Below are 72,089 nucleotides of genomic sequence, written 5' to 3' on the forward strand. Positions count from 1 at the left end.
TGGAAAGAGTGGTGAACTTATTGCCACCGATAAGCAGACTAGAGGTAACCTATTTCAGATGAATGCCAAGATTAGTTAGTGTCTGATGGATAAGTTTGATGACAATTGGATATGGCATAGGAGACTCTGTCATATGAACTTTGACAATATTATTAAAGCCAGTAAGATCAAGGTGGTAAGAGGATTGCCTTTACTGAACAAACCTGAGAATTATTTGTGTAGAGAACGTCAACTTGGGAAGATGTCTTCCTCAACTTTTAAAGGTAAGTCTTTTTCAGCAGAGAATTTACTTGATCTTGTGCATACTGATTTGTGTGGTCCTATGAAAACTAGAAGTATTTAGGGAGATAGGTATTTCATGATTCTTGCTGATGACTGCTCAAGAATGATGTGGGTAACATTCTTGAAAGACAAGTATGAGGCGTTTGGAAAATTCAAAGCTTTTAGAGCATTAATAGAAAAGGAAAGTGGCCAAAGGATAAAGTGCCTAAGAACTGATCAAGGAGGAGAATTCACTTCTGATGAATACAAGAAGTACTGTGAAGAGAATAGCATCAAGAGGCAACTGTCTGCCCCAAGGACAGCACAACAAAACAACATAGCAGAAAGGAATAACATGACTATAGTTGAAGTGTTGAGAACAATGTTGATCCAAGGAAAGGTTGCTCACACTTTTTGGAGAGAAGTGGTGAGCACTGCAGTCTATACAATGAACCAGGTACTTATCAAGAAAGGAAAAGATAAAACCCCTTATGAGTACTGGAGCGGGAAGACTCCCACTGTGAGTTACTTTAAGGTATTTGGGAGTAAGTTCTATATCAAGAGAGGTGATAATTTGAGCAAATTTGATGCTAAATGTGATGAAGGAATATTTCTAGGATATTCCACTAAGAGCAAAGCCCTCAAGTGCTACAATAACAGAACTCAGAAGATTGTTGAGAGCATCAATGTCAAGGTTGATGAATCCCCTGAGAAATCCGAGGGAACCAACAGTGAGAGAATGGAAGGTGAACCGGGACTAGCTTTCTGGGAACCGGTTACAAAAGAAACAAGCAAAGATCTTAGTGTTCCTGTACCAGTAGAAGCTATGGTAGGAGAAGAAGAAGATGGAGAAGAATGAGAAGAGGAAAAGTAAGAAGAACCAGCTAGAGTCATTCCTAGATATGTGAAATTACATCATGATCTGAAGCAGATCATATGAGATAAAGATGCAGGGATACTTATGAGAAGAAAGGTGAAGGAGAACTCTTGCATGATCTCTGAATTGGAGCCTAAGACTATTAAAGAGGCACTTACAAATGAAGATTTGACTAAGGCAATGGAAGAGGAGCTAGATCAGATTGAAAAGAATGCAACATGATCTTTGGTACCCAGACCTAAACACAAGAATGTCATTGGTACCAAATGGGTCTTCAGAAATAAACTAAGTGAAGAATGTACAATTATAAGAAACAAGGCTAGGCTTGTACGCAAGTGATACGCTCAGGAGGAGGGAGAAGATTATGGAGAAACCTTTTCTCCTTTGGCTAGACTAAAAGGTGTATGAATACTACTTGCATTTAAAACATTTAAGGGATTTAAGGTCTATTAGATGGATGTGAAGTCTGCATTATTGAATGGAATCCTTGAAGAGGAAGTATATATAGAGCAACCAGATGGGTTTTCCCTATCAGAAGATAGTGACATGGTGTGTAGATTACACAAGGCCCTGTATGGATTAAAACAAGCACCAAGGGCATGGTATGAAAGATTACACTCTCATCTTGTGAAGATTAGATTTGAGAGAACAAGTGAAGATAGCAACATCTACTTGAAATTAGAAGGTGATCAAATTCTGATCCATGAAGTGTTTGTAGATGACATAATCTTTGGAGGAGATGATGAAATGAGCTATGCATTGGCAACATTTGCAAATGTAATGAAGAAAGAGTTTGAGATGTCTCTAATTGGGGAGATAAAAATCTTTATTGGTCTACAGATTCAACAAATGAAAGAGGGTATCTTTATTACCCAGTCCAAGTATGTCAAAGAGGTATTGAAGACCTTTGGCATGGAGGAAAGAAAACCGGTTGTAAAATGACTAAGGAAGATGATTCAGCATTGGTGAATGAGAAAGAGTACCGGTCAATTATCGGTAAGCTACACTATGTGGTGCACAATAGACCAGATATTGCTCATGCAGTGGGCATAGTAGCTCATTTTCAGAAATGTCCTAGAGAATCCCACTTGGTAGCAGTCAAGAGGATTCTTAGATATCTGAAAGGAACAGTTGACTATGGATTGTGGTATCCATATAATGGTGAATTCAATCTCAAAGTGTATACCGATGATGATTAGGCAGGTAATGTGGATGATCGGAAGAGCACAACCGGTGGAGTGTTATTTCTTGGTGGAAGATTAGTATCATGGACGAGTAAGAAGAAGAGTTGTATTTCCCAGTCTACAGCTAAAGCAGAATATGTGGCAACATTTATGAACTGCACTCAAGCAATCTGAGTGAAACATGTATTGGAAGGTTTCAAAGTACCTGTATCTGAACCATTGAATATATTTTGTGACAACACCAATGCAATAAATATTTCCAAGAATCCGGTATTTCATGCTAGAACTAAGCACACTGAGCTTAAATATCACTTCTTGAGAGAGAAAGTTCAAAATAAGGAGGTTGTACTAGTACAACATGTTTCCAGTAATGAGTAGCTAGCAAATATATTCACTAAGCCCTTACCAAAGACTACATTTACCTATTTGAGAGGTGAATTAAGGGATCTACCCCTTCATGAAGTCAAGTAAAGTTGTGTGCTTCGCATCAGTCAAGAACTACAGTGTCAAATCTTTCAAGATTGATGTGTTGAAGGATGCTACTCCATAGGGGGAGCAACATAATAGAGAATGGAAGCTCGTGCCTCCACTTTGGCATTATTGTCAAAGGGGGAGAAGATATCTGATGAGTTGTGGGGAGAAGATATTTGATGTATGGGGAGAAGATATCTGTTAATGTAGATACACTGGTCTTTGATGTCTACAGTTGCAATGCTACACTGAGTATTGCCATCAATGCAAAAGGGGGAGATTGTTGGATATGGTTGGAATATGATGAACCAACATGATGATATGATGATAATATATGTTGTCATTGATGTCAATAAGTGAAAGAGAACCGATATGCAGATTGGAAGAAGATGGTGAACCAGTATGAAGATATGTAGTGAACTGGTGTCGGGGTTTCACTAAGTGTGACTATCGGTTGGTAGTCTCAGCTCTAGGGTTTCTGATTTGGCAATCCAGCTTGTGCGATGCAACCAAAGACATCCCATGATGAGTTAGCTAAGAGATGTGAATGAGATCAAGGTACCACCTCAGTTTTGTGCGCGTGAAGGATTTTGTTGAGGATATTGCATGTGAAGATCAATTGCATTAAATGTCTACCTCTGGAATGGACATTCTTTTTGGTAGTATGAGAAGAGAGTATGATGGGTTACTGATTCCCATATGCGGTAAAGAATGAACGATGCAGATTGTCTTATGATCTGTTTAAGATTATATTGCTCTATGCAAAGTGTTTGGACCGTCAGGATTGGACTGCTTGTATTGTAAACCTAAATGCTCAAGGTTTAGGGTTTATGCTACTGACCTAATTATTGTCTATAAGGTCGATGATGTTTGTTATTGTTTGTTGTTGGCAAATGTTGTGTGTGTATCCAAGTGATGAGATACTTGCCGGACCAGTAGCAGGAAAACTGTAGTGTGTGATTGCAGATGTAGAGGAAATGAAAAGGATTTGCCTTGGCATGTAGTGCTATTATCAGATCAGAGTTTTACCTGTTGTCTTCTAACCATTTCAACAGTTGGAAAATCCCTTTACCGGGTAGCTTTAATAGGCTCATTGTAAATCCTTTAATTGGGTGACTCAAGATCATTGAGTTCTTCAAATCCTCTAGCGAGGTAACCTTTAACAGGGTTTCAACCTTTAATAGGGTATATAGCTGTCCCTTAACAAGGTGATCATTAACAGGATCAGTTCCTAACATAACCTTATTGTAAAGTCTTTAACCGGACTAGGCTCCTAACAGAGCGAGCTTCAAAAGAGTTCAAAAAAATCTTGTGGGTATTCATCCCCACTGTGGTTTTTCCCATTTGGGTTTCCACATGAAAAATCTGTCATGATTTGTGCATTTTTCATGTGATGATTAAGTATTCTGTGTTTTAGTGATTATGCATGCAGAGCTAATAGGTTATGGTATTACTGGTATACCACATGCATATGTTTATGGGTGAAGTTGTTATCAAGTATTGAATGTATTTGAAGTGATCAGACTTATCAGTTTATGTTGTCTAAAGTATTACCGTGTTTAACAAGTATTGCCATGGTTAAGTTCAGCGTTGAAGACAACTGGTTGGTATTGTTTTAACTTGATAAGTTATTGAGAAAGTTTTTGTCTATACTAATTCACCCCCCCCCTCTCAGTATCGATTAGGGTATTTGTTGTTCATCATTATTCATCACTCCTAGAATGATATTCAGGTGATGCATTATAAGATCTGGATCTAACCCTGGATTGTATGCATATGACCAAGCAAAATTGATTTGCTATCTTTTGAAGGGTTCCAAATATTGCTGCATTTCTTGCTTTGATGGAGAGATTGTTATATGCAGATTGATTGTGCCAATGGTAATTGCCTATGTTAGTTCTATCAGGATAGATGACATCTCTTGATAGTATTTAGGGAAGGTGTCAAATCTCCCATCTTCCGACGCCTCGAGGATATTTTCACCATTAGATGCGTATTTTCTTTTTATTTTTTCTTGATCTAATGTTGTCAGTAAATGGTTTTCAGCAGTAGACCCGATATTGTTTTTATAATTTTCATTTTTGTGACTGGGAGATTTGGCACCCACTTGATTCGAAGATACGTTAGCGAAATCCCTGATGGAAGTTGTTGTGGGTTCAATTGCATTAAGATATAAGGATATGACATGGTCATTAGGAAAGGTATCAATGGTGGTATGTCTTTCATTTTCCCAGTCCATAAGTTCAGGATGGTTTAAGGGTAAAGGATCCTGAGGTTGAATTGTTTCAAAGATATTAGGGGTCATGATAGAGATGTCAGAGCTTTAAATATGCATTTCAATGTCTAGAATGATACTCTCATTAGAATAACCTCTCACAAGGAGCTCCTGATCATCCTCAGTTAAGTCCAAGTCAACCGAATGTGATCCTAATTCAAGTGATCTAGTTCCTACGGTTTGCCCTACATACGCATGAACTACATCGACACCTACATTTTCTTCTTGCCTTTTAATTTCAAATTTCTCTTGTTTGTTTTTCCATGATAGTGAATATTCTTCGTTCCCTCAATCTTTTAGTTGCATTTTTTTTTCCATGCTTGACAAAATTGAGGCAAATGATTTTTCTTTGGATTGTGTGCTTGAAGATGATGCCTCTCTGTTATGTGAAACAATAACCTCTGGGGCCGGTTTTAGATTACTACAACATTGGAATGGATTTGAGTCTGCCGAGATCATGATTTCTTGCCCATTGTAAGGAAATTTTAGGCAGGGATGGTATGTTGATGGAATAGCTTGTATGTCATGTATCCATGGTCTTCCCAAGAGTATGTTGTATGATAAATCCAAGTCTAGAACTTGGCATGCTGTGCCTTTCTAGAAAGGTCCCACTCTGATGGGTAATATCATAATTCCTTTAGAGGAACACTCTTCTTCATCATATGCTTTGAATGTGATCTTTTTCTGAGGATCAACACATCTTCAGAATAACCTAGAGCACGAACAAGACTTAATGAGCAAATGTTTAAGCCAACTCCCCCATCTATTAGGAAAAATTTAATGAGCATTCTATGAATGAGGAATTCATTTTTGCAAGGAATCAATGCTTGAACATGAAGGAGATGGACTTTGAATATGATCCTCTAAAATAGGTTTGATGGCCATTATGGATATCCCTTGGGGAACTTCATCCTTGGGTGTATTGTTTGGTGAGGATGCTATGGAAGGTTCTTGCAAGTTTTCAAGAAGTATAGGAATAGATGCCTTCGGAGAGTCAATTTTCTTATGGGGGGATGAGCCATTGCCAGACATAGGTGCACGATTTTGATCTTTCTCAGAAAAGTCCCTTAGGGATTTCTTTAAGAGTTGCATAAAAGAGGCACCTTTCTTTGGAGATGTATTTGAATCCTTGTGAGGTTTTGACATAGCTGGCTTTTGATTTTGAACTTGTTTGATTTCTTTGTTATGTTGACTTGTTATGTCTTCTTCTTGTATTTTTCTTTGGTATACCATGTTTCTATGATGTTCAACTTCTCCGAATGTTTCTATTTCCATTTTCTGTGAGCTTACGCCTCTGGGTTCTAGTTAAAACGAGCATACACGTGTGTTGAATATTGTGCAGGGATTCGATTGTCTAAGAGGTGTTTCAATAAATGACCAACCATCAATGTAGATATGATAGAGTGATAAAAGACAAAAAGATAATTCAAATATTTGTAGATTTGTAAGTTTTTCGATCTTAGTTGGAGTGCAATGATGATGATTTTGATAAAACCAAGTCCAATAGGAACGATATATCCTATGATGTGGGACAAGGTTATCTTGACCAAACATTGTAGTTTCGTGATAGAGGATGATAGATCCTGATGAGAAGCTATGTTTTGAGTGACCAGTTTATCAAAGAGGGTGACAATTCACTTTAAGATGTTAGATCTTGAACTTGTTGAAGGTGAATACTTGAAAATCTTGGGGGTGTCTAGTTCTAGAATCTGATTTGATAGAAGATTACTTAACCGAGCGAACTAAGAATACAACCTAAGCACAAAAGGATAGATATCAGCTGTATATTCTCACTGTAAATTGACCAAGCAAACATGACAGATCTGAAAAAGACATACATGAAGACAACTTTGGACTGATAGAGACAAAAATTTGTATGATAATTTACATAGTCCCAGACGACAATTCATATAGACCCATACGATAAACTAGGAATCCCGTACGACAAAGGCCTAATCTCATACCACACTTCCCACAAAACTAGACAAAAATTGATAACAAATAAGCCTCTGCTAATCTGACTCGAACGACAATTCCCATAGAACTAGATGATAAACTAGCTTTCTCGTACAACAAACTAGAAATCTTGTACGACTGAGGACTGAGCAGAGACTAAAAATGTTACTTTCATAGATTTTTGACCAAAAATGTTTGATGTTTTGAATCTATTTTCCAGTTTTAGATGTTTGAGTTTTTGTTTTAGGGATGAAAACACAACAAACATGTGATATGATAAGTGACTTCAAGCACAACATACTAAATCCTAAGGAAGTTGCTGAGAGAGAAAAACCTTTGCTTACAAACTTAGGTACACACCCAATAGCTAATCAGAATATGACTGCTGAGTCTCACACAATGGATTCTCAATGCTATATTATCCAACTCCAAATGCTAATGGGGGCATGATATGGCAAGTGTCTTGGGAGAGTTACTATCTCTCTTGCACAAATATTATCCCCCTTTTAGAGGTGAATCAGGTAGCTTCTATCTTAGGGTTCGTAGTAAGGATTTCCATTTGGAATTACACCTTGTAGTCATGCAAGTGCGATTGAGGCCTATATCCCAACAAGGTACCAAAACAAGAAGTAGTCATGCAAGCATGATTGAGACCGCGAGGGCCTACTAAATGTTTGATATGAGAGATCTCGAAAGAGAAGACTCAAATAATCCCATCCTTCGAGACTTTAATCCTGAGAGGCCTATTTTTTAGAGTGAGTCAGAAATCTTAGGTCTAGCTATACTCACTTGGGTCGTTCTCACAGGGTGATTACTTTTTCCCACTATGACAGGCCCACTAAAAGGTATTCAAATCTCAAACATAGAAGCACTTCAAGGGTCAGGATTTCTGATTGTCCAAATGGACAAGAGCATACTCTCCTACCTTTTAGAAAACTTCTCAAACATAGAAAACAAGATGTTCATTAACCATTAGCAAAATAAGTGTGCCTAGAAAACTTTAAGAAGACACAAAATTTGGTTGAGTTCCTTAGGCAACTTGCAAAACAAATACATTAGTAATCATGTTGTTTTGAGAAATTGAATCTTTGGCAAACGTAATCTTTGACAATCATCCTGCAAAAACTAGTTAGGCTGCTAGAAAACTCAAAATTAGGCAAGGGTTAGCATTAATGATATCAAATTTCAAGCAAAAAAACCCTAAAATTGCAAACTATTTTGAAAACACAGAAGCAAAAATTCGTACGAGTATTATCATTTGATCATACGAGTATTCTCACATAATCGTATGAGTGCACAAAGAAACTAGTACGGTACTGTAAAGGTACTCGTACGAGATTCTGAAATAGGTCCAACTAGAAACTCGTGAGATTGAAGATTTGATGATAAGAGAGGCCAAGAAATTAGATTTCCTACCCCACTATGGGTGCCAAAATGTCCTGCGTGTGAAGTAAGATACCTGCAGCTGCAACATAAACACTCAGTAGATCATTACAAGCATGGTTAGAAAATTAAAATCAAATGAAAGATAAACCATGAGAAAGTGACCTATCACCTCCTAAGAGACGGGAGTATGAATTTTCTCTTAGAGCTAGATGAGCAATCCCAGTGGCTTGACTAAACCTAGATGAAGGATTTAAAAGGATATGATATACAAGCTAGATGAGTGTATGAGCATTCTAGATTGATCCAAGAAGTGAATTAAGCTAATGAGATGAATGATTAAGATAAATGAGAGATGAATTATGCTAGAATATGATCAAATTAAGCTAGATATAAGATGAAAAACATGATAACAATGCTAAACTAGAATTCTAGAAATGATATGCCTATAATAATAATGCTCTAAAATGATATGAGATAGATGTGCCTATAATAAGAATGCATAAGATTAAAATGAGATTGGGTCCTTTGTGCTCCAAAATGGGGGATATTTATAAGATTTCCAAGGCCAGGGGTGAGGTGGCAAGAATCAACGGTCAAGATTGACTTTGAAGATATCAAGGGTCAAATTGGAGGAGGTTGGAGAAGAGGTTGGAGGGAGGGACACTTGTCATCTCTGTGGTGACAAGTGTCAAGGAGCCTTTCTCATGAGAGGGCAAGTGTCCAAGGGAGGAGACATGTGGCAAAAGTGCCATGTGTCTTAAGGGGAGAATATCCAACCCATAGGAGGTTAGGATAATGAAGTTAGGATGTGGAAGATAGGATAGGGTTAATTAAACCTAGGATTAGGTGGAATGGGTTAGGCTAGGGGTGGTTAGGTTAGGTGGTTAGAAGTTAGGAGACATGTGGGTAATTTGAATTTAAAAATTCAAATAATAGGAAAAGGCTAATTAACTTTCAACAACTCATAAATTGATTTGTTTTAATTAATTAGGGGATTAGAAGAAATGAATTAAATGGGGGGAGGATTAATTAATTCAAATTAATTAATCAAAGGGGACTATTGAAACAAACTTATTAAATAAATCCTTAGATTTATTAATAAGTAGGTGAATGGGGAATTTAATCAAATTGATAATGAATTCAATTAAATTGGGAAGGGGGATTAATTAAATAATTGCTTATTTAATTAATTATCTTCAGACCATTTTTAGGTGTATATAGTTATCATGAGATTTTGTGGTAGGTCGACGCCTCTTTTTTGATGCATCCCCATTGTGCCTCCACATGTTTGGTTCTCATTCCATGAAGAGAAAGTTCAGAGCTCTCAATAGTGCATACTCCACATGGCTTCCCCACATGACTTTTAAGGTTTTCAGTGGTCAAAGCATCTCTTTTCTCTACTATATTACCACATGTTTGAGGGTTTGAGACAATTTTGTTTTGACTTACATCGAATATTGAGGATTGAGATTGTCAGCAATACAAGATGATACATGGCCAAATTAATGTTGCTGACATTTTTGCAGGGCAATAAGAGTGTTGAGATCTCCTAGCACAATTATCAAAAGATATGAATTAGGATCAGATCGAAAAGAATGTGGTTACAACAAACATCTTAATGACCATCTACCACCTCAGGGTGGCAAAATTTAGGGTTTGCTAGTTTCTTAGGATTGCGATCTCATAGTATAGAGGAATGCTTTTTCTTTGGAGGTGGGACTTCTACTTTTTTGCAATTTAGAGAAAAGACTGACAAAATATGCCATCTTGGCCTCTTTTTGTGTTTTTCATGTTTTGATTTGTTTAAAATTATTATGTCAAGATTACTACTGAGTGTTTTATGTCTACCGAATGCAAGTAACCAAATCATGTTGTCATTAACTCTTTTAGTAACTTGTGGATAATATTTTGTTGTCATATCATGTCAATGTGAATGAATTGTTACTTCAAATGGTGAATGAAAGGCATATATTCCTTATGAGTCTTAATGAATAATTCTGTTGAAGATTTCAAGTACCTAGCTTTTATGTTTGTGAATTTTAAGCTTCTTGTTATCCTTCAAAAAAGTGAATTTAATATGTACTCATTCCTATGGATATTATGTCTATGATTAGTGGAAAGATCCTAGCATTAAAAATTCTGGTGTATCGCCTTAGTAATTAGTTTTGTTTTCCGTTCGTCTTTCCCTTTTCATCCAATTTGCAATTATGAAGAGATGACTTCTAAAATACTAGAGGTCATTTTATAGAGAGCATCAAGTCCCACCTTTGTGTAACTTCTCGACTGCCCTACTTCAGGTCTTCAGACCCAATTGGGGATCAACAATATTTTCTGGCATGTCCAGTGGGACTATCAACAAATAGCCTGATTAGAAGTCAAAAAAGTTGTATGAGCCAAGGACTAGCAACTAGGTTGAAAAAAGCATGGAATCTGAGCTTAATACTACCACCTTTGGTAAATATTAGTAGGTACCAACACTCTATAGTTTTAACTTCTTAGGTCATTACTCAACCTCAGATTCAAATGGTTGCCCCTGCACCACCTCAAAATTTTGTTAATTGGTATAGTGGAAGCCCTTTAGCTCCTCCCACTCTGCTTGAACAATGGGACCCTATTCCTTTTTAAACTTTAAAAGCCTTGCTTAAGTTTAGTGGAGAAGAAGGGAAACCTCGACCAACCATTTGTAAGATATCATGGATGTGTGTAGAGTCCATTTTGTCACCCAACAAAATGTTCCTTTGAGATTACTCACAAGGAAAAGCTTTAGAGTGGTATAGTTCCTTAACCCCAAGCTCTCTATTAGATTGGGATGGCCTCAAGAATGCTTTCTTTACACAATTTTTTGAGAAAGGAGATTGATCTTCTTTGTTGCACGAATTAATAAATATCAAGAGAGCACCCCAAGAGACTATCACCAAATTTGAATAACATGAGATTCCAGAAGACCTAGAAATAAATTCTAATCATCGCTCAACTACCGACAGATATGGCCTTTGTTTTCTATCTCAATGATCTTAATTTAGACATTGTAATGATGATGCAGTTTGTCAGAGGTACCTCTTTACCTTAGGCTTACAAGGTGGTTGTCCAAGATAAAAATAGTTTAATTGATGCGGGAAAACTTCTTCCAGGGCCACCTATGCTCATATTCCTAGAGTATTTCTCCTCCACATCAAGTGATCCCTAGCCGAGTACGTCTTCACCTTTGCAATCCATGTATGTGTGTCTAAATGCATCAACCCCCATAGCACTCATTTCTACTTTGGTTGCAGAAATGAATGACATGAAAAATCTCCTATGAACCTTCTGAAATGAGATTATCAATATCAAGTGATAGCAGGCTGCCCCAGCTAGACCACCTTTCCAAAATGATCAAAATGTTAATCCCCCATATCAACCGAATCAATACTCAGGAGTGACTTCGTGAGGAAGCTAGGGGAAACCTTCCAATTAGATCATGGTCTTTCTATCTCCCATCTAGGTTGTTCCCCTAAACAATGACAAAGAGCTGGTGGCAGGACATAATAACTTTGTTGATGATATGAACTCATGGTGTTTCCCTTGCAATAACATGCACACACCTTGGAACTGTCCATAGGGAAACTTAAAACAAAAAATAGCTGAGCAATGGGATTAATGTATCTTGCCATACCTTGGGAACTACTCATATTCATCCTGAGGGGTGGATAATGCAATGCTAATTGCACAAATACAAGGCATGTCTCTAGAGAAGGAATTTGAGATTGCATTGGATCTTGCACTTTTCTCTTGGATGGAGGAGGAAGATGTAGTCTTTGTCAATGACGCTTTTGTATCCAAACCGCACATCAAGTTAGACTACAATACCTAATCGAAGAGGAGATTCACTAGGGAACCTATCTCTCAAAGTTCTAATTCACACATGACCTTTGAGAATGGCTCAAAAAATATTGCAATTGCACCTTTTTCATAGAAGCTATGAGAGATTTGTTGGCATCATGAAGTTTGGAGTACTTAAGAAGTTCTCATTGATGGCAATACCAGTTAAGATATCATCATAACCAATCGGAAAATGGTTATAGTGGACTGGTAAGGAACATGGGACTAAAGACTTCCATCGGTGAGCAGAGAATGGTTATAAGGAAGCAACCAGTAGATTAAGAAAACAACCAACAACAAATCACAACGGTGAAATGTAGATCTGTTCAACTTAGAAAGTGCCAGTTGAAGTCAGAGTACTTGTTAGAGAACTGATGAAATTTGTGGCATGAACAGCTAGTCGCACCAGTATATTTGGTGAGTTTTGAGGAACAAACAGATTGGCGCATAGAATGATTTTTTGAGTTCATGTTTTGGAGGGAAAGTGAGCACCAAGATTGAAGACAACTATATACATATTTTTCATCTTGAATTTGCATGTTGATGGAGTTGTGAGTGGATTGAGGTTGGAAGTTAGAGCAAAGGTGCAGAATAAGTGAAGTGCATAAGTGTTCCTCATGAATCGGTGAAGCCATCACCAAGCAGAGATTGGAGCTAATACAAAATGGACCTATACGAGAGAAAACTGTCATCATCAGATCAATGACTTATTGCTCTCTAATAACTGCAACACAGTAAAATCCCTTCACCGGGTGGACTTTAACAGGTCCCTTTGTAAAATTCCTTAACCGAGTGACATCCTAAATTATGATCCTAAGTCCTTTAACAAGGCTACCTCTAATAGGGTAAAGGTTCTAACAGGCCTTGAAGAAAACCCCTTAACCGGGTGGCAACTAACAATGTCTTTTGTAATCTCCTAACAATGATGGCTCCTAATCGGGCATACTTAAGAATAGTGCATATTTTCTGAGTTTCTACTCACACCATGGTTTTCTCCCATTTGGGTTTCCACATGATAAATATTGCTTTTCATGTGTGTTTAATTTTATGTGTGTAATTTTTCTTATTAATGTTTCTTATACTGATAAGTGTTAAAGTTTGAAAAAGAGTTTTGATTAAGGTTAAATCTGTAATAAATCGGTATAGTGCCGATTCACCCCCCTCTCAGTCACCGGTTAATATTAACAATTGGTATCGGAGCTTAGGTCCTCTGAAGAAAAGTTTAACAACTTGAGGAAAAGATCATGGAAGAATACTGATATCAGAAGTAGCTTGATGAAGCTAATGAGATGATTTCTCAACTGAAGGAGAGACTGAAAAAATCACTTTCTAAAAGGAAGGAACTCGCTCTACAACTTAATGAGAGTCGGGATATCATAGATCAACTCTCTGATCAGAGTGGATTTGAAGAAGCATGAGAAGCAATCTCAAAGTTGATGTAAAATAACAACAAGTTGGTTGAATAAATCACACATCTAAAAAGAGAGCATGCAATTCAGGCCCTGAGAATGACTAAAATACTAGAAACCAACAGGATAGTAGAAGAAAGAAAGAGAAATTTAGATGAAGCACTATCAAAAGCTGAAAGAGCCAAAAGGATTGTTGAAGAAGCCCTAAGAGAGAATGATGGAATTATTATTGAGAAGGATGAAGAAATTCAAATTATTACTCAAGAGAATACAGTTATGTATGAGCATCTACATGGAAAAATAGAGGAAAATGAGAAGATGATGAAGGAGATTGAACAACTCAAAAATGAGTTGAAAGCTGCAAATGAGAGAAACGAAAAGCTGAGAAAATTTAGTGAAAGCTCTAAGAGGAGAACAAAGGAGACAATTAGTCTTGGTTACTCTGATACAAGTCCAATGGAAAATAGAGAATCATCTAATCCCAAGAGGATGAAGGATGACAAAAGGAACAAATAAGGAGTGAAAGGTATGAAGTTTTCTAAATCCTCTTGCAACTATTGTGGTAAACCGGGTCATAAGTTTGATGTCTGTAGAAATCGATTGGTCAGTCACAAGATACCATTAACCTTTGATGGTTATTTCTATAACTATCACAAGTATGGACACACTTCTTATGCGTGTAGACCTCGATCAAGTAGCATGTCTAGTAGAAGAAGATTTAATGGATATTGATTCATGTGCAATAAAAATGGACACAAAGCTGAAGAATGCATGTTCAAGAAAATGCATCAAGATCTCCATCCAAGCCGATTAGCCCTAACAAAAAGAGTAATCAACACAATGCCACCGGTTCTACTTGTGGCAACTTTGGTCATGTTCCAGCAAATTGCAGGATGAGAATGGGTCAGAGAAACAATGCAGGACCATGGAAGACAACTGGTATGACATGTTTCAACTACCATAAGATCGGTCATTTGGCTAGAGAGTGCAGAAACCGATCCTACAACTGTCTGAAGACAGAAACTAGTTTAGCAAGAAGAAAGGGACAAATGATTTGAAAGAAAAGAAGACTGTTGAAGAGGTGAAGAATGAAATGAAAAAGATGTGGACTAAAAAGGAAGAAAGCAAAGAAGAAGAGAAGTAGTCTGAAACTAAGTCATCATCCATTGGTGATGACAGTTCTTCTTCAAACTAAGAAAACCGATGCTTAGGGGGAGCACTTATTAAAACATCATGGTTGATTCCCTGTAACCAAAGTGAGGTAATTCTTATTTGCATTACCTATATGTAGAGAAGTTGACATATTGTTTGTAATTCTTCATCGGTAAATTGTTAAGAGTATAAGTGTTAGAGGTTGTATTGTTACTTGTAGGGAAGTAACATCGGTAAATTGTTAAGAGTATAAGTGTTAGAGGTTGTATTGTTACATGTATGGAAGTAACACCGGTAAATTATAAAATGTTACCGTTTGAGGTTGTACAACTTAACTGTTGTAAAAGCGTATCGAACAACTTAACTAATAAATAAGGAAATGAAAGCTCATTTTGTTTACCTTTCTTTCATCTGTGCATTCAAGGGAGCTTAGTGCAATCAAAGGCTTTCTAAATATGTTAAGTGCATTATGTGCAAAGTTAGTTTGGAGATTAAGCGGTGAAGCTTTGGTGATCGAAAGCTCTAGCGGAAACGGTAGAGGAAATTAATCTGTGAATTTTGTTCTAATTCATCATGGCAGCTTCCGTGTCGACTCATGTGTTGGGTGAGGTTGTTAAGGAACCACAACCTGAGTTCAAGTTGCATCCTATGAATGCCAAAAAAGTTGATAAAAATGGTGCCCTATCATCTGTGCCCTCTGGTGTGTTACTGATTGAAGATGTCCATTCCTTCATCCACTGCAAGCTTGAAGATCTTGGAGACAAATTAATTCAAGATGAATTCAAAGGTTTCTGCGACAATGGTTTATTGAAGGCAAAAAATATGCATTTGAAAACCAAGGGTTTGTCGTATGCTGTTGATATTCCAAACCAATTCCATGTCGATTGGATCAAGTATGTGCTAAGTAGAGTGCATGACCTGTTTCTATGGTTGGAAGCTGAAGCTCCAATCAAAATCACAAAGGATGTGATCCAAAGAGTAACACGGTTCAGCGAAATAGGTGAAGCACTAAATCTAAGGACAATATCATTTAATGACGTCACTTGGTTGAATCAATCCCGATGTGAAAAGAGAGCAATGATAGTCACTCACCTTGAGGATGCAAAAGTAAGGTTTGCATCTGCTGTAATAGATTATAGAGTGTACCAATCAAGCTGCATGAACAATGTGCTGAGCAGTTCTATCCATGCAGCTTACCAGATCATCAAAGAGGATGCAAGATACGACATTTGTGAGATGATAAGGAGTCAATTCCTAGTGAACATGGACTGAATTAAGAAGGATAAAAAGCAATCATTCATGTAGGGTTCAATACTGGTATGTATCTTCTTCTATGTGCAAAATTTCTTTCCCGGTAAGGGCAATGTAGTGTGGTCTACAGATAAACCTATCATAGTTCAGATAGGTGAAATGATTAGAGACTTAGGTGATAAGTTTGGAGAGACAATGTGGGGTTATTTTAAAGAATTCCAAACTAGAATGCATCAAAGACAAAGAATCCCGACCAATATAGTTTAAAAATACAAGGACACTATTTGCTTTCTTGTTGATACTGATTGTTGCATCATTCAAGCGGCTGAACCTAGAACTTTCTGGGTACCCGCTATGGGTTATGAGATCGGGGAAGACATTGCCAAAATATATGCAAACATGTTACTATCTAAACCGGTAGACATAAAAGCTAAGAGATTTGGAACTTATGAGGAGGAAAGCTCCAACATTAAGAAGGAACTCAAAGAACCTATTATTCAACAGAAAATTACAAAAATGATTGACACCTTAGAAAAGAAATATGGAGGTGAAGCATCCCGTGTCACTGCTTCCACCGGTACAAGTGAGAAAACAGGGCCAAAATCAATAAAAAATGAAGAGCAAATAGATGAAAAGAAGAAAATCTCCAAGACAAGATCCAAGGGTGTTGCATCCACCAAACCAACAACATATATGAAAGAAAAGGACTCAGATACTCCTATATCTTCCCAATGTAGAAGTGGACCGGTTGGAGTCACATATGCAAGAAAGGAAAAAAGTGAAAGGTTAATTGACACAAAGAATAAGAAGAAGCCCAAGAAAGACAAAAATGAGGATGATAACTCTGACATCCAATCTGATGTGGTAATTAAAGAAGTCAGAAGAAGTGGTAGGAGTGTAGCTCCAATTGTTGATGAATTGGTCCATGGGATCAAAGAATATGGAGGTTTAGCTGGTGTTGGGAGAAAGTATCCCCTCTGCAATGAGGAAGACAAAAGAAAAATTGAAGATGCACTCATCTGGAACTTACATAATTTCTGCAGAACCCCCAGTGAACTACATGGATTAATTCCATTAGATTTACAAAATCCCATTGAAGGGGGATGGAAAACTACCTTGGCAATTAAGAAGCAAAACATAATAAAGGTACTCATGGAAGTACAACATGAATTGGATTATCATCAAGCAACTTTAGTGGCTGAAGCATGTGTACAACGTTTCAAAATAAGGAACAAAATAGGGAGAGTGTCTATAGGAGACATTCGAGGTGTGCATGATGAGGGCGTTGACACGTGGAAAATAATTTTGAGCTAGCAAAAGGAAGATGAGGAGGAAATAGAAAAAGAAGTGAAACAAGGACAAGATATAGCTGCTGAAGAAAAGAGCAAAGGAAAAGACAAGGACACCACTGATGGGTTTGATGAATTTTTAGTTGAAGATATCATAGGTGATGTTGTGTCTGATATTCCCATTCTAACAAAGGATGTAGAGCCACCAGTTGAGCAAAAATCAATTGTTGAAACTATTGATATTGATGATACACCCACAAAGGGACCCGATCAAACCAAGCATCTCGAAGATGATGAAGTTATAATTGAGGACATCCCTTATGAAGAAAAAAATCAAAGGCATCTGGTGACAATCAATATTCCCACAACACACTCTATTGGAAACAAACCTCATTTGCCAGAAAAAAAGGTGCAGAGGAAGAAAACCCCAAGATGATAGATTCATCACTACCATTTGTTGATGAAATAGAGAAGTAACAAGAAAAAAAGAAAGCAAAAAAGAAGAATGAAGAGTTGAAGGAAATAGGAACAACCGATGTTAGTCTAGAGGAGACCAAGGAACCAAAACAAGAGAATAAGATATAAGATTCATTATCCGGTAACCTGAAGGTGGTCAGAAAACATTGGTGGACACTCGTCCGGTAAAGAGGAAGTTAGTTTTAGAAAAGGAAATTGAGAAAAAGAAAGATAAATTTCCCATTTCAGCTAGCTCTGAGTTAGAAGCCGAAGAAGAAGAAGAAGAAATAGAGGAGGATGAAGGGGAAGACTCAGTAATTGATATCAAGAAGATGACCCCCAAACAGTTAATAAAAGTTTCAAAAAAATTGAGAATTCAAGCTGAAAAGGCCAAACTTAAAGCAAAGAAAATGAAGGCAATAATTCTTAATACTAAAGATAATCTTATATGATCTCATTCCTAATATTGTTGTTGATGAGAATGCACCTATCATCGATCAATTGGGAACTCTTGTCAAAGCAATTGGATTAGAGGCAACCGATCTGGAGAAGGTTGCAACAAGGTAGTATGAAACTAGAAGAGGTGAGAACTTAACGGAACAAATATTAGTTGAAAAAGTTTCTTTTTCTACTAGCACTAAAGAGGTGAAATCAATCTTAAAGGAAGTTGGCTAATTATTGGTTAGATTCTCAAACTTCCCCGATTTCATCAAAGATCTTGAAGTCAAAAGAGTAGAAATCAATAGAAAATTCAAAATCTACTACGTTCCTTTCATCCTCTTACAAGATCAGTAGCAACTTTTAGTGGAAAAGTCAAGCAGTTGACTCATGAAATCAACCAGTTGAAAGAGGAACAAGACAAACAAGCTCTAAATTTTCTAGAGATACAGTGCTATCTTTCCCCTTTCATTGATTTATTGCAAGGTGATGTGAAAGAAGAAGAAGGCCTCATCAGTAGACTTGAATGCAAGATAGTGGATGACATGGAGGATTTGGTCACAAACATGCATGGAAAAATTATCACTGTGAAACAAGTAAATCCTACGTGGGAATCTTCTTTGGAGGCTGCTAAGGTCAATTTCAAAGAAATTTTTGACTTACTGTCTTAAATTATTTTTTATACTTTGATTCCTTTATTCTTTGTCATTGTTGCAAAAAGGGGGAGAATGAATGTATAGTGGATTGTACATATGAGAAGGAAGAGATCCATCGATAGAGGTAGAGTAGTACCAGTAGAGGCAGAGAAGGAAGAGAATAGGGGGAGAACCAAAATAGGGGGAGATTCAGTTCAATCCAGCTAGATGTTTTGCCACCAATGCCAAAGGGGGAGATTGTTGGCATCATGAAGTTTGGAGTACTTAAGAAGTTGTAATTCATGGCAATACCAGTTCAGATGTCTTCATAACTGATCAGAAAAGGGTTATAGTGGATTGGTAAGGAACGAGGCACTAAATACTTCCATCGGTGAGCAGAGACCGGTTTACAGGAAGCAACCAGTAGATTAAGTTGAGTAAAGCAGGTTCACCGATAAAAAGATAACAACTAGCAACAAATCACAATGGTGAAATGTAGATTTGTTCAAATTAGAAAGTGCCAGTTGAAGTCAGAGTGCTTGTTAGAGAACCAAAAAGATTTGTGGCATAAACAGCTAGTCCCACCGGTATAATCGATGAGATTTGAGGAACAAACAAATTGGCACATAGAATGATTTTTTGAGTTCATGTTTTGGAGGGAAAGTGAGCGCCAAGATTGAAGACAACTAGATACATGTTTTTCATCTTGAATTTTCTTGTTGATGGAGTTGTGAGTGGATCGAGGTTGGAAGTTAGAGAAAAGGTGCAAGATAAGTGAAGTGCAGAAGGGTTCCTCATGAATCGATGAAGCCATCACCAAGTAGAGATTAAAGCAGATACAAAACGGATCTATACGATAGAAAAGTGTCATCATCAGATCAATGACTTGTTTCTCTCTAATAATTGTAGCACAATAAAATCCCTTAATTGGGTGGAATTTAACAGGTCCCTTTGTAAAATTCCTTAACTGGGTGACATCCTAAATTATGATCCTAAGTTCTTTAACAAGGCTACCTATAACAAGGTAAAGGTTCTAACAGGCCTTGAAGAAAATCCCTTAACTAGGTGGCACCTAATAATGTCTTTGTAATCTCCTAACACGGATGGCTCCTCACCAGGCATACTTAAGAATAGTGCAGATTTAGTGAGTTTCTACTCACACTGTGGTTTTCTCCCATTTGGGTTTCCGCATGATAAATCTTGATTGTCATGTGTGTTTAATTTTGTGTGTGCATGTTTCTTATTAATGTTGCTTATACTGATAAGTGTTAAAGTTTGAATAAGAGTTTTGATTAAGGTTAAATCTATATTAAGATGGTATAGTGCTGATTCACCCCCCCCCCCCTCTCAGTCACCAGTTAATATTAACAAGAGCTTCTAATACAAACCAAATTATTTCAAGGTTTTGACACCCCTAGCAATGAATGTGGTGGAACAACTAAAGAAGGCCCCTACTAATGTATCTTTATGGGACATCTTGGCTATTCCTGAAAAAAAAGATGTTCTTGAAGGAGGCCCTAGAAGAAAGAGAAAAGTTGGCCCAAGTTGAAGACCCCGTGGGACAAAAGAGAGGGAAGGAACTAGATAATCCAGGGCAAGATCTGCAACTCGTTACCTTTGTCAACTCCAGTGAAGACTAAAAGAAAGGAAAAAATGATAAGTTGAATGGTAGGATATAATATATTACATAATTCCATGATAGAATCGAGGGCCAGTACCACTATTATGCCCAAAAAAATTGTTGAGGTGCTCCAAATCAAATATGAGTTGTTGGAAAGGGGAATAATGCAACTAGCTGGTAAAAAGCTACAAGCATTGGGAATTATTTAGGATCTACTCTTGACTCTATATTCTTGTCCTAGCATCACTGTCCCTCAAGAGGTGGTTATATTTGATATTCCCCCCATCTTCTACCTTTTCCTATCCTGAGATTTCACCACCGAGATTGGTGGATATATGTCATTGGACTTGTCTCATTTGATTCTCCGAACTAAATATGGTTCAAAGATGAAAGTATTATTGTGACCTCTACATTTTGAGCACATAGTGGAAGACACTGTAATGAGCTTTGAGCCAACTAATATTTCATTTACCAAAGATGAGATTTATTGTGCAAAGATGCTAGAAGAAGAATAGGTTATTAATGAAAGAAATGAAAAGGAGGAGGTCCTTATAAATGAATTCATTGACAACGATCCCTTTTGCAACTACCATGCCATGAGTCTGGGGACATATGTTATCTTTGATGAATATTAACCCATCCTCAAGATCATTTAGTGTGAAGGAAAAACCACCCCCGAAGGAGAGTGCTCCTTCGAGTCTAAAATGTGGACCATATTCTTTGATGGTGCAAGATGCAAAATTGGATTAGAAGAAAGAATATGTATAGTATCCCTAGAAGGTAAAAAAACATTGAAATCTTTTAGCTTCCGGTTTCCTTGTACTAATAATGAATCTGAATATAAAGGTTTGATAAAGGCCTTAGTGTGGTAGACCAAATAAGGATTAAACAATTAAAACTCTTTGGAGATTCCAAACTGGTGATCAAGTAGGTGCGTTGTCCTTCTATCACAAAGAATGTATGGATGAGGTCGTATCGACATAAGTTTTGGGATTTGATTGAGAGCTTTGAGGCATTCAATATCTAAAGCATTCCTTGCAAATAAAATATGACAACCAATCGATTGGCACTGATTGGATCACAATTTAGTCTAGTAATGAATTTTCCAAATAATGAACATTCAGTGCAAATGATAGTAAGGCCAACTATTCCCGATAATGAGTAAAATTGGCAAGTTTTTGAAAGTGATGCCTAGGTGGCCCTATTTCTACAACAATTTAAAGAATTCACAAGTGTATTGCAATCAAGGATTGAGGAAGCTTAGGGAGATCAAGTAATTAAACTAAAGGGAAATAAGCTTCTAAAAGTCTTAATCACCCTTGAGAACCTATTTGATTGTGATGATGCAATAAATGACAAGAGAAAGTTTGTTACAAATGACGATGACTATGCTGATCTGGAGGTCGGAAGGGACAAAAAAATCAAAGTTGGGAAATGTGTTTCATAGAAGGATAAGAAGCATCTGACCTTCCTCAATAAAATATATAGAGTCATATATTGGAGTTATGATGACCTAAAAGGATATGATCCAGACATCATTCAACATACAATTGAGTTGTCAGTCGAAACCAAGACCATCCACCAAATATGTTGACTAGTAAATCCTAAGATCGAGTCGCTCATGGCTTTGGAGCTTTAGAAGTTAGTAAATTCCTAGATTGTGTATCCTATTTTTATCCTTGTTTTCGTTTTGTGTGAAAACAAGATAACTCATACACATTTTTCTTAAATTCATCCTCTTTTCTCTAAAGTCAAGTTTTTGAGACATTTTTGTTGTATCTTTTATCCTCAAATACTTTGTATTCAATCTTGGAATTCCATCCTAGGATTTATAATTTTAAATTTTTACTTAAAAGTTATCTTTCCTCTTTTGGTATCAAGTCGGGTTTTAAGCCCAATATTGCACCATTTTTGGTCATTTAGTGTCAAGTCAAGTTTCCAACCTAATCTTGCACCATGATGGTCAATGTTGGTGTCAATTGGACTTGTAAGTCCAATTTACACCATCTTTGACATGATGCTGCAAATTAGACTTGTAAGTCCAATTTACATCATTATGATACATGTTTTGGCACAATTCCTCATTTAATTATTTAAGAGTTTGATTTATATTGGGTTTCTTTTCTTTATTATCGATTCATGCCCTAATTTTCTTCATTATTTTCGTGGAGATTCTTAAGGTGTTGAAAATTTAATTTGGAGTCAATTAGCTTAACCTTGGTATGTTTTTCATTCTTCCCTTTGTCTTTTTTCCACAGTCAAATTTTAATATAAATATACATATCGGAGTTTCCTCGATATGTATACTATCGATATTAAAATCTGTGCTATTGTATTTGATTTCTATCAAGCCCTAGTTTGGTGTGAAGATGAGTTTAAGACCTATAACACCCCAAAGCCTCAAATTTGATGCATGTCAGGCCTTCAAACCTGACTCACATCATTATTTGCCTTCCTTGTTTTATCATGGTTTTGCATGGTGTTGAGCTGGGTTTTTAACCTGACACACATCGTAGAAAATAGCTATGATGTGTGGCAAGGCTACAAACTTGCCATCCACCATCCTTGTTGCCTTTCTTTCTTTTGTTGTCGATCGGGTTTAGAACCCCACCCAACATCATTTTGCATTTTGACAGTTTTTTCTTAAGTACATTCCCTTAGGTGTTGATTGGGGTTGTAACCCCGACTAACACCAACAAAATGACAGAGCTCTCACCTAGTAAGAGATCAATGAAGTTCAAAAAGAAAGAGATTTATCCATTTTTTCCTCCATGCGTATCATCTAACATTGATAATATAAGGGATATAGAGATTAGCCATGTGGATCTTGATGAATTATTGAAAAGAGTCAAAGAGCCACCAATATATTACAAAATGGAGCCCACCATCAATAGTGGAATTCATTTGGTGTGGCTTTTCCTATGTTTTCTTAGAATCCACAATTTGTGTTAGCCCTATCTAACAGGTATGACCCTACCACCAGATCAGTAAAGGATGTAGATGGAAAGAAGACACTCATCAAGCTTGATGATTACTTATTTGACACAATTTTCAAGTGTCTACCCATAGAAAAATATGCCAATATCAACATGCAATTAGTCATGTCTTATTTTGACAACAACTCAGATAAGTGCAGGAGAAATATCAATGAGAATTGGTTGAAGAAACCGAGACGTACAATTGCAAGATGGCAAGAGACTCTTCCTCGTAGTGATTTCATCGAAGAGGTCAATGATCTAATTACTCTTGTCAGTAGGGTAAAAGGCCTCCTGACTTCCAACACTTCCTACAAGTGGATGTATCAATACATTCACATTATCAGGCAAAAAGTAGAAGAAGATCTACTGGGGCAAGAAGATTGCAGATGCTTCGCGTGATTGGTTGACCAAGGTGCCCACCACCTTGAAATTTTATATGACTTCCTATCTTGTTTATGCAGCCACCTCAGTGAGATATTTCTCGGGTTTATCTACAAAAAGTGACAAGAGCCAGGTTCCTGTTTAAAAGTATTTCACTCAGTAAGGAGAGTTTGCACTATTTCAAGAGGTTTGATGATGCATTCTTTGCTTATTATATGTTCTTATTTGATAAAGATATTCAGAACAAGAGAGTTTCATATGAGGCTTGGAAGGTGGTAAGTTAATGTAGTTGCATTTTCTTACAATTCCCCACATTTATATATATCAAGATTGGATGGTTTGATGGAGAACCCTTCATAATCCCAAGATATCCATCAGACAAGATTATTCTTATGGAGATGACTCACCAAATGATATAAATCCATGAGTGTCAAATTGGAGCTCATAAGATAGGTCTCAGGTTCTCCATTGCCAGAGGGAGATACTCCATCAATTCCATCTATAGGGCTAATGCCATGGAGGAGGAGATAGGGAGAGTGACAATGAGATTCTTCAAAGCTAGAAATTATTTTTGACTACATGGGCTTGAAGAAAAAAATCAAGAAGAGTTAGACTCATGTCCACCGATTTCAAGAGTATGGATTGATTGCAAAACCAAAGAGGACATCAAGATACTTGATTACTACTGCCTAATAGTAGAAAAAATTGAGAAGTTTGATCTTGCTGATGTTCTCGAGGATCTCAAGGAGGATGGAGACATCCTCGATCCTATGTATGAAAAGAATAAAGTTGTTGGATCACCTTTTCCTCTTATTGAATGGTCTGAGAAGGGAATACTTCAATAAGGGATAGGTTCTAGAATATCCTTGCTAATACCAATGTTTGGTTGAATCTACATGGTGTTTAGTTAAAGCCTTTCTAAATCAGATCCGAGGATGACACCATAGGACATATGGGAAAGATTTCTGAATTAAGGACAAAAAATAGACAATATCCTACAACTCCTAAAGGTCCAAAATTTAAGTTCACCATTGGAAAATGTAAGAGCCAAGGTGAGTCTTCAACTCAAGATACTTAAGCTCATTAAGAGGTTGATGAAGGAGAGGAAGAAGAAAATGAAGCTAAATAAGAAGAAGAAGAAGAACTAGAAAATGAGAAGGGACAAGAGGAAGGAGAATTTGATGAGGATGGATTACCTGAAATCCCAAGTACTTCCTAGTCTCAAGAGATGCAAGAAGGTGTTCCTTGTATATCATGTGATATGGCAGGTACTACTTTAGTCTCAGTTACTGATACTATTACTTTAGGTTCTACTGTGTCATTTTCTTCACAAGATCTTAAAATTTATGTTATCCCCTCTGCTTCCATAAGTGAATTTTCTCCTAATACACCTCATGAAAACCTTGATACTATTTTCCTTCCCAATTTGTCTAAGGTTAATTCTTCCATGTTGGAAGATTTTGATAAATTCATGTCAAAAACCCAAGTTCCTCCATAGGTTTCTACTACTCCAAATATACTTGCCATTGTTACCTCGACTCCACCTATTATTACTACAAGTGTTTAGTATTAGGAGTTCGCAACACAAGTGTTGACTACTAGAGTATGACAACATACCTTTGCCACCTTGGCTAGTGTATAACACTCCTAAGAGAAAAAAGTAAGCCATCTCTCTAGATGAATTTGATTTTGGTCAGTTGGTACATGTTAAGCCCAAGATCACTAAGAAGGCCAAGACTTTGTCCATATTGAGAATAGATCAATCAAAGAACAAGTATGTAGAAATGGAAATTCCTCCTCTAGACACAAACTTGGATAAAGTACAGTCTACTAATTACATCATTAAAAAATTGATTTGGGAAAACAAACACATGAAGGTACATTTGAAGATGCTCAAATTTCTTTCTAGCATCTTGTGGCAATGTTAAATGAAGAGAAAGTTAAGAAAGATAACTTGAAGAAACAAGTTGATTAACTTATAGAAGTCCTGATCAAGATTACTACATTATCAGATATAGTTGAGCCGATCACTTCTTCAGTGGATGAGAAAATCATTAGACAAATTGAACATGTTAATTCTTTCAGGAGAATAGTTGGAAAATAGTTGGATAGATTATTGAGCCAAGGAACTCATCTCCTATGTTCAACAGTTGCTCTTGTAAACAACTTGGAGGAGGTAAAAAATTGAAATTGATAAAACTTTGAGTTTATTTTCAAATGAATTGAAAGCACATGATAAGGACTTCAACTCTTGGTTGAAGTTAGAGGATTTCCAATTGGATGTTCTAGTTGATAATGGAGTGATCCCTTCAAGGGATATGTACATTAAACAAAGGGAAATACTGGAACATCAAATAAACACAATAGAGATGCTTATAAAATATTTGAGGAAAGTGTAGAAATAATTCAATGATAAAGGGAAAGACATCATCAAGAAGATATCAAATCTTCCTTGCACTTTCCTAAATGAGAACCAAAAACCCCTCCATGGGGATTCTATTCTCAAAGAATTAAATGTGCTAATTGGTGAAGAGGTTGAAAAGCAAGCTTTCTCATTGTCCTCAATTAATAAGTTGATAGATATCTAAGAAAATCTGGATGATCTAGCCTCACTTCTGAAAAAACATAAGAAATGCTACATGAGCCTCAAAGATTCTATCACCTAGGTCAAGGTCATCACAAGTCACACTAAGTGACCTGATCAGGAACATATGAAAGAAACTTTACAAATTTTCAAGGAATTCATGAAAAAGGATCAAAATGGAGTTTCAGGAGATCGTATTTTTCATAGTAGATGCATTTTTGAATAAGACATTGACACTTCAAGTGTGATTTTGTATTTAGTTTTTGCACCTAGGCAATGCACGAGTCCAAAGTCAATTAGGACTCTTCTTTGAATTAGTCATAGTTTTTCCTAGTTTTTCTCAATGCACCTCTCCTATATATATGAGTTTTGTTATTGTAATATCTATCTAGAATATTTAATCTATATGTCAAACTCTACCGAAGTAAAGAGCAAAAGTGAAAATTTGTGTTCCTATTGTGATTTTACAAACTTGATGAAATAAAAGAAAGATTTGGCATCTATACTTTGTGTTGGATTCATTTGTGGTTTATGGTGAGAGTGTTCTTATGTCATTTTCATTATAAATTCTTATTTTTCTCAAGTAAAGGTGTGTTGAGAGAATATTGTTAAAGTGTAGAGGCAATTGTTAACTTGTGAACTTTGTGTCATATTTTGACTCTTGTTAATAGAATTAGGAATTGGTGATTCTGATATCATTTTGAAGACTTTGTGCTTCATATTGGTATTTTCAAGTTAAAGTCAACCAAAATACATATTATGGTAACACCTTGAAGACTTAGTGCTTTATTTTTCATCTTGGAAAAGGAAATCATAACTCGAAGACTTTGAGATTCATATTATCATTTCAGAAAAATATTATCAAACGTGTGATTAGGTGTCAGATTCAAGACTTTGTGCTTTACTTTGATTTTCTTAATTAACACATTGGGTTACAAAATTATTTGTAAAAAGGTTGATAGGACTGTAGTGATATTTAAGACTTTGAGCTTAAGCACTCTTTCCCGTCCCAAAGAAGCAATAGAGGACATTGTGCCTTTATAGAAACTTTTCTTCTTTCCTTATCCATATCATATCATTCTTTCTTTCTAAGCTAATTTTTAATGGTGAATATATAAGAATTATTGGTGCTCTATATTGTAAATTCTTTCCTAAAAAAAGAGGAAAAGAATAACATCTATCTTAAAAAAAGAGGATAGGATGATGTACCACCCAAATTAGATTAGAAGTTGAAACTTGTATCTTATTTTAGAGAGGTAGAGTACTAAATCACAAGGGGAGCCTTCCCTTAGAAATTAAGAGAGATTTAATCTCATTTTGTTGTGGTTGAAACCACAATTTTGTAAACTCCTATTTTACAAAATTTTCAACCAACACTTGCCAAGCATAACACTTGGGTGTCCAATTTGGTCTTTCTTGGAGAAAAGAATGGTGACATTCAACTATGTGTTGATTTTTGAGATTTGAACTAAGCATCCCTTAAGGATCATTACCCATTCCCTTCAATGGAGTAGATCCTATAGATAGTTGACAACTCCGAAATGTTTTCCCTGCTAGATGGATTTTAAGGATACAACCAGATCTAGGTAAAGGTAGAAAACTAGAACAAGACAATATTTACTACTAGGTGGGGGACATATGCATATGCCAAAATGTCTTTCAGGTTATCCAACGTTGGGGCCATGTTCTAATAGGCAATGAATATAACTTTTGGGGAACTCATAAACAAGACTATCTTCATCTATCTAGATGACCTCACTATATTTTCAAAGAAGAAGAAAGATCATTTTGATCACTTGGAAAAAGTGTTCCAGAAATGCCAAGAATTTGGGGTATCCTTGAATCCCAAGAAATGTGTGTTCGGAGTCCCTCAAGGAAAAATCCTCGGACATGTGGTTTTTAAGGAAGGTATTTCAATTGATCCCAATTAGATCAAAGAAATCAAGGAATTACCCCTACCAGTGAATAGAATGGGAGTTTAGTCCTTCTTTGGAAAGATCAATTTTGTAATCAAATTCATATCTGAATTTGTTGCTTTAGTGCAACCGATCACCCTTATGCTACAAAAGGGTCAAAGCTTCAAGAGGACCCTAGAAGGAAAACTAGTCTTTGAAAAAATAAAAGAGGTCATGGAATTTGCCATAGTGCTCATAAATATTGACTTCTCAAAAGACTTTATCATGTATTTGTATGAGAGTGAGTGGAGTCTAGTAGTCATCCCGACTCAAAAAGATGAGAAAGCCTTGGGAGAACATCTAACAAATTTCTATTCAAGGATGTTACAAGGATATGAGGCGAATTATAACTTCATTGAAAGGAAATATTTCAAAATAGTTAAGGGTCTTAAGAAATTTTTACACCTTATCAGGGCCAATAAGGTGTTGGTATTCATCGCTCATTCGTGCGTATGTGAATACATAATGAATGGTGAGATCATAGAGAAAATAGAAAATTGGATTACTAAGATCCTATAATACAATATTGAGGTTCGCCCCACTAAGGTCATCCATGGTCGAGGAATCTGTGAGTACTTGGCCATTTGGAGTGAGCCTGAAGACTCTAATTGGGAATTTAGAGAATCAGTGCTAGTGAACCAAATGTCCTACTTGGACGATTGGCTTGGAGATCATATTATTTCATGAAGTATGAAAAATACCCCCCCACAACTCCCTTCTTCCAAAAGGATATTTTGTAGGGTCCAAGGGACCAATATGTATTAATTGAAGGGATCCTATTTAGGATAATCCTTGATGTAGTTCTTCTTTGATGTGTTAATTCAACCCAAGTGGGAAAGATCTTGACAACAATGCATGATGGTGCTTCAGGAGTACAATTCTCTCCCAAAACAACAACTTTGAAGATCATGAGAGTCAGATATTTCTGGCCAACTATATTTGCAGACTACCATTAATGGGTTCAAAAATGCAAAAAGTGCTAATTCTTTGCAGGAAAGAGGAAAAACTTAGACATTCCTTTGAAGTCAATAGTTATAAAAGTGCCTTTTGCTCAATGGGGCTTGGATTTTGTCAAGATGATGAAGCCTCCATCAAGTGCTAGTCATAAATGGATCCTAAGTGCTCAAATTATTTCTCCTGATGATTTGAAGCTACTGTCATGAAGAATGCAACTAAGCCCGAGATAGTTAATTTTTTAGAAGAGTTGGTAACTAGGTTTGGTCCGCTGAAGACCATCATATCAGAAAATGTGAGGGTATTTTTGAGATCCAAGGTATTCTAGTTTTCTCTTACATATGGATTTTTCTTAAGGACATCATTAAACTACTACTCGCAAGGAAATGGGCTAGCAAAATCAACCAATAATAACTTGATCAGATTGATAAAATGGATAGGAGCAGATCACCAGAGAGAGTGGAAAAGACACTTAAATATTGTCTTGTGGGAAATCTGTATTACCCCCAAATAGATACTAAAGACCTCTCCTTACGAGTTAGTCTATGGGAAAGAGGTGGTACTACCAATTTCAACTGAGATTGCTTCAATACAATTGCTAAAATCTCTAGATAAAAAAGAGAATGACCCCCTGAATTCTAGGATGGATGAGCTATTAAGAGTAGAAGAAGAAAGAGAAAAGGATTTTGGTGGCTTAACGAGTCACCAAGAAGTGATGAAGAGATGGTTCGATAAGAAAACTTTAGACCCAAAGTTAAAGGAAGGAGACCCTCTGTTGAAGTATGATGAACGAGCCACTAAGCCGAGACAACATGCCAAGTTTGATTCATTATCGGTGGGACTGTTTCAAATTATAAATTGTAAGGAAAACAATTCTTTTGAGTTAGAGGGCGAAAATAGTAACCTCCTTGGGATTCCCATTAATGGATCCACCTTATACATTTTTATTAATTATTTTTCTTGCCATTAGGGTAGTTTATTTCTTGTTGGTTTAAATAAGTGCCCACAATTACATTGTATAGGTGTTAGTCTTAGGCTCGTTGGGCACCTCTTTTTCCAAGGAAATCATTTTGGAAAGCCTTCCCATACCTATCATTAATTCCTCCCAGTTACCTTTATTGTCACCATTTTAGTATCTTATCTCGCAAGTTTAAATATTTGGTGTCCCAAGGAATGTGAAATTATTGTGTGCATTTTCCCAAAACAAATGGTTGCATGGGAAATATACAAGACAAGAAAGATCATTCTCCGCATGCAATATTATCTTCTATGATCCTTGTTTGAAAAGAAGGTTATCAACAAGTTGCAAAGGAATAATTTAGTAAATTGTTGAAGACAAATTAAGGAAGGTGACAGAAAGCAATAAATCAGCTAATGACACTATGGAAGTAGGAGGGAAAGGGACGAGTGCAAATATAGCTACTCCATCTATTCCAAGATCAATTTTTTTTCAAAATGCATCATATGCCTCAAATCCTAGCATCCTAGGTCTTTTCTTTGATGAAACTAGAGATATAGACCCTACCTGGCTCCCCACTAATGTAAATCTAGCTTTGGTGACCGACTATATTAACAACTTTAAGGATCAAAAGGTCAGTGCCAAACCCAAAAATCTCTAGGAAGGCACGCTACAAAAACAACTAAGCAAAGAGGTAAAGAATTACCTGAACTAAAAAAGCCATCCAGATATGGTATTGTGGGATTTTTTAATTCATGGTTCCTATGGTGCACCCTTGTCTAGAATTTGTAAGTCTTTGTGCCTCTCATTTCAACATGCATAATAGAATCATTCAAGGCACTTGGCTTAGGATAATTATTTTACTAAAGGAAATTCGAGAAATGTTAGGTATTCTTGCTGGAATGGTTCAGTACCACTACTATATATTCAAATACTACTTTGAGAACAAGCAAACAAAGCTGAATTTATTTCACCAAGAATTTCATGCAGTTGGTGCTAGTAGGGTAACCCGAGCTTCCCATTTCCCATAAATCATTTATGCTATATTTACAAGACATTTTGTCAAAATGACTTTTATCTTTAGGGTAGATAATGACAAGGAGGTCGAGGATTTCTTGGTCACCTTTGGGTACCAACTTCGCCATGGGGCCCCCTTCAACATTGATTTTGCAAAGTGTTGGTTGAAAATTTTGCAAATTAGGGAAGTCTACAAAATTGTGGTTTCAGCCACAATATGTAAGATTAAATATCTCCTAATTTATAAGGGAAGGCTCCCCATTTTGTTTACTATTCACTTAATTTAGAATACAATACACACTATGATTTTTAATGTAAACATGGGTGGCACATCATCCTATTCTCTCTTTAATTTATAATCTTCCCCTTTTTGTTTACTACTTACTTAATCTAGAATACAATACACACTATGATTTCTAATCTAAACATGGGCGATACATCATCCTATTCTCTCTTTAATTTACAAGGGAAGGCTCCCCCTTTTCTTAACTACCAACATAAGCTAGAATACAATACACAATATGATTTCTAATCTAAACATGGGTGGTACATAATCCTATTCTCTCTTTAACTTACAATCATTTCTTCTATTACACTATGATTTATAATCTAAACATGGGCAGTACATCATCCTATCCTCTCTTTAATTTAGTTTATTAATGTTTAGATTAGAAATAATAGTGTGTATTGTATTCTAGATTAAGTGAGTAATAAACAAAAGGGGAAACCTTCCCTTATACATTAAGAGAGATTTAATCTCACATATTTGTGGCCAAAATCATAATTTTGTAAACTTCCCCAGTTTGCAAAATTTTCAACCAACAGTTTTTAAGAGGTTGTTTATTGTAATTTTTAACTTTAATCTATATGCAATAGAACTGACTAATTTTAAAATAAATTAAAGATAAAAATAAAGATAATAATTTTCTTTCTTATTTTTAGGAATTTGAATCAATTATCTTTAAAATATAATTACCCTCTACCAGTTATGGATCAAGTTTTACAGACATTCACTGGCTTTCAAACTTTGTCTATGCTTGATGGCTTTTTTGGTTACAACCAAATTGAAGTAAGTGAAACTGATCAAAACAAGACTTCCTTTACTACCCCATGGAGTAATTTTGGACTTGAGCAAAAGAAAGTGGTGGAAGTCGGGGATACAAACCCGACTAACACCATACAGATAGAGCAGCTAACGAAATGGTGGGTGGAAAGACCATGGCCCCGACATGCACTGTGGACCAATTCTCTAGTGCATGGTGGGGTCACAACCCTGTTGTTGACTAAGGAAGGGCATGACACAAAAATAAAACAAAAATATGTGAGTTGGGTTAGAGCCCCACACAAATCAGAGCTTAGGGCTTCAGTGTGTGTTGGGTTCTTAAACCCGACTCACACCACAATGGCTTCGATAAACTAAAGAGAAATGTGGACGATGGGATGGGAATCATGACATACACTTAAATAAATTTGGATGTACGTCGGGACTGTCATCCCACCACCACAACAACCTAGAAAAAGACTGCAAAAAATGAGTGAAAAATAAATGAAAGACATACCTGAAATCAATGAAAACGCCTTCAGCCTTGCTCAAAGAAATTTGTGCCTTAAAATATAAAGCAAATGAGAAAAAAAGAATACTCAAAATAAACATAAAAGAGGAGGAACCAAAAACAAAACAAACACTATAAAGCATTAAATGCAAGTCTTATTCCATAACGGTGTATTTCGGGCTTTTAAGTTTGATTTACACCATTATGCCCAAAGAGGTGTAAGTTAGACTTACGAGTCTGAAATACACCTAACAAAGACTACCAAGTGCAATTTTAGGTTTTAAATTCAATTTTGCATCTAAGAATAAAAAATTGTATAAAGTCGGATTTAGAACTTGATTTTGCACCAAAATAGGAAAAACATCACTTTAAGTTAAAATTTGAATTTTAACTAATAAGGTGAGATTTTCAAGATTGAATACTAAGTATTCCAAGATGAATGAGGTGATGAAAATGCCTCCAAAACCAAAACTTAGAGAAAAGAGCATGAATTTAACAAAAATCCGTAAGGGGGTACCTTGTTTTCTCTTGAAATGTTTTCAAGGATAACAACTAGCTCTGACTAGGGAACATCTTCGAATCATTCTGTAAGAACAATTAGAAGGTGTAGAACCTCAAATATCCAAGTGGATTCCTTTGTTCCATTGGGCCACAGAGTAAACCAACTAAAAATGAAAAACCAAGAAACGAAACTAAAAGAAAGGACCACTATACAAGGATTTACAAAAGCTCTGAAATTTCACTATGAACAATTTGAGCTGTTGTCCATTATGAGGTAATGCAAATAGAGTGCCATTCTGATATGTCAGAAGATAATTGGATTCTACACATATTTGATGAATTGTAAAAGGACTAGTCCACAGGGAATCAAACTTTCCATGCATTTCTTTCTACTCACGTCTCTTATCCCAAAGAAGTATGAGATCACCAACCTTGAAATATCTTTGCCTTGTTTTCTTATCAAAGAGATTTTTAACTCACTTTGAATTTCCCGCAAGATGATCCACCACCTATTCTTATTGTTCTTCCAACTGAGTAAGAAACATGATTCTTTTATCCAAAGCATTTGGATAAGTCTTATCTTCAACGACTCTTGCAACTTCAGAGCATGCAATTGTAAAGTAATAGGAATTCTAGCATTAAGACCATATAACAATTGAAAGGGAGACTTACCAAATGTTAGGAGAACCAGTGAACAATAGAGAGAGGGGGGGGGGGGGTGAATCATTTGTTAACAAATTATATCAATTAATCTACTTAATAACCTTTAACTAGATTAAGTACCAATAAAGAAGAAATAGATGTCGGTAGGAACAAATACTGATAAACAATATAACTTAACAATTAAATAGATAATCAATGCAAAGAAAACTAAACACATAACATCATAATTTGTACGTGGAAAACCTGAAAAGAGAAAAACAAAGGTTGGAAGCCTACCCACAGTCAGATGATACTTCTGCATAAAGTATGTGATACAATGAGGGGCCTGCACATGCAGGAAGGCACACTACCTAGAGCACACTGCTCATTACAAAAGAGTCTCACTGACTACAGAGAGGTTATAACCACCTTCAGATAAATGGACAACAATCCAGAGTAATGAATTGCCAGTGATAGCATCTACCATTCCTGATTATAGTCCCAGTTAAGCTCAATACTAGAGGCCTTTGACCTCTTCCTTAATCCCAATTCGATCACCTATGATCGACCAAATCTCCTTCGCATATGATATTGCATTTCAAGACCATGAAACTTATTCCCCATGATTTACAATGAGAACTTACATCATTTTATACCAACCTAAGGCCTAAACCAATTAGGTCGGCCACCTAAAAGATATTACAATAAGATCATTACATACATCCATTTTACAATGATTTTCCATGTCAACTTAAGACCAAAACAACAATAACCAATCCATAGAACATCCTTAAACATCCTGGTAACATGTAGAGTACATGTTAACATGATACCGATCCATAACCTAGATAGGTACCAGACCTATTCTGGGTTCACCGTGCCAAAGCAATCTCTTCAAGCAGTTGAAGCATGATCAAAGAACATCTTCAGCATCCTGAAAGCTGCACCAACACTACTTATGAATCTTGTCATGATTCCTCAGTGAAAGCTCTGTCGGTTAAACCTTAAACCAATACCGATATGGGTTTACAAGAGTGTATGATAGCATCTAATTACCAAGTCAATAGCAATTGGCCAAAACATGCTCCAAGAACATGTAACACATAAAATCAAACATACTCCATTGATCCAAACATGTCAGAAGTGTCCAACAGATAGAGTAAAACTAGATCTTCTATCGGTAACCAAAACCTGTCTGTTGGTAACCAAACCCTGTCTGCCGATAACCAACCATAACAACTAGTGTTGACATCAATGAAAAAACATCAATGCAACACATAATCAATTCATCCATAATGCCAACAATCTCCCCCTTTGGCATTGATGGAAACACTAGATGTGAAAAACATCTAATTACCAAAAAAATGCCAAACAAGTCTCCCCCAATGGAAGACAACCAACAAACTCCCCCTTTGAATAATATCTATGAAAAGTTTTGAATTTATATTTCACATCACTATCTCTCCCCCTTTGACATCAATGCCATAAATCTGACACAAATATCAAAGAAATAATATAAACCTTTGAATCTCAAAGTTGACTACTTCCCCTAAGTAGTAGCACCACTCATTAGTGCCAGAATGAATAGTATCTCTAATAATGCATGCCGGACTGATGACATACTACATCAATCAAGTCTCTGTAGGAGGGGCAAAAACCCCCAACTTGTCTCTTAAATACTCAAATGATTTCTTAGACAGTGGTTTAGTGATTATATCTGCAATCTGTTCTTTACTATTCACATAAACCAATTTGACTTCCCTTCCTTCTACCTTGTCCTTCAGAAAGTTATACTTTATTGATATATGTTTAGTCTTAGAGTGAAATACCAGATTCTTAGACATGTCAATAGCTCCAGAGTTATCACAGTAGATAACTACCGGCTCATTATAATTTACCCTGATATCGTTCAACATTTACTTCATCCACAAGACTTGTGTGCAATTAGTTGCTGCTGCAACATATTCATCTTCTACAGTAGATAAAGAAATGCATGAGTTTTTTTGTTGATCCATGAAACCATTTTCTTCCCAAGAAAGAGAGCTCCACCAGAAGTGCTCTTCCTATCATCAGTATCTCCTGCCCTATCTGAATCAGTATATGCACATAAAGTGAAATTATCATCTCTAGAATACCATAAGCCATATTCTGTTGTTCCTACAAATATTGGAATATCCTCTTTACTGCACATTCATGATTTTCTTTAGGATTACTTTGATATCTTGAAACAATACTTACTGCATTCATAATATCCGGTCTAGTCTGAGTTAAAAATAGCAAGCCACCAATCATAGACTTATACCTTGTTGGATTTACCGGTGTATAAGTATCCTTGATAGATAGTTTCTCACTTGTCACCATAGGAGTACTTACCAGTTTGGAATTATCCATTCCAAACTTCTTCAACAATTCCCTTAGATACTTAGTTTGATAGATAAAAATGTCTTTGCCAGTTTGAGTAATCTGCAAACCTAAGAAAATTCTCGTCTCACCAATCATGGACATTTCAAATTCATTTTTAATATTATTAGAAAATTCTATGCACAATTTATCTTCTCCTCCAAAAATGATATCATCAACAAATACTTCAATAATCAAAATATCATCATCAGTGATCTTATAATATAAATTACTATCAACACTGCCTTTAGTAAAACCAAGCTTCAAAAGATATTTATCCCACCTTGTATACCAAGCTCTAGGAGCTTGTTTCAACCCATATAAAGCTTTCTTCAATCTACAAACCACATCTTTATCATCTATCAGTGAAAATCCATCAGGTTGTTCAATGTATACTTCTTCTTCAGGTTCACCATTCAAAAATGCACATTTAACATCCATTTGTAAACCTTATAGTTCTTATAAGCTGCATAAGTAAGAAATAGCCTAACAACTTCAATTCTGGCTATAGGTGCAAATGTTTCACCATAATCAATTCCTTCCATTTGAGAATATCCTTTACAAACTAATCTAGCCTTGTTTCTTACAACTTGACCATCCTCATTCAGTTTATTCCTAAAAACCCATTTAGTTCCAATAACATTCTTATTTTTAGGCTGGGGAACTAAAGTCCAAGTCTCATTCTTCTCTATCTGATCTAATTCATCTTCCATAGCCTTTAACCAATATTTATCTTTACAGGCTTCAATAACATATGTCGGTTCAATTTGAGAAATATGACATACCTCTTCATTTTCCATTCTTCTTCTTGTCATAACTCCCTTGTTCCTATCTCCAATTATTTGATCTTCAGATGATTTAATCTTACATACCTTGGTGTTTTCTGAACTTCAAGTTCACTACTCTGATCATCAGTCACATTTGAATTTTTTGATTGTATCAGTGTAACTGTTTTATTTTCCTATACCAGTTGAGGCATTGTCAGTTCAGTTATGATCATTTCCACTGTTGGTTCCCTGTCATATGATATAGATTGATTTTTGTATTGATCATCCACTTTCACATTAGCGCTCTCCACAATTTTTTGCAATATTTTGTTATGACATCTATATGCTTTTCCTTGAATTGAATAACCAAGAAATATCCCTTCATCACATCTAGGATCAAACTTTCCAATTGAATCATCTCTTTTGATATAGCATTTACTTCCAAAAATTCTGAAATATTTAACAGTAGGTGTATGTCCAAATCATAGTTCATAAGGGGTCTTACTAGTTTCACCTTTGATGTGAACTTTGTTGAATGTGCAGACTATTGTACTCACTGCTTCTCTCTAGTATATGTGAGGCAATTTGGATTCCATCATCATAGATCTTGCTGCATCCAAAATGGTTCTGTTCTTTCTTTCCACTACTCCATTTTGCTGAGGAGTCTGAGGTGCAGATAACTATCTCCTAATTCCATTTGTCTCATAATAATTTTTAAATTCATGAGAAGTGAACTCACCGCCTTGATATGATCTTAGACATTTGATTTTCAATCCTATTTCTATTTTAATCTTTTCTTTAAAGATCTTGAATTTTTCAAAATCTTTAGCTTCTCCCTAATAAAAGTCACCCACATCATTCTAGAATAGTCATCAATAATCAACATGAATACCTATCACCTTGAAATCTTCTAGTTTGTGCATGACCACATAAGTCAGTGTGAATCAAATCAAGAACATCATTAGATTTATCATGTATTCCCTTAAAATAAGTTCTAACTTGCTTTCCCATTTGACATTCCTTACATACCGGATTATGAGGCTTCATAATCTTAGGTATATCTCTAACTGCCTTAGTTGAACTGATCTTAACAATACAATCAAAATTAACATGACACAACCTCTTATGTCATAGCCCAATATCATCAATATGAGAAATCAAACATGTCTTATTACTAGTGTTCAAGTGAAAGATATTACCTCCAGTCTGAATACCGGTTGCAATCTCCAAACTAGTCTTGTTAATGATTTTTCATTTTCTATCTTTAAACTGAAGTTGGAAACCCTTGTCCACCAATTGACCAACACTCAAAATATTATGCTCTAATCCTTCTACATAATAGACATTATCAATATTATGCTTGCCATCCAGAGAAATAAGACCTCAATCTTTGATCATACATGCTTTGTCATCTCCAAATCTGACTTGACTGCCATTGTATTCTTGTAGGGATAATTTTTTTTTTAATCTCTAGTCATATGATGTGAGCATCCACTATCAGCTACCGATTCATCCTTATCTTCAACTTTTTCTGCCAGAGCCTTTTCTTCATTCATGATAGCCGATTTTGGTTCATCTTCCAAAGCATAGAACACCCATTCCTTTCCATTGTCGGGTCCACTAGCAGAGTGTTCTGTCGGTTCATCCCCAGAGTCATCACTTACTCCTTCCTCATCTGCTATGTAGCATTGTTTACTTTTCTTGAATCTATATCTATTCTGGTTAGGCTGAAATGATTTCTTAACTCTTTTCTCAAATCTTGCATTCCTTTAATAACATCTAGATACAAAATGACCAATCTTATTACATGCAGAACATTTAAAAGGTGCTTTTCCTTCATACTTACTTCCTGCTAGTTCTTTAGGTACTCTTCTAGAAAATAAGGCTCTTAGTTGCTCAAATTATTCACCCTCTTTCCCCATGTCTTCCAATTCTTTGGCATATAGGGCTTTCCAATCACTTTTGCTAGTAGATGATGATGCATGAAAACTAGGTTCAGATTTTGGAGCTCCAGAAGGTCCAAATTCTTCAAGCTCAAAAGGAGATAATTTCCCAATCAAAATGTCTCTATTAACTGAAGAGTTAGCCATTGTTCTCAACTCATTAATTGCATTTGCCTTCATCTTGTAAGCCTGTGGAAGGGCTCTCAAGACTTTGGAAACTCTTTCATCTTCACTCAAAGATCCTCCACAACATTGAATTCCCATAACAATCTCATTTACTCTTTCCATAGACACAACAATTCTTTCATTATCTTCCATCTTCAAGTTTTCATATCTTACTTGATTACCATCAAGTTTGGCAATTTTGATAGTAGGATCGACTTCATTCATAGTTTGAAATTTATCCCACATAACCTTTGCCGATGATTTATTAGTCAATCTCATGATTTTCTGATCAGTAAGTGCACACAAGAGGGCTTCTCTAGCTCTGCAATCATTTTCAATATTCTTGTCCAGGTCTACAGGAGTAGGATTTCCAAATGCAAGATCATAAGGTGTGTATCCTTTCTCAGTGATCTCCCAAATATCCTTTCCAAGACATCTAAGATGATTCTCCATTTCAATTTTCCATATCCCACAATTTGTTCCATCAAGCTTATGGATTTCTCTTCTGAAAATAGTTGCCGGTGGATTAGTTGCCATAGGATATACCTCAAGCGATTAAGCTTCTGCAAAAGAGAACCAAATCTCTGATACCAATTGCTAGGATAATCAGTTAACAACTGAGAGGGGGGGGGGTGAATCAGTTGTTAACAAACTATATAAATTAATCCACTTAATAACCTTTAACCAGATTAAGTACCGGTAAAGCAGAAACAAATGCCAATAGGAACAAATACCGGCAAACAATACAACTTAACAATTAAACAGATAATCAATGCAAAGCAAAAAAACCACATAACACCATGATTTTTATGTGGAAAACCAAGAAAGGGAAAAACCATGGTGGGAAGCCTACCCACAGTCAGATGATACTTCTGCAGAAAGTATGTGATACAATGAGGGGCCTGCACATGCAGGAAGGCACATTGCCTAGAGCGCACTGCTCATTACAAAAGAGTCTCATTGACTACAAAGAGGTTATAACCACTTCAAGATAAATGGACAACAATCTAGAGTAATGAACTGCCAGAGATAGAATCTACCATGCCTGATTATAGTCCCGGTTAAGCTCAATACCAGAGGCCTTTGACCTCTTCCTTAATCCCAATTCGATCACCTATGATTGACCAAATCTCCTTCACATATGATATTACATTTCAAGACCATGACACTTATTCCCCATGATTTACAATGAGATATTACATCATTTTATACCAACCCTAAGGCCTAAACCAATGAGGTCGGCCACCTAAAAGATATAACAATAAGATCATTACATACATTCATTTTACAATGATATGCCATGTTGGCTTAAGTCCAAAAAAATAATAACCAATCCATAGAACATCCCAAAATATCCTGGTAACATGTAGAGTACACATTAACATGATATTGGTCCATAACCTAGATAGGTTCCAGACCTATTCTAGGTCCACCATGCCAAAGAAATGTCTTCAAGCAGTTGAAGCACAATCAAAGAACATCTTCAACATCTTGAAAGTCGCACCAATACTACTTATGCATCCTGTCAAGATTCCTCAGTGAAAGCTCTATAGGTTAAACCTTAAACCAATGCTAGTATGGGTTTACAAGAGTGTATGATAGCATCCAATTATCAAGTCAATACCAACTTACCAAAACATGCTTCAGGAACATGTAACACATAAAATCAAACATACTCCATTGCTCCAAACATGCCGAAGTGTCCAACAGATAGTCTCTTTTGCCAGTAACACTAGATCTTCTACCGATAACCAGAATCTGTCTGTCGGTAACCAACCATAACAGCTAGTGTTGACATCAATGACAAAACATCAATATAACACATAATCAATTCATCCATAATGCCAACACCAATATCCCTTTTTGGAGTAATACGATCAATCCAAAAAGCATTGAACAAAGCTTTGTGCCACAATATTTGATTATCATCAACAAGCTTCTCGATAATATTCACCTGGTTCTTTTCACTAGATTCTACTTGACCATTACCCTAAGGGAAATAATCAGACGGATGTGCAAGGGTGATTCCATACTCAAAGCAAAATTGATTTACTTCATATGAGGAAAATTTAGATGCATTGTCTGCCACAATCTTCTTGCGAACACCTTACCTACAAATTATATTTTCCTTCAAGAATCGACACACCACTTCAGAAGTAGCATGCCTTATTGGAATGGCTTCAATCCACTTAGTGAAATAATTTATAGCTATTTGAACATAAGTATGTCCTACACTGGAAGATGGGTTAATAACGACAATAAAACCATTACCCCATTTCTTGAAAGGTTCATCAATTATGACTGGCTTAAGAAGAAGAGTTTCTATCTTTTATTTCCCAATAAACTGTTGACAAAGATCACATTTGTGTACCCATTTGTACGTATCTTGGACAAGTGTAGGGTAATAGTATCTAGCCCTCATAATTTTATGACTTGTCACAGGTGCAAAAAAAATGTCCACCACAAGCCAATTCATAGAAATATTCTAACAACTTCACTTGTTGTACTTTATCAACACACCTGAAGAAGGTGCCATCAATATTCTTCTTATAAAAAATTTGTCCCAAACGACAAAGTTTGCAACTTTGAGTCCAATATTTCTTTTTTCTTTGTAACTTAGATAAGAAGGACATTCACCATATATGAGAAAATGAGCAATATTAGAATACAACTCCTTCATAGTGTTGATAAACAACATAGTAGGCAAGCTTTCTAAAATTTCATCATTTTTCTTACTTGTATGGGATGAATCATTTTCAGCTATTATCTTACATAAACCTTTTCCCTGAACAAGTTTGGTAGGTTTTGAAGAACACAAATGGACACTGAGAGGGGGGTGAATCGGTTTATTTTAAAATTTTTAACTATGTGTGTAAATATTGAAACTATAAATTAATTCAGAACACCCACAAACAAATCAAACCACAACACCAGATTTAAGAGGAAAACCCATAGTGGGGAAAAAATCTCAGTGAGAAATGCTGCTGGAGTCTATAACTCCAATACATCCTCATAGTGAATAACAAATTACAATGTTTAGGGGACCAACCCAAGGAGCACCAACCTTGAGCTTTAGGGCACCAATCCAAGGAGTACCAACCCCTGATTTTATGAGCACCTACCCTTGCTCTAAGCACCCACTCAGAGATTTAAAATGATTATCAAAGTTTACAATGTAGTGATAAAACCTTGTTAAAAATGAGTTTTGCAATACATGAAAATTTTTCATATCTTGAGAATGAATTTTAATGCATGCTGAAGTTCTTCCTCTATTTCTTCTTCTTCCTCTATCTGGTTGTCTTCTTCTGTTTGCTACAATTTCACCTTGTAGAATACTCTGTTCTTTTTCTCTATACTTCTATATATTGCTTTGTTTTCTCTCAGAAACAACAACACACTTTCTACACTCCTTCACACAACACCCTATAGTAGTCTAGTTGAGACTTTTTTATTTCCACCTCTATCTCTATCTCAACAGCCACACCTACCAATGTCAAATCTCATGACATCTGCTACTGGATTCAATCGAATTTGTACACCTTTGATTTTTCCTCCAAAAATTTGAATATTTTATTCAAGTCGATTGTCTTGGAGATTTGCACTTCTAGATATTTTATTCTTTGTCTTGAATATGATCTCAGATTTGCCACCTGTAGTAAATGCATCCTATCTTTCTTCAGATCATTCCCTATACTTAGATTACTAAGTTTCGTAATCTTTCTCTACCTAAAACGATCTGGAATCCTTCCTCGATCCACATAACCAACCTGCAACTTGGTCACCATTAATGCATTCTCCATCCTTTATCAACCTACCCTGAAAGGAACGAAAACTACCTCCATCGTCATTGACTTTTGTGTATCTGATTTGTTCTTTGTCCACTCAGTCAATGTCGATCAACTTCCATGTAAAACTCTGTGTCTATCGGCATGCACAGGTGTCATCAAATGTCTTCTTAATCATCATCCAGGTGACTTGGTCAACTTTGGTCAAATGCCATGTAGACCACCGACATTATCTGGCTACCTCATTCTTTCCCTTTATTATCTTGCATCCTCATTTGTGGTCCCATCTTACCCATGCTCCTTCACTCAAACACACTGCAAGATACCACATGCATACATCATCATCTTGATGGACCAATGCATAGCTACCAGTTGGACGTCAAAGCACACGATAAGGAGGGCCCACTCAACACAAACTTCTTTTCGCCAAGACATGAAGACCACTACACCAAAGATGAATTATGTCGGTATAACAATGAAGCACGATGAAGCAAGAAGATGGTTTTTTTGAATTGCCAACTTACATCAAAAAGCATCGTTGTTGAGACAAAAGCCTTGTCTTACCAAAAAATTGCAATTGAAGGAATTTTCCACCTCTGCAATCTACATCATTTGTGTAGCATAACACGTCATGTTATGCACAACTGCATAACTTGCAAGTTATGCGCTTCTCCTATCTTCATATTATGCACACCTGCTACCTGCTTTTCTACAACCTCTTGACATCCTTGTTTCTCTTGTCGACATTAATGACAACAATGCCAAGAGGTTTGATCTCAAGATCATACTCTTGAATTTTGGCAATCCAATTTCCTCTCTTGGTACCAAACTCTTGTTGAGTAAGAATTGACGTGATTGCTGAATCAGGAACCAAGACAAGTGTGTGAGAATTCAAAATTTAGAAATTAAAATACTTAACTGCTTTAACCACAACATAAGCATGCTTTTCCACTAGATAATATTTCAATTCATATAGATTAAAGATAAAAATATGGTTTCAGCCATAGTATGTGGGATTAAATATCTCCTAATTTATAAGGGAAGGACCCCCCTTTTGTTTACTACTCACTTAATCTATAATACAATACACACTATGATTTTTTATTTTTAACATGGGCGGTACATCATCCCATTCTCTCTTTAGAATAGATGCTATTCTTTCCTCTCTTTTTCTTAGGAAAGAATTTACAATACAAAGCAGTAATGTTTTTTGACAATCTAAAAGTTACAAATAAACAACTTAGAGCATGTGAATGATTGATACAAAATAGAGGAAAAAAGTTTCATAAAGGCTCAAAGTCCTCTGTTGCTTCTTCGGAACTGGAAACAATGCTTAAGTTTGAAGTCATAAAAATCACTAGTATCCTATCAAACTCTCCACACGGCTATATCACCCTAGCCTTCTATGGTGCAGGGTAGTGGGATACACCATTTGCCTTCGACTTTGTTATCCCGCAAGGTCTTTTTCCTTCACTCAAACACACTGCGGGATACCACATGCATACATCATCATCTTGATGGACCAATGCATAGCTACCAGTTGGACATCAAAGCACACGATAAGGAGGGCCCACTCAACACAAACTTCTTTTCGCCAAGACATGAAGACCACTACACCGAAGATGAATTATGTCAGTATAAAAATGAAGCCCGATGAAGCAAGAAGATGGTTTTTCTGAATTGCCAACTTACATCGAAAAGCATCGTTGCTGAGACAAAAGCCTTGTCTCACCAAAAAATTGCAATTGAAGCAATTTTCCACCTCTGCAATCTACATCATCTGTGTAGCATAACATGCCATGTTATGCACAACTGCATAACCTGCAAGTTATGCGCTTCTCCTGTCTTCATATTATGCACACCTGCTACCTGCTTTTCTGCAACCTCTTGACATCCTTGTTTCTCTTGTCGACATAAATGACAACAATGCCAAGAGGTTTGATCTCAAGATCATACTCTTGAATTTTGGCAATCCAATTTCCTCTCTTGGTACCAAACTCTTGTTGAGTAAGAATTGACGTGATTGCTGAATCAGGAACCAAGACAAGTGTGTGAGAATTCAAAATGTAGAAATTAAAATACTTAACTGCTTTAACCACAACATAAGCATGCTTTTCCACTAGATAATATTTCAATTCATATAGATTAAAGATAAATATATGGTTTCAGACACAGTATGTGAGATTAAATATCTCCTAATTTATAAGGGAAGGACCCCCTTTTTGTTTACTACTCACTTAATCTAGAATACAATACACACTATGATTTTTTATTTTTAACATGGGCGGTACATCATCCCATTCTCTCTTTAGAATAGATGCTATTCTTTCCTCTCTTTTTCTTAGGAAAGAATTTACAATACAAAGTAGTAATGTTTTTGACAATCTCAAAGTTACAAATAAACAACTTAGAGCATGTGAATGATTGATACAAAATAGAGGAAAAAAGTTTCATAAAGGCTCAAAGTCCTCCTTTGCTTCTTTGGGACTAGAAAACAATGCTTAAGTTTGAAGTCATAAAAATCACTAGTATCCTATCAAACTCTCTTCAAATAACTTCTTTTGTAACCCACGGTATTAACTAAGATAATCAAACTAAAGCACAAAGTCTTTATCTGATCTCTTATTACATTTTTTTGATAATCTTTTCTTAAAAATGATCAAATGAAGCACAAAGACTACAAATTACAATTCCTTTGCAAAGATGACAAAAAAGAGCACAAAGTCTTTGAAATGTCATCTTACTATAATTAAACTAACTTTTATCTTAAAAATACCAATATGAAGCTCAAAGTCTTCAAAATGATATTAATTTTACCAATTTCTAATATTAATAAACAAGAGTTGAAATATGACACAAAGTCCACAAGCCAACACTTATTCTACTCTTTAATAATATCTTTCCACAACACCTTTACTCAATGAAAACAAGATTTAGTGAGAATCCTCTTACCATAAACACGATGAATCCAACACAAATTTTGAATGCCAAAGATTTCTTCTTATTTGATCAAGTTTGTAAAATAACAATAGAAATTCTAAGTTTCACTTTTTCTCTCCACTTCAGAAGAGTTTTGTTGCATATAGATTAAAGATAAAAACCACAATAATCAACCTCATATATATAGGTGAGGTGTGGAGTAAATCTAGGAAAAACTATGACTAAATGAAAGAAGAGTCCTATATGACTTAGAACTCATGCATACTCTAGGTGTAAAAGCTTAGATACAAAATGACACTTGAGGTGTCAAAGTCTTATTACAAAAATACACCTACAACTTCTAAAAATAATAAAAAATCTAAGTGTCACTAGACACTACATTTTGGTCTTGCTTCATCAAATCCTTGAATTTCTATAGATTTGTCTTCAGCTTTTCTCCATTAGGTCCCTTGGTATGGTTTGTAATGACTTTGACCTAAGTAATGGAATCTTCGAGGCTCATGTAGCATTTCTTATGCTTTTTCAAAAAAGAGGCTAAATCATCTATATTGACTTGGATATTTATTATCTTATCCATTGAAGATAAGGTGAACTCTTGTTTATCAACTTCTTCACCAACAAGAAAACCAAATTCTTTGATAATGACATCTTTGTGATGAGGCTTTTGGTTCTCATCATGGAAGGTGCAAGGAAGTGTTGATATCTTCTTGATGATATCCTTTCACTTGTCATTACACTCCTTCTGAGATTTTTTCATATCTTTGATAAGTGCCTCTAGAAAATTCTTTTTCTATTCTAGTTGAAACTAAAGTTGTATCTATAGCATCATGTGACGTAGGATGTAATGCCCCGCCAGAAACCCTAAAGAAAAACCACACTACAAGGAAACTAAAGGGTGCAATATTTTTATATTTAAAAGATTAAGTTTATTAATATATCATTGCACATATAATAACACAAGCGGAAGTCTAACATTGACATCCTAAAGGGTTACCAACGAAGATTACTTCGAACTAAAACAACATCACAATGTTAATCCAATTATCCATCTAATTAGGGAAACTCAATTATAGTTAATTAAATCAACTCATAAACTGATTTCCAAATTGAAGATTTAAAGAGTTACAATATATTTACTTCCAATGATTCATTTACACATAAGAAGAAAGATAACTGAAATAACATACATTCCATTGAATTGAAATTACAACATTCAATAATTACATGGCTTCAATAGTACAAATTAAGTACATAGGTTACAAAGCCAAGGTTACATAGTTTACTGATACAATGACCACATGGTCTCAAATATACAATAATCTTGAACATGAGCTGATATAAGAGTCATGAACCAAGAAACACCAGCGAAGCCGATCATCGCATGAAGGTATGAAAATAGATATCCGATGGGAAGTGGCACTACCATTCCACCGTGATAGGAGATAGTAGAAGACCCTCAAGAAAGCATAACAAGACAAGTATGAAAGTACAACATGACTCCACAAAAATCAAGTGACTCAACTCACAAAACACTAGTGACCCTAAAGAGAGAGTGTCATCACATGGCTTAAGATGGTTACCCTAGGTACATCTCCATAGGTCCCGACCCCCATCCTGGGTTATCCTGGTAACCTTTCCCGAACCCCCAACTCCATCTAAGTATCATGTGGAACTTACCAACCCTTCATGAGGACAAGGTGATAAGTATGCCATTCCAGGCCTTCTCACAACATCTTGAGCCTATACAAGCACTCGACCATGTGCGAGGTACAATATCTTAATTAACATTATACCTACCCACCTCCTAATCAATTATTAGGTTATCACTTATTAACTGACTTTCGAGGGGTTATCCGCCATCCTCTTCGGGTGTGGCCCCCATTCGAAAGCCACTCTCTCATAGGACACTAATAGGAACGGTCTCTCTACGAGAACCCTATGGCAAAATTGGCAACCATATCTAATCCTGACAAAACTACAGGTGAATGATACACAAATAATAAACCCAGGATTGACCATTTGGAATAAAACACACAATGACTCACATCAACAGGGTTACACAACAACACCTGACCAAGGGGTATAACAACCTTTACAACATGATAACAACTCGAAATCAGATTTACAACGAAATATGCTTTTACCAAAAAAATACCATTTATTCTAAAGATCCTATAATAGGCAATCTTTTTAAAACAGTAAAAAACATTAATTACTTGCAAATTCGGATATTTCAGAAAAATAGAAAATACGTCTTTATTGATATAAGAATAGCAGAGTTGTCATTTGTTCAATAAGACTAAATTTATTCACATAAAAATTTAACCCCTAACATATTACCATGATTAAATAAGGAATTTAAATATATGCTTTTCTAAAGATAAACAATTTTTGAAATAATTATATATATATATTAAACATAACTAATTTACACAACAATCGATAATTCCCAAATAATAAAATGCCATTGACTAAAACATAAATATAAATATAAACACACACACACACACACATATATACATATGTACATATGTATATATATACATATATACATATGTATATATATATATATATGTATATATACATATATATGTATATATATATATACATATTTATATATAAATATATATATTAAAAGGAAAACCGAATCAGAATTTGAACAGGAGGCACGTAGCCCGAAAACCAATCATTACTGGAGGTACACAAAAACATAAGGGGCGAATTTTTTTTTTTTTCCCTAGTAGCTTTTGCTACACTATAGTAGCATGCTACCCGTAAGGTAGCCCTGCTACCTCACGGTAGCAGGTGCTACTGCACGGCAACAGCTGCTACCACACAGTAGCACTACTACCACCGGTAGTTCTGGTACCATACGGTAGCTTTGCTACCGACCCCCCCCTCCCCCAAATTCCATTTTTATATATATATATATATATATTAAAGATTTTAAAATCTCTACATCTCCACTTTGAAATAATAGAGCCAAAACACAGTATCAAAATAATTTTAAAAGGAGTAAAACTAAATTTACACAATAATCGATAATTCCCAAATAATAAAATGCCATTGACTAAAACATAAATATATATATATTAAAAAGAAAACCGAATCATAATTTGTACAGGAGGCACGTAGCCCGAAAACCTATCATTACTGGAGGTACGCAAAAACACAGGGGGCGAATTAATTTTTTTTTTCCCTGGCAGCTTTTGCTACCCTATAGTAGCATGCTACCCATAAGGTAGTATCAAAATAATTTTAAAAGGAGTAAAAGTAAATTTACACAATAATCGATAATTCCCAAATAATAAAATGCCATTGACTAAAACATAAATATAAATATAAATACATATATATATGTATGTATATATATGTATGTATATATGTATACATACATATATGTATATATGTACATATATACATACATATATACATATATATACATGTATGTATATATATATATGTATATATGTATATATACATGTATATATATGTATATATGTACATATATACATACATATATACATATATATACATGTATGTATATATATATATATATATGTATATATGTATATATACATGTATATATATGTATATATATACGTATATATATATACATATATACATATATATCTATATATATATATACATATACATATATACATATATATGTATATATATGTATATACATATATATATACATATATATATATATATATATTAAAAAGAAAACCGAATCAAAAATTGTACAGGAGGCACGTAGCCCGAAAACCCATCATTACTAGAGGTATGCAAAAACACAGGGGGCGAATTAATTTTTTTCCCTTATAGCTTTTGCTACCCTATGGTAGCATGCTACCCGTAAGGTAGCCCTACTACCCTACGGTAGCACTGCTACCGACACCCCCCCCCCCCCACTCTCCAAATTCCATATATATATATATATATAAAAATTAAATTAAATTTTAATTTTTACATAGAGATTAAAATTTCTAAATAAAATTTTTTGAACAGAGATTTTAAAATCTCTACATCTCCACTTTGAAATAATAGAGCCAAAACACAGTATCAAAATAATTTTAAAAGGAGTAAAACTAAATTTACACAAATTAATTACTAGTAAATAACTCATAAAAACAACCAAACTCTGTGACAAAACAAAGAAGGCAAAACCCCTTTTTTTTAAACCAAAATTTTCCTCCATAATCTCAATAAGTTTTCAACCAGGAAGAACACAAAATCGCATAACACATAGAGAAAATTTATATGGAACAAAGGAGGGTAAATCTGGCAAAATTTTGCCAACATAACCCCCTATAATTTCACCATATCAAAGCTAAATATTTACACAGAAAGGAAATAAATAAAGCATATAACCATATACAAAATCAACACAAATGGAAGACACAACCATAGTCTATAAATTTTTCTTTTGCAAATACACACCAAAAAACTACAGAGAAAGGAAATATATTTGAGCTAATATTAAAAATAAATAACCAGGCAGAAGCCATCCAACCTTGGAAGGTTTCTTGGAAGATCTTGAGGAAGAGCTCAACCCTACAACCAGGTTTCCAAGCCAATCCATCTTACCAGCAATCCTCTGATTTCTACCTCTCCAACAAAATAATGCTTCCAAAATAATTTCTTTCCCCAAAAATCTCTGCTTCCTTCCCGTGAACTCACAAGAATGAAAAGTAAAATATATTTACCCTAAACTTTTAGGTTGAAATTATTTTACCCTAAACTTTTAGGTTGAAATTATTTTACCCGAAAACATAATATTTAATTTTTTAATAAAAGGAATTTTATTTTCTTTTCTAATTTCCACAAAAAAAAGTAAATAGAATGACTTTGCAAAAATCAATATGTTTTGTTTTTCTTTTCTTTTCTCATGCTAATTTATTTACTTTTCCAAAAAGAAATAAAAGCAATTACTTTAACTCTATTTTATTTTTAAATTCTAGGGAACAATAAATGCCATTAATTTAATTTATTTTCCACTAAATTTAAATACAATTATATTTCTAATATAATGAATTTGCAAATTAAATTAAATTACTTCATTTAATTAATTAAATTCATAATCACCAATGCATAATAATACATAATTTAAATATACTAACTATGCAATGACGCCATAAATTTAATTAAATAATTAAATCCATGAGGGCACACAAACTGAGAAAACTCAAACGAAGACTTAGAAAAAGTCAACCGACAACACTCAAAGGCCAAACAAATAGACATGATGACCAACTGACGACACTCATAAGAGTGTAACTGGGGTAAAATTAGGGTCAACCACTATCTCCTCCACTCCCATCGGACAAATAAGGCACGCTCAAACCTGTGAAGCCAGGTGGAGACGATACCCCGTACCTACCCGGTACTTGTACCTGCAATGTCCTGCATCATCGAACAACACATGCATATATACAAATATAGAGTACATGACATACACACCAATGAAGGAGAATTGTGACGTTCCATGTCTCACCAGAGTGAGTGAAGGAAAATCATCCCCTCGCATCCAATACACTTAAAAAAATGCAACATATAATTACACATTGCATAGATAGAGTGAAGTGTCAGTACATAGCAATAATCCATTAAATACCACAAATCACAAGTACTGAAATACTGTAAATAATGCATGCAACCCATATCCAAATAAAACATGAAATAATGTCATATAAGTCTGAATAACACATAATGGTAATGTATCCATTGAAAGTAAACAATAGTAAAATATGAGTCTAATAAGTTCAATCGAGGAGGGGTACTACATAGGAGGAATACCTTCTTGTGTCTCTTGAGACTGGGAAGTACTTGGGATTTTGGGTAATCCATCGTCGTCAAAATCTTCTTCTTTTTGTTCCTTTTCTGGCTCTTCTCTATCTTCTTGCTCACCTTCATCTTCTTCTTCACTAGCTCTATCATCAACTTGAGTATATTGGGTGGATGGTTCTCTTTGAATCTTACCTTTACCCATTGGTAATTTGAACTTGGGAGCCTTTGGATTCATTGTGTCATGTCTATTCTTTGTTCTTAACTCTGAAGTCTTTCCCACAGGACTTGCAGTGTCATTCTCAAATCTGGTCTAGAAAGGTTTCAATTGAATACCTTTCCGAGTCAGCTAAACATTGGTATTAGCAAGGATGTTTTGGAACCTGGCCCTTATTGAAGTATTTTCTTTTTGAGACCATTGAAAAAGAGGCAAAGGTGATCTAGCATATGTGTTCTTCTCATATGTACGATCTAGGATGTCTCCATCATCCTCAAGATCTTTAGGAATATCAGTAAGATCTAAATTTTTAATTTGTTCTACTATTAGGCAACAATAGTCAAGCTTCCTAATATCCTCTTTAGTCTTGCAATCAATCCATACATCTTCTATCCAGTGGACATGAGTGTAGCTTTTCTTGATTTTATTCTCTATGCCCGTGTAGTCAAAATGCTTTCTAGCTTTGAAGAATTTCATTGTCAGTCTCCTCATTTCCTCTTCAATGGCATGAGCCTTTTATATATAATTTATAGAGTATCTCCCTATGGTAATGGAGAACTTAAGACTGATCTCATGAGAACTAAATTGACGCTAGTGTGCAACAATCATTTGGCAGGCCAACTCCATGAGAATAATCTTGTCTTTTGGATACCTTGGGAGCATGAAAGATTCTCCATTGAAACACCCAATCCGAAGATATGTGAATGTGGGGAATTTCAAAAAGATACATCTATATTGATTCACAACATTCCAGGCCTCGTATGATACTCTCTTCTTCTAAAGTTCCTTATCAAACATGCACATGTAATGAGTGAAGAAATCATCGTTAACCCTCTGGAAATCATGCAAACTCTTAGTGAGAGTCAACTGTGTGAAATATTGATAAACAAGAATCTGACTCCTATTTCTAGTGGTAGATAATCCTGGATCATGCCTCATTGAGGTGGCTGCATATACAAGATATGAAGTCATGTAGAACTTTAAGGTGCTGGGTACTTTGGTCAACTGCTCACATAATGCATCAACAATATGCTTACCCCAATAGATTTGCTTCTTATTTTGCCTAATGATGTGTATATACTGATACATCCATTTGTGATAAGTGTTAGAAACTGGGAGCCCTTTTAATCTACTAAGAATAATAATTAGATCATTAACCTCCTCAATGAAATCACTTTGAGGAAGGGTCTCAAGCCACCTTACAATTGTAGGCCTAGGAGTCTTCAACCAATTTTCATTGATGTTTATTTTGTATTTGTTTGAATTGTTATCATAGTAAGTCACTACTGATTGTATATCAATGTTGGCATACTGATCTATATGTGGGTACTTGAAAATTATATCAAAGAAATCATCATCAAGCTTGATGAGAGTCTTTTCCCCCTCTGCCTCCTTCATTGACCTGCTTACTAGATCATATATGTTAGCTAGGGCTAACACAAATTCAGGGTGACATAGGAAAGGCTGTAACCAAATGAATTCCATTGTTAATGGTGGGCTCCATATTGTACATTGATGACTCTCTGATTCTTTTCAAAAATTCATCAAGATCTACATGCCCAATTCCCATATCTCTGATATTGTCAATATTGGATTACACAGAAGGAGGAAAAACTGGATGAAAATCTTCGTTTTTGAACTTCATGGCTCTTTTTCTTGGTGATGGCTCCATCATTTGAATACAACTGCACTACAACATTGAAAATTATTATCACCTGTATAACCTAAAAAATAAAAAAGAAATCTACAAACTCCTAGATTACCAATGAAACAAATACAAGAAATAAATTCAAAAGAAATAAACTTCCCTTTTCTATCCCATTGTGTCTTATCACCTTTTACTCTTGAGTTTGATGGTTTGGGTTGCTCTCAGATTGCACTGATTAGGATCTTAAAGATGATAAAGATGAATAGACAGTAATATTCTACTACTAAATGCAAGCTAAATGTGCAAATGATACTATATAACTATATGATAATTAAACTAAGCCAAAGGCACATTGTGAAAAATGCTCAAATGCTTTAATTTCTCCAAAATGATTTGAGTGCAAGATTACAATTAGTCTCAAAATACTAAAAAAGTACTCCTTTTATAGAATTTGCATGAGCAAAGTCCCATGTGGAAGAGATCAATTGTTGAGAGTGAATATTGACAGATTGATGGCTATGAGTGATTGGTTAGGATGTAAGAGAAAAAGGTGGAAGATGTTCCTCCTACACATGCAAGATAGAGGAAAAGGTGGAAGAAAGATCCAAGTGGCAGCTTGCTAGGATTGACCATAATTAGAAACCCCAGGAATATAGGATAGTTTAAGACAACCTAGGAAATGGAGGACAAGTGGAGTTTGACCAGGATGAGGTGGAGACAACCTCCTCCAAAGATGGTGATATTTATATAATTAACTATATCCATTTTTAGGTGTATACATCACCATATTTGAGCCAATTATCCTCCTTACATGGATCTAAGAATCCCATTCGGTAGAAGAAAAACCTTTGATTGATCACAATTTGGCTCAAAATTTCTAAATTTCAAGTGTGTGCAATCAATGCAAATCAGACTTATAAGCCCAATTAGCACCTAGGAAAAGTGAGAAAAACCAAAAAGTGCATTTTAGACTTATAAGTCTGATTAGTAGTAAAGGGAAAAATCAAACATTCAAAATGAGCTGTATATTAGGTCTATAAACCTGATGTACAATTGGGAAGAACATTAGCATAATGGTGCATATTGGGGTTATAACCCTGATATACACTGTATGAACATTGCAAAGCAACAAGTTTGTGGTGCTAGTTGGATCTTTATCCCCAACTTGCACCTGAGCAAAAGAAAGTAGTGGAAGTCAAGGATACAAACCCGACTAACACCATATGGGTAGAGCAGTTAGCATAATGGTGGGTGGTAGGACCATGGCCCTGACATACACCATGGTGAAATACTTCGGTCCATGGTGGGGTCACAACCTTGCCATCCACTAAGGAAGGGCACAACACAAAAAGAAAGCAAAAAGATGTGAGTCAGGTTAGAGCTTGACACACATCGAAGCTTAGGGATTTAGTTTGCACTAGGTTCTTAAGCCTGACTCACACCACAATAGCTTCGATAAAACTAAAGAGAAATGTGGATGGTAGGTGGGAATCATGGCATACACTTAAAGAAATTTGGGTGTATGTTGGGACTGTCATCTTGCCGCCACAACAACCTGAAAAAAGATTATGAAAAATGAAAAGAAATAAATAAAAGGCATACCCTAAAAATGATAAAAATGGCTTTGGCCTTGCTCAAAGAAATCCTTGTGCCTTAAAATATCAAGAAAATGAGCAAAAAAATTTCTCAAAAGGAACATAAAAGAGGGGGAAACTGAAAACAAAACAAACACTAAAAAGCATTATGATGCAGAGGATCATGAAACAAACCATTTAATTCCCAAAGCAACCATGGGAATCATCCTTTAGGGTGCTCACTGACCCATCCAACCTATAAATTTTATAGGTTTGAGGCATATAACAAGATTAAAGACATCCAATTAATCCAATCTCCCAACATCCAAATAGTCCACAATCAATCCTCAACTTAATGCAAGATCCAACATCTTCCAAATCATTCCAACATGAGCATTAACATTGTCACGATTCACAACATATCAAAACCTCTCATCAACTCATCACAAACCTTTACCTTGAGCAAAAGAACATCATCATAACTCCCATGATTCTCATCCACACCAATCTCCAACAACTTTCATGAGTCATATCTCTACCAATCCTTCATACACCTGCAACATCCAACAATCTCTTTGACTGCCCTATCAAATAATCAGATCAACAAGATTAATCAATCCACATTAAGTCCTCAACATTCTCTAAATCAGAGAGTTGTAAAACCTTGAAATTATTCTAACCATTCCATTAGAGGTCAATGTTCATTAATTCAAACAAACTGACTTTGCATCATGACTGTCATACTCCATTATTGTGATCAACAAGCAATCAACAATCACACTTCATACCTCTAACAACCAACAATAAACTTCAATATGCTTCCAGTAGGAACCTTTTAACATAAATTACAAATTTTCACCAATTTATGGTGAATATTGAGTCCAAGGTGCAATCAAACAAGTGAGAACTTCCATTCTTTATGATTGTCTTAGTTATGACAACAACTTGACAGTACCAAACTCTGTCATTCATACCTTTTGCACTAGAAAATATTAAGAAAATTGCTTATGTGAGAATGTAAATTTTTTTAAAAACAACATATCCAAAATTAATAAAGATCCACAAGTGCAATAAAAAGTTATACCCTCTGTACCGGGATTGTATTTGATTGTCATAAAAAACAAGAAGAAAACTAAGTGACAATCTGCCTAAGCCATTAAATAACTAACAAAATACAAAACCATTTGCTCCTAAACCCAAAATATGTTGAATTACATTCAATCCACTTGTAAAATCCAGAATATTATAATTTTTGGATGGTTACATTGAGATATATTAACAAACCCTTGTGACTAACTTTGTTAATGAGGGTTTCCAGACAGTTTTGAGGAAACACATCCAAACTTCCTTCTTACACCATGGAAAAAGATAAAACTTGGTTTAAAACAAATTTAACTCATCAACATTTAAATCCAAATGATTTTTAGAACTTATTCAATCCATTCAACCATCACAAAGTGTTAAGGAACAACAGATAAATGTGACTGTTACAAAAGAACAGTTAAAGCATTACATAAAAATTTGCTTCTCCATTAAAATCATTAAACAAAATACATTTTGATTGATTTACATGATACATACTTCCTTCAATTCCTGTTTGTAATCACAATATGTGTTATTTTCTTTCCTTTTACATAAAAACTTATGACCGTCGCCCTGTTTGCAGACTAGGTGTGACAGTTAGAGGTTTACATCCACCAACTTGTATGAAACCTTCCTCCAACTGACCACACTACTTTAATTCGACTAAATAAGAATATTTATATCCTCACACATCCACATGATAGTTACAACTATCCCTAAGACCGAAATACATCCTTTTTGTAACTTTTACAACATATTTTGTTGCTTGACAACATTTGACATGATTGACAACTTTTTAGGTTGAACTCCAAACTTGACAAAACATTACAAGGATTTAATCCACATCTCCAAATGGATAAAATAACATATATTACACCTTGTTTACCCTTTCATGGCATATTTGCACAATTTTGACCTCATAGACCAAATTAGGACTCAAATACTCAACTTTGAGCAACTTAGTACATTTGATTTACATTGCTTTACAAAAGTACTCATCATGCTTTGAATTACATCCAAATGACCTCACAAACATTCAGACTCAAATCCTCACAAATGACTCATGACCTCACTTTGCCTAGGTGCTCCTGCACCACATTAAATGCAAATCGTGCTCCATAATGGTGTATTTTGGGCTTGTAAGTCCAATTTACAACATTATGCCCAAAGAGGTGTAAGTCAGACATACAAGTCCGAAATACACCTAACAAAGACTACCAAGTGCGATTTCGGGTTTTAAATTTGATTTTGCACCGAAGAATAAAAAATGGTGTAAAGTCAAATTTAGAACTTGATTTTGCACTAAAACAAGGAAAACATCACTTTAAGTTAAAATTTAAATTTTAACTAGTAAGGTGAGATTTTCAAGATTGAATACTAAGTAGTGAAAGATGAATGAGGTGACAAAAATGCCTCCAAAACCAAAACTTGAGAAAATAGAAGTAATTTAACAAAAAATCATAGGGGGTGCCTTGTTTTCTCTTGAAATAAAAACAAGGATAACACATAGGTCATCATTGAAAATATGTCTAAGTAGTTGGGAAATTTGCTCACCTGACCATTGTTGAGGTACTCCTTTTTTCTAATGGATATGCGCTTGAACGAGAACACTAGTTTCTTCCAGGGCCAACATAACTTAGAATTAAAATTTTTAGAGGCCCCCGATGATAAAATCCCTATCATCATTTGGACCCATTTCTTATCCTCTTCTAGTGATTACTATACCTTCTTGGATTTCATCTTATCCCCTGCTCTTTAGGATTCCTAATAGGACTTTGCTAGACTCACCTAGAGCTAGAGGGAGTGGTAAAAACAAATTCAAATTTCAACCCAGATTAAATCTGCTCCTTGTGATTGGTTTTTTGAGGTAGAGTTTACTATGATCCAAGTGCATGGGTTTAAAGATGAGCCTTTTTGATTGCTCAATTTAATTACTAACATTACCTTAACCCTAGAAGTATACCAACAAATTGCTACTGCAGATGCAGATATTGAGGCATGAAGAAATATAACCATGCTCTATAGACCCCCAGTGAGTTTTAGTAGGATTAGAGATCATAAGAGAAGTGTTGAGACACTATTATGAAATTGGTTCGCTTGGGGCTTCAACTAATTTCTAATCTTTGGCATTATGATCCAGACAGTTGTTTGGCTAATAGGCCCCTTCTAGTCCACCATAAACCAAGGCCTAATTGGCAACAAAGGTGTAACTCTGTGGTACCTACAATAGATGTTTTTGTTCATCTCTCATACATTAACAAATATGAGATGCCCAAATGGTATAGCCTCTACATTGTGCTAGATAGTGTGAACCCAACAAGGAAGATGCCTCCATCAATGAAGGCCACTCTAACCCAACAAGATTGGAATGAACAAAAGATCATCAATTATGGATCTATTTACAAGAAATTAAGGATTTGACCTCTCAGGTGGATGATATTGACCTAGATGATGTCTTTGATAGAACATGGGAAAAGGAACATTCTTCTCCTAAGCATTTGGAAAATACTGAGGGCAGCGAGGATGAGGGGGTTTTGATTGTTAGAGCAATCTGAAGAAATAGAGGGCCAAAGGCAACAGTTGGAATTAGGTCTCCACCACCTTAGAGCAATACAAGATCAAGTGAGCCTAGAATTATTATTAAAGACCGAAATCCGCAATAAGACAAGGGAATTGAGCATGAGATTCCCTAAAGAGGGAAGGGGATTGAGTAGTTGAAGAAGAAGAAGAGTGTAGAGAACCAAGAAAAGCCTCAAGAGGAGGAGGTCGTTAAAGTCCTTCCCCTACCTTTGACTGTTGAGCATATAATTTTTTCTTCTCCTCTTGTTTCTTCATCTCATTCTTTAGTGGGATCTCCTAGTCACACAACGAGTTTAGAACTAGGTCTTAGTACTTCCTAGGGAGGACCTTCTGAGCCACCAATATCCTTTTCTACACCCCTAGAGATTAGCTTTCCCCAAATTATCACATGAATGGTAGCCATAGTTGTTTCTCGTACTTCACAGCCACCTCTTTGAACTCCATTTTTTCAACCCTAGGCAACCGTAGCGATGACTATGCCAACCCAAATGCCGGTTTCTGCCCCTATGTTTCCCTTAGGATTTTTAATATTTGCACAAAATGTTTCAGTCTCTGTAGTTTCAACCATGGTTTCATAGGGTGTTCCCCCATTCTCCCCTAGAGAATTAAGTTTTCTAAAGTCCTTGGGAATACAAATGATAGTTCCTATTGTCCAAATACCTTTTGGTCTTCCCCATGGTGTGCCTTTTGTGAGACAATTCATTGGCTCTTTGTTAGGATTAGAGAAACAATTCAGTGTGTCTAGAGAGTATAGAACCACAAATATCCAAAAAAGGAGAGAAAAGGATGTCGCTAGTTTAGCCACAACTTAGATGAACACAATGTTAATTAATAGAAAAACATCCTCACTATGGCACATAGTTTTCCTAGAGTCATCAAGATAAAGAGGGAGGTGTTGTCTAATGACTATAATGTTCATGCCGTGGGAGTTGATCTTAGATATGCCCCCCTCAGGGCAACATGGAACTAATGGAGAAGACTTAGAAGGTGGTCACGAATAATTTATTGAGATTGAGTTGAAAGTACTCCAAGATGGAAAAAATCCTACAAGATATAGAGGCAACTTTATATAGGAAAGATGTAGAGTTCAAGGTAAAGATTTTAGAGGTTGACAAGCTAAGGAAAGAACTATAGTCTCAACTTGTAGCTGATCATTTGGATGAAACAACAAAAGGGACCATGAGTTATTGAGGAAGGCCTGAGAGGAATGATGTATTATTTCAAGGAATTGGCTAAATTATTGAATAGATTCTTAGAGGAGAATGATTCCAGGGTACGAATTGAGAAACAGTGGCAAGAAAAAGAAGAGAAATTCCAGAAGATGTTGTAGGAGGTCTGAATGACACTAGAAGATGAAAACCAAAATGGGAATGCTACCAAGTCCACACTTTAAGTCAGAGAGTAGGATTTATCTAAGTCTCAATGGAAATATGATATTTTAGTCTTGCAATTGGACAAACTGAAAGAATAAGTAAACAAAAAAGAGCTACAAATTTTGTAGTTGTAGGTCACTACTGCATTCTCCAACCAAAAGGCCAACTTCATCCTCGTACTCCAGCAACTATATACATCTTATTGGGAGAGGATAAAAAATGCCCTTCTCTCTCTACAACCAACCTTTCAGTTCATTGTAGATGCTCATGAGTTATAAGGAAACATGTAGGTAGTAGCCCTAATGATGTTGAACATCACCCCTAGTGTAGTTCGATCTCAGGTCATTGTCGAAAAACTATTCATAATGGATAACAAGGCCTTGATTTCTGCAGGTATCACTGACAAGAGATTGGTTGCCATGAGAGATAATGAGTTATTTAGTATAATGCATCTACTCTCAAGTGAAAGGATGTTGTGATGGCCCTTATATTTTCGATAGCCAAGGTGAAGGGATGAATTTGATCAATTGGGACTCCCTTCCCCTATTTTACTAGGCAAGGTAGTACTAAGTGATAATCAAATTTGAGAGCTATTGGAATAGAGGTAGTAAGGATAATCCTTCCTATGGGACCTTGATCCAAGTGTCAACATTCCCGAAATTGAGTGGATTCTACATCCTCTCATTGGACTTCACTTCTAGCTGAAGGTAGAGCTCCTCACATTGGCCAATATCTCTTAGGAAATTATTGCCTTGGACCTCCCTTTTGAAGAATTACAAAGTTAGTAGTCACCTTCGCATGCGAATTGAGATTCCTTGAAGTCCGCACTTGTGAGGATTTAGTTTCCCACTATTTTTCCTTTTTGAGTAGGCTTGGTGCAAAACTAGAAATTGTAGGTTCTCCTTCTCCTTGATGGAGAGCCCTCGAAAGTTGCCAAATTGTGAATTAAAATTCACAAAGTAATATGTTTTGTGCCCCGAGTAGCTTCCTTCCTTATTTTATGTGAAACTTTGTAATTTTGGTCATGTCGTGCAACATGGCACTAGCATGGGATTTTGTGGTAGGTCCATGCCTATTTTTTGATGCATCTTGATTGTGCCTCCATGTGTTTGGTTCTCACTCTATGAAAAAAATGTTTAGAGCTCCTTGATGAGCTGAAATAATAGCTCTTTTTGTGTCCATGTTTGTTATGTTTTTCAAGGTTTAATTTATGTAATTAGACAATGTTTAGAGTATAGGATGTGTTAGAGGTTTTTGATCCTATGCATGATGAACATTAACTGAACCTTTTGAACTATTATTTTGGCTAAATATATTCCTGCAGCTATGCGAATTACTATGATAATTTAATGTGGATGAATGAATGTTATGCTTGATAGGAAATGGATACGTATGTGTTTGTGTGCTTTAAATCTTGATGCAGGAACATTTAGGTAGCTGCAAAAGCGATCAAACAATTGAAGATTAGCAAAACAATTCAAGATTTATTTAAGGTTGTCTCCAGTAGGCGACAATCTAGTAGGAACTGTTGTGCTATATTCTTGGTTATGAATGATTAATGTCCCACAATCTTTGTGGTTGACTCTTTCTTTGTTGTAATAAAACTTCTGCCTATTCTCTTGGGCGTGGTTAGGTAGTTAGTAGTTTATTATAGCTTTCCTATAAATAAATATTGGACCTCCTCGCAGGCGTTAGATAAAGTTTTTCAGAGTTAGACAGTATTCTCTTTGTTTTCATGGTATGTAACAACTTATGAAATGATAAATAAAGTGATGGTGTTTTAAGCATACAAGACTACTTGAATTCTGGACATGCTCATCCAAGGGGGCCCACTTGGTGAGAAATCATGTGTCTTTTGCTACGTTAGTTTTATTTAACTATAGTTGTTGTTCTATCACTTGATTGTTCCTGCAACCACTAGTACTAGAACCTGTGATTGTTCCTGCAGCCAAAGGCGAATAGAGTAGTTCCTATTTGTCAACTTAGAACATTAGTGGTAGTTAGTTTCTTGAATTACCTTTCAACATTAAGATTTCCTGTAGCATTTTAGTCATTACATTTCTGTGTGTTAATTTTAGTAATTTCCTTTGCTACAGTAGAATATAATGACTTGTATTGGAACTTAGTGCACGAGCTGTGTTGGCCCATTTCAAGTAATACGTCCCTAGGTTGACATGTAAATGAAACCTTCACCATAGAAATGATAGCTATTTAGGATAGATTTCCAATCCTTGAGTTCAGGTTTTAAGTTGAGTTATTGTTCCAATTGGGAAGGCAGACACTCCTAATAGTGCATACTCCAAGTGGCTTCCCCAAAAGACTTCTAACATTTTTGGTGGTCGAAGCATCTTTTTTCTCTATCGTGTTGCCATGTGTTCAAGGGTCAGTGACATAGTTTTGTTTTAAATTGAATCAAATACCGAGGATTGAAATTGTCAGCAACATGAGATGATAAGGTCAAATTGATGTTGCTGACATTTTTGCAAGGGAATTAGAGCGTTGACATCTCCTAACGCACTTATCAAAATATATGAATCAGGATCAGATCAAACAGAAGGTGGTTACAAAAACCATCTTAATGACCATCTACCACCTCAGGGGGCAGAAGTTAGGGTTTCATGGTTTCTTAGGGTTGTGATCTCATAGTATAAAGGCATGATTTTTCTTTAGAGGAGAGATTTCTACTTTTTTTTCTATTTAGAGAAAAGATTTACAGACTGTGGCATCTTGGCCTCTTTGTATTTTTCATCTTTGGATTATTTCAAAGTATTATGTCAAGATTACTGGTGAATTTTTTACGAGTCTTATAATTTTATTTTATCAAATGCAAGTAACTTAATCATGTTGTCATGGGTTGACATGTAAATGAAACCTTCACCATTGAAATGATAGCTATTCAGGATAGATGTCCAATCTCTGAGTTCAGGTTTTAGGCTAAGTTATTGTTCCAATTGGGAAGGTAGACATTTTTAGTGTCATTGTCGGGGATGGTGCCACACTAAGAACCTTTCATAGCCATGAGATTTTAGTTTTCGATGATTTAGTGTTATGGTAGTTTAAGATAAGTTGTCAAATAATTTTTCTAGAATCTACATGCATAGAAGAAGAAGAGATGCATGTGGTAGATTTCTTCCTAATCTCCCTGATAATAGAGGACTCAACCCTTAGGAAGCACCAGATGTAAATCCTTTTAATGCAATTTATCAAGCCCCAAATAATTTGGACTATCCTCCATTTGAACTTCCGGAAAATGACCTTCATTTTATTTTTGGATCACCTGAAGAGGATCATTACCCTTTGGTTTTTTACCAAGGACCAATGGCAAGACATGGAGGTGGAGCTAATCCACCTAGAGGTGGGGGTAATCCTCCACCTCCAGGAGGCGACAATCCACCTGTTAACCCAGCATTTGAATTTCCCATTTTTGATTTGCATGATAATGCTAACGTCAAGAACATTCCAACTTCTTTGCCTAAGTTCTATGGGCTAGTTATAGAAGACCCAACCAATTTCCTATTTGAATTTTATGTCCTCTGTAGGAGATATGATTACACTACAAATGCCTACAAACTTAAAATATTTCCAACCACTTTAAAAGAATCTTCCCTAAGATGGTTTATGAGTGAAGAAGTTGAGAAATACAACTTTAGAGATCCCAAGAACACTTGCAAGCAAAATACCTGTCACAAGAGAAGAATGGAGGCAAAAAAGAAATAATGGCTCTAAAGAAAAAAGATTATCATTCAGAGAGGGAACCAATAAAAAAGTATAATACAATCCTTATAAAAGGAGATTAGCAACCCTAAAGGTGTACAACCCTAAAGAAACCCTAAAGGGATAATGTGTATTTAATAATTAGAATAATTATTAAATACCTGATATTATTAAATGCCTAAGTTTAGCTTAAGCGTAGAGTATAATAAACTAATAATTAAATAAATAATTATTAGCCACAATATGATAACTCTAACACCCCCCCTTAAGATGAACTTAGGGAGTAGCTAAAAACAACTAAGGACTAAGAAATGCATGAAGACAAAATGAATGAAAGCAACAATGGGTCCCGATAACTAGGCCTGATGAGGTACCCAAGTATAAAAGATCTCTCACAACTGGAGAAAAGGAGTGAAGGACTGAAGAAGCCTCCAAACAAGAGAATGTTCCAGAAAATAGGAACAAAGGATGAACATGAAGAACACCAATGTAGCATGAAGTTGCAAATAGTATCGAAGAATAAATGTCGATCTAAAGAACCTCGACTGAAATAGAAGATGCTCAGGTAGAGAATATTGTATTCTGCATGAGTGCCCTCAAATAACACTACTCAAATTAGATGACAAACAAAGGCAAACAACTAAACTTGAAGATACATATGGCAAAAACACCAAAGTCTGAAGAGCTGAACAATCGAAGATGGAAGGTTGCCTCAAAAAAAAAAGGAATGAAAGAGTGTCTATATGGTAAATGATCCATCTCACTGAAATGCATAGGTAACCAGCCACTGTATCTGCCTAGTACATAGGAACAAATACTAAATACATAGCTCACTCCAACGAACCAAGGAAGCATTAGAACCAATAACCAATAGGAGAAACCCCCCATAATGTTGACAAGGGAGAGGTGATAGGTACACTAAAACTGAATGCCAATAAAAATTGCATGATGAAGAACTAGGAGCATTGAGAGTGCAAGAGAAAGTACAAACACGTATAAAGGCTAGTGTCGTGGAAGGGACACTCACTTGACATATATTATGAGGATAATGTCGTGGAAGGAACACTCACGTGATAAAGGTAGATGGAAAAAAAAGGCGAACATCAAACCCCCCATGGCACTTTATAATGGAGTGCGAGTAAAATTAGGCACAAGATGTGCAAGATCCCAAGCAGGCAAGGTATAGTGATAGTTTATCTCAGTGCATTTGCAAAAAAAGAAAATGCTTACAAAATGTTGTATCAAATCCTCAAAGAAGACAAAAGGCTATAAATACATGAAGAGCAGCCAAAAATAAGTCATCCAATGAAAACAAGAAGCTTCCATGATCACATATATCCAAGTAATTCACCAGAGTGTGAAAACACAAAAAATTGAATAAAATGTATATGGATTAAAATCTGGAAAAATTGCATGGATGGATGTGAAGAGCTCTGAAACATCATCCTAACTTCGCTGGAATCATGAAAAATAGAGAAACTGGTGAAAAGATACGAGCTTGGGATTGAAAAAAACCTATGACTTCAAATGGCTCTAAAATGTACAAGCAAAAAAACCAAGTGATGAAAGCCACAAATCAGGAAAGTAGACGAAACCAACTTTCCAACGATATCTTGTTTGCCAAAAAATGATATTGTATGCCCAAGTTATGGCCAAAAGAAAAAAAACACCCTCTTTTAGGGCACAAAGAGGGTCTCAGGGGCCATGCACAGTTGTCCGTATCGCTAATGTCAACATGATGTATATTATGAGAATATTCCCTTTTTTGCCAAAAAAAATCCCCTTCTTGAAAAAACTAGTTCTCAGAAAAAAAATATCGTTGGAAAAAAGCAACAGCTCTGGAAAACAGTACCTGGGCCGAAAAAGGGCTCTGCTTGGAAAAAAATCTGGTGGGTTGGGGGCTTGGGTGGTAGCGGTTGGAAGGTGGTGGTCGAGAGGCAGCAAGCAAGAGGTGGCGATTGGGAGGCGGTCGAGGTTGCATGGCGGGAGGGTGGCTACAAGGGCCGTCACGGGTGGGGACAAGAGCAGGCGGTGGCACCAAGGCATGAGCGAGGGCCGAAGTAGGTGGTGGTGGCCGAAAGACAAGGCCGACTAGCAGGGAAGCATGGTCCATGGCCTAGAGCAGGCCATATAGATCTGTAGAGGCCGCCGACCCCCCCCTTTTTTGTGCTATTTAAAAAAAAAAAGTGAAACACTTTTTAAAAAAAAAAAAGGTTTTTAAATTTTTTGGTTGCATTCAGCCTGGGTATGCCATTAAACTGCTAATTTTTTTTCTCGAAATCTGTGCCCATAAAAGGACAAAAAACCCCCAAAAAATTTCAAAGCCAAAGTTGTCCAAATTGGACAAATTTTATCTGAAAATGGGGGTTTTTGGGTGTTCTGAGCTCAACAGTGAGGTCTGTTTGAGCCCAAAATGCCCATAAACAAAGAACTACCCCAGATCCAAATAAAAGGCTATGAAAAACTTGAAACCCTAACCTCCAAAAAATCTTTTGAAAAATCAGGAACAAGTAGCAACAGATGTAGGCTTTGATACCATGAAGAAGTTGAGAAATACAACTTCAGAGATCCCAAGAACACTTGCAAGAAAAATACTTGTCACAAGAGAAGAATGGAGGCAAAAAAATAATAATGGCTCTGAAGAAAAAGATTATCATTCAGAGAGGGAATGAATAAAAAAGTACAATACAATCCTTATAAACGAAGATTAGCAACCCTAAAGAAACCCTAAAGGGATAATGTGTATTTAATAATTAGAATAATTATTAAATACCTACAATATTATTACATGCCTAAGTTTAACTTAAGCATAGAGTATAATAGACTAATAATTAAATAAATAATTATTAGCCACAACATGGTAACTCTAACAATGAGCTTAGGGAGTAACTCAATAGACACATGGGAGGAGATGAAATGATTGTTTCTTGAGAAATATAAGGATTATTATAGGGGAACTGACCGCCATGGAGATGATATCTTCAAGATGAGAGACGAGGATGAGAGTCTAGATGACTATCTTGAGAGATTTCTATTTTGTGTCAAGAAGTCTAAACACAGTACTCTAAAGGAAGAATCTCTCAAGTTGATATTTCTGAGGGGTATCAGTAATGAATGTATGGATGCTCTAGATCTTATGGGAGGAGGAGATATAACTCAATCAACATGGAATGAAATCAACCAAATATGTCAAAAGTACTCCTGGGTCACTACCAAGAAGAATAAGTGTTATAAGCCTAGATTGTCTTCATCAGCAACAAGTAGTGGAGTTTCCTGAATGGAATTAAGCCATCTTCTGAAGGATTTTAAGGAAGATATTATAAACAACATGGCCACTCAATTGGACATACTTCAAGCCAAGAAGAAGCATGAAGAAGCTGAAGAAATACTTGTAGAATTCTATCCACACTATAGGCAAAAGAAGAAGGACTGCAGATGTAAGTTAGTTGCCAATCTTGATAATCACCATGTTCTTGAGTTTAAGCCAGTACGTGGAGATGATGAAGAACTCTTCTATGTTTCTCAAAGAAGGCCATGGGCCCCAGGAAAAGGTATGCCTCCTGATCCATTATCTTTTGTTGGTTCTAATGGGATTTCTTATGCACAAAGTAATCAATGGCAACCTCCATATGCTCAAAACTTTGGAAATTTTTCACCTCAATCTTGGTATAACCCCCAAAGTTCATGGTCAAATTAATCCAATCCTTCATCCCAATGGAAACAACCACATGGAAATTGGTCTTAACATCAAGGGTCATGGCAACCTCCACATGGAAATTGGCAACCAACTTCTCAATGGAGAGTGGGCTAGCAGTGGTCAAATCAACCTTCTGCTTATTTACAGCCACCACAAAAACAAGTATATTTTGTTGATCCTAACCAGTACCTTGCATATTCTCTTAAAATAGGTGATATTTATCTTAGGCCATGGACTAATTTTCCTAATCTATCTTCTCCAGTTATTACTGAAGTACCATAAGAGCAAGCAGTATTAGATAACCCTCCAAATCAACCAACTCAGTCTACCCAAGACCAGAAGCCTAGAAGTTTGCCTTCAGTGAATAGAATACCTCCATTTCCTCAAAGGTTACAAGCTAAGGAGACTCAACAAAGTGAAGATGTAACTTTTGATCTCATTGATTAGCTGAAACACATATGTGTTAAGATTCCATTGTTTCAAGCTATCAAGGATGTTCCCATTTATAGTAAGGTCATTAAGGAAGAATGTTTGAAGAAACCTGGTAGGAAAAAGAAGGATACACAAATAGTCCAGGTGAAGGGACAACTAGTTGATATTAAGTTGGGAAAGGTTACAATACCTAAGTACTCTGACCTAGGTAGCCCTAGTGTGGGAATAGTCATTAATGGTACTAAGATTAAGAATGATCTAATAGATCTAGGAGCCACCATTAATGTCATGACTAAGGACATGATGCAACAACTTAGCATAACTATTCTTCAACCTACTCCCATAGTCCTGCAGCTTGCTGATAGCTCTACTGTCTGACCCAATGGTATGGTAGAAGATGTTGTAGTTACTTTGTAATCTTGGGAATATCCAATAGATTTCATGATATTGTCTCCTAAGGCCACATTGGGAGGATATCCAATCATTTGAGGAAGGCCTTGGATTGCTATAGCTGATGCATACATTGGATGCCAGTCAGAAGATATGACACTTTTAGATGAGAATTACACTAATAAATTAGCTCTTTATTCACCTCCACAACCTCAGCTTGATCAAGAATAAGTCGTATGGCCTGATCTAGGGGAAGACACAAAAGAAGAAGTTAACTTTGTTTGTCACCTCATGATGATAAATAGAGAACCATTCATATAGCTTCAAGATGAAGATTGAGTAATTTCCAATATTATAGAAAATTATTATGGCTTAGAACACTAGCCATAGGACTTAACTTCATGTGTCTTGCACTCAATTTTCCTGCCTTCCTCCTCATCTGAACTTCTTGCAGCAACAGATATATTGCACACCTTGTTGCTGCAAGAGGTCCACACTTCTTCTCTCACAAAAGTAGCTTAGATTGGCCCAACCACCAAGGTAGAAGTCGCTCCAGACAAGTATTTAAATATTAATAATAAGCTCACTAAGGCACAAAAGGTAGCCTTATTTGATTTACTTCAGCGTCATAAGAAGGATTTTGCATGGGACTATCGAGACATGAGGGGGTTAGATCCTAAAGTGTGTACCCATAGGATATATATCAAGGAAGAATGCAGATCGGTTAGATAGTCACAAAGGAGGATTAATCCAACCTTAAGAGAAATAGTTAAGGAGGAATTACAAAAAATATTAAATGTTGGATTTATTTATCCTATATCAAAAAGCCAGTGGGTGTCACCTCTAGTTATAATTTCTAAGAAGGGAGGTAAATGATGACTTTGTGTAGATTACAGGGAATTTAACTCGGCAAATAAGAAGGAAAGAAGGATCATTTTCCATTGCCCTTTGTAGATCAAGTATTAGATTCTCTGGTAGGAAAATAATACTTTTCATTCTTGGATGGATTCAGTGGTTACAATCAAATTAGAATAGCTCCAGAAGATCAGGAAAATACCACATTCACGTTCCCTTGGGGAACATATGATTACTTTGTTCTTCCCTTTGGGTTATGTAATGCTCCAACTACTTTCTAAAGAGATATCATTAGCATATTCTCAGACATTTCAAATGACTGCATGGAGATATACATGGATGATTTTACTATTTATGGCTCAGAATTTGAAGAAGCATTGAAAAATTTAAAGAAAGTATTGTAAAGATGTGAAGATTACAGTCTGTCCCTGAATAGTGAGAAATGTTTCATGATGATGCAGGAAGAGATAGTCTTGGGACATCATATTTCTAAGGTTGTTATCCAAGTTGATCCAACAAAGATACAGGTCATTCTTAACCTTCCTGTTACAACCAAGAAAAAGGATGTAAGAATTTTTCTTGGACATGTTGGATATTATAGAAGTTTTATCAAGGAATTTAGTAAAATAACAGGGCCATTATATTATCTCTTGTCCAAAGATGCTGAATTTGATTGGACCTCAATGTGTGATGAAGCTTTCCTGAAGCTTAAGAAATCATTGACACAGGAACTAGTCCTCAAAGGGCCAAATTGGTCATTGTCCTTCCATATTTACACAAATGCATCTGACAATGCTATAGGTGCAATTTTGGGACAAAAAGAAGGAAATTTGGAAAATGCAATTTATTTCATCAACAAAAATTTGCAAGGACTTGAGCTCAACTACACCATCACAAAAAAGGAGATGTTGGCAGTCATATATGCACTTAACAAGTTCAGGCATTTTATCACTAGATATCAAATATTTGTTCACACAGATCATACAACAATATGATATCTTATGAACAAATCTTCCATCATAGGAAGATTGACCAAATAGTTGCTGTTGATGCCAGAGTTTGATATCACAATCGTTGATAAACCAGGGAAAGCCAATGTGGTCGTGGATTATCTTTCTAGGCTTTAGCTATAGGACATTCCTGCAACAATAGATGATTCCTTCCCGGATGAACACTTGTTTTTGATAAATGTACAGACACCCTGGTATGCTGATATAGAAAATTATTTGGGTGCTAACAAGATTCCTTCTCACTTTTCACCAAAAGAGAGAAGACTCTTAGTTGAGAAAAGATTCAATTTCTCTTGGATTGTAGATTGTTTATTTTACACTAGACCTGATCAAATCCTAAGAAGGTGTGTTCAAGAGGATGACACTTATGATATTATTCATGCTTGCCATGATGAACCACATGGAGGACATTTTTCTGCCAAGAGGATAATAATCAAAATTCTTAATGCAGAATACTATTGGCCAACCCTACATAAAGATGCAACCAAATACACTAGAAAATATGATAGGTGTCAGAGAATGGGGAGGCCTACTAAATCTGATGAGATGCCATTGTATCCACAAGTGGTGGTTACACCATTTGATAAATGGGGATTAGACTTTGTAGGACCAATTGATCCTCCTTCCAATGACATATCCTATATCCTAGTATGCACTGATTATGTTACAAAATGGGAGGAAGAAAAAGCAACGACGCATGATAGAGATAACAAGGTAGCTGAATTCCTCTATGAAGAAATATTTACAAGATATGGAGTGCCTAGAGAACTTGTTACAGATCAGGGGCCACAATTTACATCCACCTTAATCACAACTTTAGTCAATGAGTACAATATCAAGCATATAAATTCTACCCCATACCATCCTAAAGCGAATGGTTAGGTAGAAGTCACCAATAAGGAGATGAAGGCTATTTCAACAAAGACAATAGCTCTACATAGGAAATACTGGTCAAGAAGACTAGCATAAGCTATTTGGGCATATAGAACTACATGGAAAACAACTACCTATTTTACTCCTTTTGAAATGGTATATGGGAAGCTAGCAATGATGCCCATTGTGTTTGAGCATAAAAATATTAGGATAACTTTGTAGTTGAATATGAATCTACCTGAGGCACAAAGAGCTCAAATCATGCAGCTGAATGCTTTGGATGAAATGAGAAAAATGGCTCTCCAGCACACAGAAGTTGTTCAAAATTAGCGTACTAGATGGCATGACAAATACATTACAGAAAGAAAATTCAAACATGGAGACTAGGCACTTTTATATGACTCTAGGTATAAAGATTCTCTGGGCAAGCTGCAAACATGTTGGTTGGGTTCATATGAAGTTGAAGTTTTTTAGAATGGAGCAGTACAAGTAGCAACTATAGATCCTGTTAAGTTTAAAATTCTAGTCAACGGTCATACACTATGTTTGTATCATAAACCTGTCACTAAAATCGAAATCCTACATCAGTTTGACATGCAACCACATGCTGCAGTTTCTGCAGCTCATGCAGGGAGACTCTTCGTCCAACAATCTTGAACCATTATTTGCATGCAACCATAATAAATATTTCCACAACTTGTGGGAATACTTTTCTCCATAATAAATCATCCATCTTCATGTCATCTCATATCCTTTCTTTGTCATTTCATTTCATTCCATTTCACCCCACCTCATCTTATGATTATGTGAC

This window comes from Cryptomeria japonica, chromosome 4, assembly GCF_030272615.1.
Source record: "Cryptomeria japonica chromosome 4, Sugi_1.0, whole genome shotgun sequence".
Lineage (NCBI taxonomy): Eukaryota > Viridiplantae > Streptophyta > Pinopsida > Cupressales > Cupressaceae > Cryptomeria > Cryptomeria japonica.